At 34.2% G+C, this 72,089-nt stretch overlaps 2 protein-coding genes and 1 pseudogene across 9 annotated transcripts; all 3 read left to right on the top strand.

Moving 5' to 3' along the window:
- The first annotated feature begins 14,202 nt into the window (after window positions 1–14,202).
- LOC145566722 (echinocystic acid 23-monooxygenase-like) lies at window positions 14,203–55,649 on the top strand (annotated as a pseudogene).
- LOC145567647 (uncharacterized) lies at window positions 20,735–34,307 on the top strand. Of its 6 annotated transcripts, XM_081626987.1 has the most exons (17): window positions 20,735–20,985; window positions 21,950–22,002; window positions 22,117–22,192; window positions 24,333–24,423; window positions 24,529–24,593; window positions 24,693–24,750; window positions 24,845–24,891; window positions 24,990–25,113; window positions 25,202–25,276; window positions 25,371–25,487; window positions 32,589–32,745; window positions 32,880–33,147; window positions 33,250–33,352; window positions 33,444–33,572; window positions 33,666–33,744; window positions 33,820–33,931; window positions 34,030–34,307. In XM_081626987.1, the coding sequence occupies exons 4-14, from the start codon at window positions 24,350–24,352 to the stop codon at window positions 33,472–33,474; spliced, it is 1,119 nt and encodes a 372-aa protein (XP_081483113.1). In that variant the 5' UTR covers window positions 20,735–20,985; window positions 21,950–22,002; window positions 22,117–22,192; window positions 24,333–24,349; the 3' UTR covers window positions 33,475–33,572; window positions 33,666–33,744; window positions 33,820–33,931; window positions 34,030–34,307. The 6 variants fall into 6 exon arrangements, with proteins under 6 accessions (XP_081483113.1, XP_081483112.1, XP_081483111.1 ...); XM_081626981.1 differs by lacking the exons at window positions 32,589–32,745; window positions 32,880–33,147; window positions 33,250–33,352; ... (2 more) ...; window positions 33,820–33,931; window positions 34,030–34,307 and adding exons at window positions 25,601–25,650; window positions 25,765–26,646; window positions 26,738–28,036; window positions 29,268–29,399 and having other exon boundaries at window positions 20,836–20,985; XM_081626984.1 differs by lacking the exons at window positions 32,589–32,745; window positions 32,880–33,147; window positions 33,250–33,352; ... (2 more) ...; window positions 33,820–33,931; window positions 34,030–34,307 and adding exons at window positions 25,601–25,650; window positions 25,765–26,646; window positions 26,738–28,036; window positions 29,268–29,399 and having other exon boundaries at window positions 20,836–20,985; window positions 25,377–25,487.
- Window positions 34,450–36,348, top strand: LOC145567648 (uncharacterized). 3 transcript variants are annotated; one of them, XM_081626990.1, is made up of 3 exons: window positions 34,450–35,128; window positions 35,274–35,603; window positions 35,770–36,348. In XM_081626990.1, the coding sequence occupies exons 1-3, from the start codon at window positions 35,048–35,050 to the stop codon at window positions 35,863–35,865; spliced, it is 507 nt and encodes a 168-aa protein (XP_081483116.1). In that variant the 5' UTR covers window positions 34,450–35,047; the 3' UTR covers window positions 35,866–36,348. The 3 variants fall into 3 exon arrangements, with proteins under 3 accessions (XP_081483116.1, XP_081483115.1, XP_081483114.1); XM_081626989.1 differs by having other exon boundaries at window positions 34,450–34,925; window positions 35,008–35,128; window positions 35,274–36,348; XM_081626988.1 differs by having other exon boundaries at window positions 35,274–36,348.
- Window positions 55,650–72,089: the final 16,440 nt, after the last annotated feature.

Here is a 72,089-nt window from a genome sequence, read left to right on the forward strand (position 1 = left end):
AAAATACACACGTTAGTAACTTTAAGGAAAATATTAAATCAAATAATTAATTCAAATAAGGATTTGGGACTAAACCCTCAAAAGTTATCAACCTTTCATGTCTAGGGTGAAGGCAAATTCGAACTTGGCTAGGTGTGTCTAAAACTTGTGAATGAGGAATATTGTATTTTGTAAAAATGTGTAGAAAGGCTTAGAAAGAGGGAGAAAGAAAAGTTATTTCTTGAGAGAGAAGAGAAGAGAAAGATGATGGATGAATGTTGATGATTGTTGACGGGGAAATACGACCCTATTTATAAGAAAAATAGTCCGGAAACAATCAAAAAAAGATCGAATCCTACTAGGAGTAAAATTGCCTCTGTCGCAGAACGACAAAGTCCAGCGCGTTGCGACAGGCTTGTCGTTCAGCGCCGGTTTTGTCGTTCCGCGCTGATTCACGCATTTTCTAAAAAGCTTGTATGGAATCCTCAATCTAATTAAATTCGATTAACAACGTCCGTACTTATCTTCTGAAAATCAGATTTAATCTTTTTAAAAACACTTATTTTAATCCAAATAGAATTCTTATCTTCATAAAAGATATAATTATTATTCCTAATCCTATTAGAACTCAAAACAACCTCCTAGATTATTCTAGAAGATTAAAATCAATCCTAATAAATTTAGCAATATTAATTAATGGACCCTCCACTAGATCATTGGGCCATAAAACCATTTTAGGCCCAATTTAATATTTTGACCATAACTTCCTCATTATTCATCGGAATTGGGCTTATAATATATCGTTGGAAAGATCTTTTCGAGCCCAATCCAACTACACTATTATTGGACCCTTATCATGGACCAAACTAAATTGGACTGGATATTTTCATAAATAAAGTTCATTTTCGAAAACAGAAAGAAGAGAATATTTTTATTAAAAACAACCGCATCACAAGACTTATCACACTTTCACTTCGTTCGGATAATCAAATGACGCGAAAGGTACTCATAAGTGGGTTTGGTTTTGGGGAGACATAATTAGGTGTCTACAACCTCAGAGTTAAAAGTTCTAAAACTCCTTACAGCGGCCAAACTTTACGCTCTCTTAGGTAAACTTCATTCACAATACTCCCATTTAAAGTATTATAATGGAAATATTTGAATATATAAGCACTACATTATTATAAATAATATAAAATACTGAAATGTTAAAATACTTATATTAGAATTCAAATAATTTCTATTTGAAGTTTATTAGGAGCTATGCTCACCCTACTTTAATACAAATGAGAACCAATACAAGCACTATAATTCTTGTGATGAAAATACAATGATTAGTGCTTTACAACCACACAAATAACGTACTTATTGAACTTAAGACTCGATGGTAATCACGAGTGTCAAGTGAGGTTCCATCATTGGTGATCACAATGGACTTTAGACCCATCCCTTTACTTGTTTTATTAATCAAATCTCTTGCAAGTCCTTTAGTTAAAGGATCGGCCAAATTTTGACTTGAGCGCACGAAATCCACAGTTATGACTCCATCTTGAATAAGACCTTTAACATAACTATGATGTAAACCAATGTGCCTTGATTTACCATTGTAAACTTGATTATATGCCCTTGCCAATGTTGCTTCACTATCACAATGAATTAAAATATGTGACATAGGTTTTGACCACAAGGCCATATCATACAAAAAGTTTCTTAGCCATTTCGCTTCTTTGCTTAAAGAAGCTAAAGCTATGAACTCAACAGCCATAGTAGAATCTTCCAAGCAATTTTGTTTTTTGGAACGCAACCCCAAGAAATAGCACCCCCCACCAAGATCAGAGTAAAAATGTATCCACTTGTGGAAGCATGATCATCACTACTAGTGATCCAACTAGCATATGAATACCCTTCCAAAACCGAAGGATAACCACAAAAGCATAATCCAAAATTAATTATTTTCTTTAGATACTTAAGCACCCTTCTTATAGCATGCCAATGGGCATCACTTGGATTAATAGTAAACTAACTTAGTTTACCAACAACAAAAGCAATGTCCGGCCTTGTACATGTCATAGCATACATTAAGCAGCCTATTACTCTTAGCTTGCATACTCCAATTGAGAGATTGGAGTTCCCTTGTTCTTTGTGAGCTTCATACTCGGATCAAAAGGTGTAGAAATAGGTTTGCAATCAAAGTTATCAAACTTCCTTAACACCTTTTCAATGTAATGTGATTGAGATAAACACGATCCATTAGCATTCCTTGAAATTTTTATTCCAAGAATACCATCCGCATTTCCCATGTCCTTCATGGAAAATATTTCAGATAAAAATCCTTTGGTATTTTCAACCTCAACAAGGTCCGTACCAAAAATCAACATGTCATCAACATAAAGACATAAAATGACACCCTTATTTCCATTAAACTTAGTGTATACACATTTATCAACATCATTAATATAAAAACCGTACCCAAGAATAACTTCATCAAATTTTTGATGCAACTATTTTGGTCCCTGCTTTAGTCCATACAAAGATTTATTTAAATTGCAAAACTTGTGCTCCTGTCCTTGAACAACAAACCCTTCGGGTTGTTTCATGTAAATATCCTCTTCTAATTCACCATTTAGAAAAGCAGTTTTTACATCCATTTGGTGAATTACTGGTAGAGGGAAATAATCGGTCGTTGGACAATCACCCTCAAGCCAAACACTATTTCTACCTAAACTAACCTAAGACAAGTCTAGGGCAAGTAGAGGATCGTATCCACAGGGAATGGGTATGAGTACACCGAGAGTATGAAACGGTTGCAATCTAGTTCGGTCACAAATTGGAGGTTTGATTAAATAACTACTATATGGAGACAAACACTAGGGGGGAAATGGGAATAGACACCAACCAAACCAATGGATCAAAACAATAGGCAAGCATGTACACAAATTGGGTGATAGAGAGGGCACTCAACATTGTCTTCTTTTGAAGTCACCACACTAAGCATTCTTAAACCAAACTCAACTAGCAAGATAGGCCAACCAAGTCTTAATAATAGGAAGTAGACTACTAACTCGGGTTTGTCTTTCGATCGGTTCGAGATAGTACTAAGGCACAAATAATTGGGATTTCTCACGTAATTACCGCAACTAAGACTACTACATCATCCAAACGAGGTACCGTAATCAAGAGGAATTTAGCATAATCATACAAGAAATGGCTCACAACTAGACCTCATCTTTCAATGCAAGCATAGAAGTGAATACATGAGCAATAAGTGGTCATCCAATTACACATGCAATTAACCAATTCTTTAACAATCAATCATCAACCCAAAATGAACATGCAAACACAAACATCAATTAACCCATGGCTTGGTTGGGTCTTCACCCAACCCCTAGTTAAGAAACTACTCACTAAACATGGTGAAGAACATTCTAACAACAATATCTAAGTTCAAAATTAATCTAACAAATTGAAGAGAGTAGTAAGAACAAAGTAGATTGAACATGCAACAACAATTAACCAAGATTAAGAGAGAAATCTACAATTCAAGGAATTAAAAACAGAAAATAAAGAGTAAGGGATAGAGGAAAGAGATTACTAATGAAGCTTCAAGGTTGAGAAAATGTCGAAAGGAAGAATACAAACTTCAATTAATCTACTTCAATGATAGAGTTTGAGAGAAACTAAGCTAATTAATAAGAGTTTAGAGAGTTAAGGGCCTAAGAAGACTAAAGGGAGGAAGGTGATCTTCTCCAAGGAAGAAGATGCAGAAAACTGAAGGCAAGGGTCGTATTTATACACCCCAAAATAACATTGTAAAATCCGCCTAAAAAGTCGGGTCTGCATGTAGGAGCGCCCGCTCCTCAGGCTGGAGCGCCCTCTCCTGGATCTTGCGCGCCCTCTCCTCCTGCAGCAATTTGAGGCAGTTTGTGGAAGATCAGGGAGGAGCGCCCGCTCCTACTATGGTGCACGCCCTCTCCTAGCTGGGAATAAAGAGAGGCAGATTGTGAAGCTTGGGGTAGGAGCGCCCTCTCCTAAGGGGTTGCACGCCCTCTCCTCTTGTGCTTTGCTTCCAATATAGTTCTTCATGTTCATGCTATATGACCAATTTCTCCTTGCATCTACAAACACGAACACACACATAAAAAGGAACGGGGAAGCCAAAAGTTGTAATCATACACAAAAAGGAGTCGGAAAGGGGGGTAAAGAGGGAAAAATGACAACAAAATTGTGCTAAAAATGCCATGATAAGTGGACAAATAAAACACTTATCAATTACCAAATCATGGATAGAAGCTAGAGCAAGAAGCATCCTGATTGTACTTGTCCTACTTACGATAGCATAGGTATCAAAGTAGTCATTAATCCCTTCTTTTTGGGTAAAACCTTGCACTACCAACCGTGCTTTGAATTTTTTGATTGCACCATCAAATTTTCTTTTCCTTTTGAAAATCCACTTGCAACCAATTGGTTTGCAAGTTGGTGGAAGGCCCACCAATTTCTAGGTTTTATTACCCATGATCAAATCCATTTCGTCATTTACTGCTTCTTTCCAAAAAGTTGCATCATGAGACTTCATAGCCTCACTGAAAGTCAAAGGATCATCCTCTATGTTTAAACATAAAGGAACGGTATCACAAATTGTTTCTCCTGATCCTTCTACTAGAAAGGTTGCGAAATCTGGTCCAAAATCTCCACCCTTTCTAATTCTTTTACTTTTCCTAACTTCTTGTGGAGCTTCACTAGCTTGTTCCAACAGGGTGTTTACAATTAAGTCCTTAGGCCTAGGAATTGAAGTGAACCTATTTTCATCCAGTGCGGCATCTCTAGATTCAATGACAGTGTTAACCGAAATAAAACTATTTAGCTCAATAACTACAAATCTATATGCCTTACTATACATATTATAACCAATGAAAATACACTCAATTCCTCTTTCACCTAGTTTCTTTCTTTTAGGTTCAGGAACTCTAACAATTGCCCTACACTTCCATACTTTCAAGTATGTCAAGTTAGGTCTTCTTTTGTTCCAAAGTTCATAAGGAGTTTTCTTATTTCTCTTATTTGGAACCCGATTTAAAATATGACAAGCAGTTAGGACTACTTCACCCCAAAACCTTGTTCTAATCCTAAAATTGACAGCATTGCATTAACCATTTAAGTTAGAATCCTATTTTTCCTTTCGGCCACATCGTTTTGTTGAGGTGTCTAGGGTGCCGTAAGTTCATGAACAATTCCAGTTGATTGGAAATATGAAGGATTATAATATTCTCCTCCCCTATCTGATCTTAAGCATTTAATAAAAGATTCACAATGCAATTCTACTTCTGGTTTATAAATCTTAAATTTGTCAAGTGTCTCATCCTTACTATGCAGCAAATAAACATAACAAAAACGAGAATGGTCATCTCTAAAGGTCACGAAATATCTTTTCCCACAGTTAGTAATGACCCAATTCATTTCACATAAATCACTATGTACAAGATCAAGCTAATTTGATTATCTTTGAATGGAAGGAATCAACTGCCTCGTAATTTTAGTAACCATAAAAGTTTTACACTTTTCATTACATTTTCCAACATAAGGAATTAAGTTTAGATTAGCCATATTATTCATACGTTTAAAACTAACATGTCCTAAGCGATGACGCCACAAAGAAAATGAGTCAAGCAAGTAAGCAGAATTAACAACAGCTTTATTAATAACGTTCAGTTTAAACATGCCATCATGGTGATAGCCATTTCCTACAAACACCTGACCCTTAGAGCTTACAAAAGTATTAGATTCAAACACAAGCTTAAAACCAAAACGGTTCAAAAAACTATCCGATACAAGATTTTTCCTAATTTCAGGAACATGATAAACATCATTCAAAGTCCGAATTTTTCCAGAAGTAAACTTAATCACAACGCTGCCCTTTCAAAGAACTTGGGTGGTGGACGAATTTCCCATGTACATGATCGTTCCTTCTTCCATAGGACATAAGAAGCAAACAGCGACTTGTCCTTGCATACATGTTTTGTTGCACTGGAATCAACGGAATCAATCCACCAAGAATTGTCATCATGAATCATATTGACTTCCAAAATTGCAGCAACAAAACTCTCCTGTTTATCGGATTTTTTCGATTCACCCGTGTTTTCTTGTTACCTTTGTTCTTTTTCGGAAAGTCTTTCTTGAAGTGATCAGGGTTGCCACAATTCCAGCGTTGTTTCTTCTTCATATTTTTTTTTTGATTTTGCTTGTTTGATTTTCCCTTTCTCTTTTTGCTTTGTGCTTTACTAGATTCTCCAGTTTCTACAACATTAACACTAGAAACATGTTGTTCCTTAGTGTCTTCCTGTTTACGAAATTCCTCTTCAACATGAAGATTGTTAGCAAGTTCTTCAAGAGAAAAATCTTCTTTCTTATGTTTTAAACTATGTTTAAAATCCTTCCAAGATAGGGCAGGGGTAGTTTATCAACAATACTTGAAACAACAATAGATTCATCCATATTCATGTTATGTTGTTTAAAGTGACCAAGAATGCGTTCAATTTCATGGAACTGTTCCATAACTGACCTATTGTCCTTCATCATGTAGGAATTAAATTGGAAAAAATAAATTTCTTACTTGTAGCGTCTTCTTTCATGTATCTAGATTCTAACATCTCCCATAATTTCTTTGCACTGGAAACATGCAAATAAGTATTGAACAGAGTATCCTCCATGGCATTAAGTTTGTGGCTGCGACAGATATAATCGTCGTTTTCATGCTTCAGCCTTGTCCGACTCTATGCCACAGTTTCATTTTCTTCTTCTTGTGGTTCTGCGTGAGTCAGAACATACGCCACATTGAGGGTTGTGAACAGGAATTGAACCTTCTTCTGCCAGCGCCTAAAATTGCCTCTATCGAACTTGTCAAGTTTGACAAAGTTCGTACCCATGTCTTTCATTGTTGATTCCATATTCCAGGAATAACGTTTTTAGATTGTTGGTGAAAATACTCGGAACAACAAAAACAAATAATGGATCTAGGCGTGTATGAAGAACACTTTCCTAAAATCGTTATTCGCCTCACCATACTACAAGGCTATAATGAACACGTTTTTAGGATACAAAGATTTATACACTCAAGAGCATTTAGCACTAATGATCATGAGTTCATAGAGTTTTTGGGGAAGACAGGGGTAAAGGGATGAAAAATTGAATGAAGTTCATTCAACCAAATTTGATCTTTTATAGATTAATAATTGATAAGATTGTATAGTTATTCTATGATAATGGTTGAATAATATTTAATTAATTATTAAGTAATATTTAATTAAATAATCAGAGTTAAAAATAATGCTGATAAAAATAAAGTTTGTGCCTTTTATTTTCCATGTCAAGTGCTAAGTTCTAAGTCTTTGATTATAAATATATATAAGCCGCTTAGCCCACTTGTGCAAAACACCACGTACTAAGGCCCATTTCATAACTCATATACAATTGTTTACAATATAAACAATACATCACCTTCTTATTCTTTCCATGTGGGATAACCTCCCACACATAACATTTTTATTGAAAATACTCCAACACGAATAACATTTAAATATAAGGGATCTTGTTAGATTCATCTTGAAATATACTTTCTTAGTATCCTTCCTAAATAACACATGTAAGTGTCCTACATTAATAAAATTGAGAGAGTTAAAACACTTTATAAGGAAAAAAATAAATTAATAAACTCTCTATTGTCATATGATTTCAATAAGTGGTTTGTACACCCGGGTGTACCATCTGGCGGTGTACCTGCGTATGTTACACCCTAACTAATCCTACTTCCAGGATTTCTCTATCTAAAATTATTTTCATTCAAATATAATTTAGAATTTCATTTTTAAATTTCAAAAAGTTTAAAATTTAAGAACATATTATTCAAGTAAAAAGAACATAAATTGTATTATTGATACACAAAGAATATTATTTTAATCTATATACCTTAAACAACATTGTTTGTAATGTAAAGATCATCATACTTAATAAACATAATGATCATACTCAATAAAACATATTTCATTCCAATTAAAAATGAATATGGATATAAAAAATGATAAAAAAGAATACTCATTAGAATATGAAAAACTACATATTCGATCAACCTCAGAATATAACACAAAAAAAAAAATTAGATTAGAAATTTGAAAAATACCTTTTCTCTCAACACGAATTCGTTAATTACATCTTTCAATTAAAAGATTCATCGGGACGATAAAATCAACTTTGTAATAACATTGAATCACTTCGAAATTCAAATTTTACCATGCATGGCTTGTCTCTCTATATAAACTCAATTATTTCTCTCTCTTGAAAAAAAAAATTACCAAAAGTAATATGAAATGTGAATATAAAATGGGCTATGTTAAACGTCGCCCTCATTTTACATACTAATGCCCGCATTCTAACTAAAAAGGATAATTTTAGGTTATTTTTTGGGCATTAACTGGAGATTTGAGGGCTACGTTTAGCGTTCCACTTAAAGAAATTAATTCTATAAATCAAAGAATATAAACAACAAAAGAATATCTCAAATTAAATCTAGGAGGGTATCTTTTTGAATTTTTTTTGTTCGTGTATTTTATATTTGTACACAATGTTTTTTTTTCCGCGTTTCCATAATCCGTGTATTTTGACTGGGTGTACCATGCACATTTCACAATACGATTTTGAGATAAACTTACTTGGACTTATAAAGCGGATTCTCTTTATTTCATTCTTAGTTGTGGTTGTGGCTTAGTCCCGTATATGACACAGTTTTTTATCTGTGTAATTTATACTATAATACAACTTAGAACATTTGTCAAAAACTACCTAATATAACCTAGATTTGTGAGAACCTACTTAATAAAAAAATGTTATAATAAACTAACTAATAAATTAAAGGGAAAATATTGTAAGAAACTACCTAAGAAAAGGTAAAATGTTGTAATATATTACCTACTAGGTTAGGTGTTGTGCCATGCACGGTGATTTATAGTTATATATAGTTATAGATTGTTGATTGATAAGTATTCTAATCATAAATTAGTTGAACAATAATAAAAGTATATGATATGTAGATTTTTTAGTTGTAGCTTCTAATACGCAACTAAAACAAAAGTAGGCAAAAAATAAATTGAGCAATATTTATTCTAGTTGTAAAATAGGTCACAAATTATTTTAAGAATATGATTTTCAATTTTTAGTTGTCCAAATATTTTAAAAAGATTTCACAAATCTTTTTATTTTAAGTATAATAATTATTACATATTAATATGGAATATATAAATATAAAATAATATTATTTTTGTACATAATTTGTTTCCTTAATCAATAGATTTTATTTCTTTAAAAAAATAGATTTTTTTTTAAGAAAATAACAACTAAGGACACACCAGGAGATGACAAGTGTCATTGCTGGTGTGTCTTTTAGTATATAGTTATTGATGCCTGATTTTTCACCGTTCACCGACCTCAAAACACTCTTGAAACCACCACTTTTTATTCCCAAAACTAACACAACTTGCTTGAAATCGCGTCCGCCATACCTAAACCACCTTTCAACCCCAAAACCACCACCTCTAACCCCAAAAACCATCATCCCGAAGCACTAATTTACCCTCACCAACTCGGAATATCCTCCAACCACTCCGAAAATAACCTTACCACGTTGAAAACCAACCCTCACGGTGGTTTCAAGCCGGGTGTTTTAAGGTGGATCAACTTCGTAAAATTAAGTCAATGGTTGAAATTCGGTCAAAGGTAGTATCTTACAACATTTTACCTTTTATAAGGTAGTTTCTTACAACATTTTTTTATTAGGTTGTTTCTCACAAAAAGTTTTATGATTTAAGATATTTAAGTTGTAGAATGTGCATTGACAAGCGTGGAATTTCCAACGCCAACTTATATTATTTAAGTAATAGAATCTGGATTGACAACCGTGGAATCCCCAACGTTGTGATAAAAAAAATAGAGGAAATATATAATTGAACAATAAATGAGCAAATTTATGAGCATAGCTGAACGAGCTTGTTCATATTTAAACATAAATAAACGAGTGAACTTATTTAAACATGTATATCTATATAGGTGTTCAAGGTTAAGAGCCCCATCACTTAACTTCACCGTATTTTTGCTGAATTAGAATTATTTTTGTTGAACTGAAATTATTTTCCTGTACTGAAATTACTTTTACTGAATTGAAATTATTTTTACGGAACTGAAATTATTTTTGCTAAACTAAAATTATTTTTACTGATTTTCTATCATATTTTTTCTTTCAAAGTCCCTGATTTTTATTAAATTAAAATTATTATTACTAAATATTTTTCTTAAAAGTAAAATCAGGGCCTTAAACTCAAAATAAAGTTATGTGGCAATAAACTTTACCGCTTACCTTCACCATCGAACGAAGTTAACTCTCACGTCTCAACATTGATTTCAAACCCCATTCCCTTGGCTTGCATGATTGGTGTGAGCTAGTTCGTTAATAAATGGAATTGATCCTTCAATTAATGACTAAAAAAAATAAATACATTAAGAATCTAGATGCCATTCGCCAGCATTGCATTTTTTTTTTAATTTTTTTTGAATATAATGTCGTCAGTATTGGATTTTGAAGAGTAAAAACATATTGTAGAAACTAAAGAGAGAGATGAGAGATAAATATTTCATTAATTGCATTCATTTCCCTACACTAATTTATGGTAATACAAGGTATTATATATAGCTATATAAGGGAAGGCATGATCACATGATCAACAAAATGCCTAACTATACTCCACTAACGGATACAACTCAACACTACTCATCATTAACTCCTAATTTCTAGCTACCTTCAAACCCACAGCTACAAACTATAACTAATTTATTTGACTAATTTGAAGCAATAGACCAACACATATTACATTAATTCATATTTATTTTTCACCCAGTATTGTGTATGTAGTGTCGACAGCCATGCATGGCTCATCTGCATGACGCCATGACATTAAACATGCACTGTATTATCATAAACTCTCATGCAGCCTGGACCATACAGAGTGTTAAAGAACCAATTCAACCAAAAATCTAACCTTATGGTAGGTTAAAGCCCAGTAAATTAATTTTAGGAAATTTTGACAATTACCACCTACTATTGTTTTCATTTTAGCAATTACCACTTACTATTATTTTTTTTTTTTTAAATTACCATCTACTTTTAAACATCAAAAGTTCTCACCTAGTTGGCTCTCAACCACCTTATGACGTCATGTGGGCCCCACATAATACCTTCCCTCCCTTTTTCCCTTATAAGAAATGGGAGGGAAAAAGGGAGGGAAGGTATTATGTGGGGCCCACATAACGTGTGGTTGAGAGCCAACTAGGTGAGAACTTTTGGTGTTTCAAAAAAAAAGTAGGTGGTAATTTTCAAAAAAAATAATAATAGGTGGTAATTGCTAAAATAGAAACAATAATAGGTGGTAATTGTCAAAATTTTCTTAATTTTATTTTCTATGATAGAGATTCCGCACATATTCAAATAGGCATGTATCATTTTCGTAGAGGAGAGCTATTATAAACCTTTAAACAAATCAAATAAGACTCATTATGATAATGTTATGTTTTATATATTTAGAGTAATTTAGAAGGTTATATCAGATTATGGGTAGAGATTAGAGAATACCAAAAAATTAAAAAAAAAAAAAAATTAAAAAAAAAAATTAAAAAATTAAAAAAAAATCAAGAGAGTATATAATACCAACTACTACGTGGAATTTACTAGAGAGTGATGATAGAGGCCGAGAAGCCTACCTTTTTATTTTATTTTTTTTTTGTTTTTTATTTGGGTGTTTAGACAACGAACCACAAAAGGCAAGTGATGAGAATCGATCCTAAGATCACCTAAAATCGGGAGAGAAGCTTTAACCACTAGAGCTATCTCTCACTATCTTTTAATTTGTTGCTTTAGTTGCAAGATAATGTAAATGTGCTAATTATACTATTTGTACATGAATTCTACTTGCTTTAGTTGCAAGAAAATGTGACTTAGCTTCTAAACTTTCCCTCTTATTACAGTCTAACTCAATCCGTATTATTTTCCCATATGTTGATAACGTAAATAAGTCTATAAAACAACCTTAAAAGATTATCTCTCACAATTAAATACATTAACGGTCTTACGAGGAAAAAAAAACCTTAAATACAATAACAGTGGCGCGACAAGAAATTAGCATTATCTATCTATATTACTATATAAAGAGAAAGGGATTTTTGGGTGATAAATTTGACTTTTCCTAAAATGCCCTTCTCAATCTTTAAAATTACCTCAAATTAAAAATTATTATTATTATTATTATTATTATTTATTTATTTATTTATTTATTTTTGTGAAAAGCTAAACGTCGCCCTCAAATATCTAACTAACACCCGCAAAATAAACTAAAATTACAAATTTACCCTTTTTTAATAAAAAAATTACCCCCTCAATTTACCCCCTCTTCATACTACCCACCACTACCACCTCTTCATACTAACCACCACCACCTCCTCTTTTAACCACCAATTCCTTACCTCCGGTTTCACGATCTACATAGCCGCGGTAATGACGAGTAATTAAGGACAAAGGGAAGTCGATCGCCGGCAGAGAAAATGTTTTTTTTTTTATTTTCTGAATTCGCGGCAAACGCTTAGATTTTTCGCACGTCCTAGGCTCAAACGCCTAGTTCATGCGAACAACGGTGTGGTTGTATGAAAAATCTGGGCGTTTGAGGTGAAACGCTTAGTTTTTAAGAATATCCTAGGCTGAAACGCCTAGGTTTTTAGAATACCCTAGGCTGAAACGCCTAGTTTTTTCGAATAGCCTAGGATGTTTCGAAAAAACTAGGCATTTCAGCCTAGGGTATTCGAAAATTCTAGGCGTTTCTTGGATTTCGAATTTTTTTAAAAAAATTATCGCGACGTACCGATTCCATACGGTTTGACGAGCCTTTGGTGAGCGTCTAAGGTTGTGTTTTTGGTATTTCGTCGTTGTCCATAAGATCTAACGAATTTGATTTTGCAAAATTTAAAAAATTTGTTTCATTTTGAAACTCATGGTGGTTGGGGTGGTTGTTCGATGAGCGTTAGTGGCCGTTGACCACTAGAGAGAACGGTAAAAAGTTTTGTGTACAGTAAAATTGTGAAATTGAGGTAAAATTAATTATTTTTATAATCATTATTATAAGGATAAATATGTAATTTTATTTTATTTTGCGGGCGTTAGTTAGATATTTGAGGGCGATATTTAGCAACCCCCTTATTTTTTTTTACCAAAATAGTGCTCTGTCAAAAATGCATAACTGCTTTTGTTAAAAAAAAAAAAAAAAAAAAAAAAAAGCATAATTGCTCTTCCCGTTAAACATGCATTTAACTTTAATGGATCAACAAATTGACGGTTATCATATAGCACACCAAACCAAAAAAAAAAAAAAAAAAAAAAAAAAAAAAAAAAAAAAACTTCATTAAGCATATCCACTGCTAACTGCTAAGATATGCATGTTTATCCTAATAATAAAAAATTATACTGTATGTCATTTCTCTATTAAGCATTTGACAGTTTTTTTTCCCTCTAAACAAATCTCTTAGCTTCAATCCTCGAAGACCATAACTGCTCTTTAATTATACAGAATTATATTACTGGCCTCATTAACCTTTCACAAGAAGCTTGATTAACCCTGAAGATTTATTATTTCGTTTAATTAATAAACCATTAAAGTCAATTGTCGTGTTTCAAGAAACCATCTTTTATTTCAAGTATTCATCTATTTCGAGTTAATTTAATTGTTTCCATTATTTCGATTATGATGGTATTAGTAGAATTTGCAGGAATTGCTGATTGTTTGATTGGTAGACATCAGATTCAACAAAAAATACAAAAGCATATGAACATTTGTTTAATTTTCGAGTGACATTATCTTCAAAAAGGTAAATTTTTTTTTAACTTTTAGTGTATGTAAAAAATAAATTTTACGAAGTATATGTCATTGATTCACAGATTCTATGGTTTGTTTGATAATTAAAAAAAAAAGAAAAAACGTGATTCTAATAGCATGATATTAGATTTTGTGATTATGATTAGGATCATTTTTTAGGATAAACCTCATTCCTATATGCAGAATATCAAATTCATCTTCTCTATTCCATTATTTGAACCTCGTTTCAAATGTCTGAATATCAAATCGTATGATATTCAACCTGTCATAAATGATAAAGGAAAATATGGGCGAAAATGGTTTTTCATGGAACGGTATATATAAATAATTTTTCTACTCTCACTTTATACTGCACAAGCTAAGAGACACACGCATATAGTATAAAAAATTTATATTGTACACGCATTGCATGTACCTCTTAGGCCTTAGCTTATATCAGATAAAAAAAATAATACTAAAAAAAAGGTACAGAATAGTTCAAACTTGCCACAATTGGAGTAATAATGTGATCGATCGACTTTCTGGTAGAAGTAATGGCAGATCAGTGCATAACATTAAACAAATCAATCAAACTTTATTACGGAGTATTACAATATCTCGTGCACCTCGAGGGGTTAGCTTCATCACAAAGATTATATAAGGTACGTACCATTTCTATAGTCGACACATCGAAATTAAAAATCGAATAATTAAGATGATGATTATTCATGAGAGTAGTCCAAGAAGAGCTGTCAATTCGGACAAACGGGTCGGGTTTGGATCGGGTAAGAGTGGGTCAGGTCAACTCGGGTCGGGTCGGGTCGGGTTCGGGTTGGGTCATGCTTGAGTCGGATCACGTCGAGTCATACATCTTATCGGGTTTGGGTCGGGTTTAGGTTGGGTTAATAACAGGTCGGGTTACATTTGGGTCGGGTGAACAATAGGTCGAGTTTAATTCGGGTTTTCACGGGTTAGGGTAATCCTCGGGTTCGAGTCGGGTTCGGTTAAAGTCAATAATTTGAGGGTTAGAATCAGGTTGGGTCAGTCTCGGGTTTGAGTTGGGTTTGGTTCAAGTCAATAATTTGCGGGTTATAATCAGGTCGGGTCATATTCAAGTCGGGTCATTCTTGGGTTCAAGTCGGGTTCGATTCAAGTCAATAATTTACGGGTTATAATCAGGGTGGGTCATTTCCAAGTCAGGTTATGTTCAAGTCAATAATTTGCGGGTTACAATCAGGTCGGGTCATTTCCAAGTCAGGTCATATTCGGGTTCAACTAACTATAAATAGATAATTATCATTTTTATCAAGCTAATTATTTCTTTTGACTATAATATATATGGCAACATACTAGGGTATATAGTCTATAATTTAGGAATATAATTATCTCCTTTGATCATACAACAAATCTATTTAACTATTACTAAAACAGAAGTTGTTGGCATCACCATTGACCACGTGTCACTTTCTCAATAAAAAATTTCCCGCGCTAAATGCAATAATGATGTTATCTTTGTGTGTGTGTGTGTGTGTGTGTGTGTGTGTGTGTGTGTGTGTGTGTGTGTGTGTGTAGAGCTATCATATTTAACATTTTTGAATTTTAAATATTGGAAGCTTCTACATTACAACTAAAACTTATCAATTTATCATAGGAAATTGAAACAATTTTAAATAGCACACTAATAAATGACATCATACATTGAACTATGAATTAGACAACTTGAATAGATACTATATCATAATTTTGATGAAAATACAAAATTTTAAAATTACAAAATATACGTAATTCTTATTTATATTCATGTATAATAGCGATTTATTTTTAAAATGTACAAATTAAAATTAGGTTTTATATAAACCGTGCATCGCACGTGTTCTTACCTAGTATATACTATATTTAACTCTTAAATTTTGAGATGATGCTCCTTTCTTTTGCTGGCCTGGACCGACTTAGTCTCCCTAGACAAAATGCTTTGATCAACAATAATAAGGTGGTCGAAATTGAATTTAAGATGATTTGAAATCGGGTCAGGAACAATTTGGGTTGAATTTAGGTTAGGTCAATAACAAGTCGTGTTGATTTCGAGTCGAGTTAGTAACAGATCGGGCTGAATTTTTGGGTCGGGTTAGTAATAGGTCGGATAAAATTCGGGTCGGTTCAATAATAAGTCGGGTTGAATTTGGGTTGGGTCGGGTCAATAATAAGTCGGGTTGATTTCAGGTCAAGTTTGTAACAGGTCGGGTTAGGAATGGGTTGGGTTGAATTCAGGTCGGGTTAGCAACAAGTCGGGTTAAATTCGGGTTTTGACGGGTTAAAACGGATTTGGGTCAATTTCGGTTCAAGTCGGGTTCGGTTCAGGTCAATAATTTACTGGTTACATTCGGGTCGGGTCATCTCCAGGTCAGTTCATGTTTGGGTTCGGGTCTCACATACTCGGGTCAACTCGGGTCTAGGGTTGGTTTCAGGTCGGGTTAGGTCGGGTTTGGGTCATTATTTTTTTGGGTTCAGATGGGTCGATTAATAATCGGGTTCGGGTCGGGTCAACTTTTGACAGCTCTAGTCCAAGTGTAGTTGTGAATGCGCTTGGTGTTTTGTTGTTCTTTTTGATTTTGAACTGGTTATGGAAAATACTACCTCCGTTACATATTAGTTGCAACTTTCACCTTGACATGGATTCTAAGACAAAATTTAATAATAATGGATTAGTGAATAAAAGAATAATTAATTAAGCAAGGTAAGAGAGAGAAAGTGAAGGTAATTAATATATTACCCACCACCATCAACAACACCCACTCCACCACCGTCGGCCAGTAGCATTCACCCCACCACCGTCTTCCAGTAGCAGCCACAAGCACCTCGAACAACCCTTAAACCACCACCGCAGCCCGAACAACCTCAAAACCAACCCAAAATCACCCACAATCAACCCAAACGACGACATCGAAACCACCACCGCAGCCTAAACAACCCTAAAAACCACCCCCGCAGCCCAAAAAGCCCTAAGATCACCACCTCTCAACCCAAATGACACCAAAACCACCCCTTCTCAATTCTAACCACACCAAAACTAACTCCTCTCAGCCGAACCACCCCAAAACCACCAACACTCGCCATAAACCAATCCAAAACAGCCACCCTCATTCAACCCCAAAATCACCCTCACTCACCCTAAACCAACCAAAACTACCCTTACCCACCTTGAACCACACCGAAACCACTCCAAACTAGCCCATTCACCCCTCAAACCATTAGATCTAAACAATTAAAAAAAAAAAAGAAGAGAGAGAAAGGAACAGTAAGGGGCGACTTTGAATATGGTGATGAGCAGCGATGACGTTGACGGTGGTGGTAGATGCAGAGGCGACGTTGATGGTGGTGGTTAGATGCGGCGGCGTTAGCGACGTTGAGAATGGGGTGTTGGGTATTCTGACAATTTTGTGGGAGTTACCCACTTGAAATCTTGAATGAATCTTTGGAATGGAATTGTTTTAATTTATGTTATAAGTTAGATTAGGAGTTTAATGAAATCTAATTTAGGTAGTTAATACTCCCTCCGTTTCATAATGTTAGTCTCATTTACGTATATCGATGCAAATTTTTGATTGCAAATATCTTTAATCTCACACAAGAAAAAATTATAAAAATTAGATATTAATAAAGTACTCATCAAGACAAATAAAACTATATCTCATAGGACTATGTTTGTTATTGTATATAGAGAGAAATTTAGAATATTTCTTCTAATTTTTAAGAGTTAAAAGATTCTAAATGGGACTAACATTATGAAATGGAGGGAGTAGTGTTTATGAGTTTTTTATCAAGGGTATTTTTGTAACTTTCATTTGAAAAAACTTACTAAAATAGGAAAAAAATGGAAAGTTGCAACTAGTGTGTTGCATCCCATTTTGATAAAAGTTGCAACTAATATGTAACGGAGGTAGTTTTAAATATTGTTTGGGTTACACCCAAAAGCTTAGAGAAATCGTTTCGAAAGAAAGGTCTTTTTGGAAACTCATACTGATTTTTGATTGGAGACATGAAGGAGATGTCACAATTGCGTGGTGAAGCAACGGAAAAACCCATGCCTTTTGTAATATTAGTAGTAAAATATATTAAAGGTACACGTATTAAGATCGAGTACAAGAGTGGTAGATTTCACATCACATGAGTTGAGTAAGGTGAATATAACGAATGAAGGGCGTAAAATTTTATTGTTGTAATCTGTAATATCTATGATAAAAAATTACAACATCAAATATTCCGTGATTATCAAAAGCTCCATGTTTTCTAGGCAGATGATTAATTAATAGTTTAATACTATGTACTTACTACGGATAGCGGTGGGCATGGGCCGTGCCGGGCCTACCGTGGGCCGTGCCTAGGCGGGCCATGAACAGTGTCGTGCCGGGCCGTGCCGGCCCACGGTGGAGGCGGGCCGTGCCGTGCCGTGCCGGCGGTCGTGCCGTGCCGGGCCGCCCGTCGTGCCGGCCACCGTGCCGGCCCACGGCTTACCCTTTTTTCTTTTTCTTTTTTAAAAAAAACAATTAAAAAAAACTTTAAAAAAACTTGAATTTTTTTTATGAAAGAAAAAATTGAATTGAATAATTATACAATTTAATATTTGAATTTAATAATTATTAAATTTTTTATGGAGTTAAGTTATATTAAATATTGTTTAAATTATATTAATATTTATTGTTCATTCATAATTTACTATATATCATATTATTCATATAACTATATAAGTATTAGACAAAAATTAAATAACAATATAACATATTCCATAAAATTAAAAGTTGAAAAAATTCATTCATAAAAATTTATTAAGTAAAAGATAATATGAAGTACAAGTGTACAACTAACAATAATTGATGAATAACTTATTTTGTTATTTTATTATACGGCTAATGTTAATAGAGTACATAGCCAACATAGGAAATACTAACATTTTCACTAATTAATAGAGTACATAGGAAATACTAGAATTTTCGCTAATTAATATTAATTCTCGAGTTGTTGGTAATCTTCAATCAAGGTCTTCATTATCTTCTTCGTCTTCATCTTCGGCTTCATGTTCACTAGCTAATGCGGAGGAGCTAGTTGAACCAGAACGATCGGAACCATCGATGTTGTCGTTGGCCGTAAAAGTACGATCTTGGATGCGTTCTTGGGCATCCATCCAATCCTTCAAGCAAACACACATTTCTAGTGTTTCGGGCAACAAACTTGTTCTTCTATCGTCTAGAACCCTTCCCGAAGCACTAAAAGCTCGTTCGGAGGCAACGGACTATCATTCTCCCAAGTTCATCCCTATCCCTCTCATAATTGTAAGTGAAGCCATAAGGATGGAATTGAGAAATTTTTGGTTGAGTTGGGTCAGTACTAGGGGCACCACATTTTTCACTGTGTCGGTTTAGGTGCCCCGTACCGCCTTTGGCCGGAGCCGAATAAACATTACCACAAGTTTTACACTTGGCTTTTTCACCATCTTTACTTAACAAGAAATATTGCCAACATTTACTCTTTCGGTTTTTCAAAAGGGTCATTTCTTCTTCGGTGTACCATTCAATGAATGGGTTATCAGATGGGGGAATAGTATTTTGGACGGATGGGTCACTAGAGCCGGCAGGTTGTGTGTTGCTTGCTTGAGTTGTTTGATAGTTAAATTCAAAAGGCATATCATGTGCGGAGGCATAATAAGGTGGAGATTGGGTCCTTTGCCATGGTTGGAATGCCCCTTGTTGATCTAATCCGGTGGGAAAACCGGTAGAAAACCCGGGGTGGGTGGGATTGGCCATTGTAGGGATTTGCATAGTAGGGATTTGCATTGTAGGGAGGGGCATAGAAGAGCCTTCCAATGATCGTTTAGATTTGGCTTTTTTAGAGGAGGATTGGTTCGGGTTTGATGTCATGATTAATTAAGATTATTAACTAATAAATAATAATTAACAACAATATTAACAATTATAACAAATTAACAATTATAAGTTTATAACACTTACAAAGTAACAAATTATAACAAATTATAACAATTAACAAGTATAAGTATAACTAGTAATACTAACAAATTAATAACAATATTAATAACAAATTAACAAGTAAACAACAATTAAAATAATATTAATAATAACAAGATAAAGATAAGAAAGATCTTACAACCGTGCTTCAAAGCTTTCCACTAAACCGAAACCCAATTTTTTTTCTTAATTATTACTTAATTAGTAATTTAGTATAAGAGAATAAGAGATTAAGAAATATTAAGAGATTATAATTTATAAATTATAATATATGAGAATAAGAGAGTAAAAGAATGAGATGAGAAGATGAGTTGTGGAAAGAATTGGAAGTTGAGGGTGGTATTTATAGGTGAAAATAGAGCCGTTTATAGCCGTTGGAGGGAAATAAAGCTGCTGCCAACTAGCCGTTACCCACGGGCCGTGCTGCGGGCCGTGCCGGCGGGCCATTTCACGGGCTCGTGCCGGGCCGTGCCATTTTTTGTTTTTTTTTTAACGCAGCCCGCACGAGGCACGAGGGGCGTGCCGTCGTGCCGGGCCATCCTCGGGCCGTGCCCGGGCCGCCCGCGTGCTGACCCGGCCCATGCCCAGCTCTAACTACGGAGTAGTAGAAAAATGAAGTGAAAGTAGTTTAATATTGTTTTGGGAACTGAGAGATATATTAGATGATATATAATAAAAAAAAATGATATCTAAAACCCTTTTATAAAAGATGAGAACAATTGCTACTATGCTTATAAACAGTACCACGCCTTTTATTGTGCTTATAAACAGTAACTCTCAAACACTGTTGAAAATGAATAGCGGAATTCCTCTTCTGTCCTTAGTTGGCTTTTATTTTTTGGGCTTTAATTCTATTTGCTTTTTTTTTGTGGGCTGTTACTATGGGTTTGTTTGTTTTGGACTACTTAAATTCAATCTTCTTTGTGTATACAGAGATATATCCTCGCCCAATTGTTCTTTCCTCGCCCAATTGTTCTTCCTTGTTGTTCATTTTTTTTATTAGATAAAAATTATTGGTCTCTAGTTTGTGAAGGTCGATCTACGGAGTGAAACATGAGGTTAGTTATATGTATGGGTTTGATTTAATGTAGATAGTATAAGGGATATATACAAGTATATATATTGCTAATTGATAATATACTGAATTCGGTTTAATTACAGACAATTAAATTCCATACTTAACAATTGAATTCGAATTTTGCATGCAAGTATATTATAATTAATTATTGATTAATTAATCATCAATGTCATAACAGGTGCTGTATTCTTTGGGACGATTCATTACTTAATTAATCATTAATTGTTAATTAATTTCTCAGTTTTATTAAATGTGTTGCTCTTTTTGGAGAATTTTTCTTGAGTTAACTAATTAATTTTGTTACTTGTGCTGGAATTTGGGATAAATCATTATCATTAATTTATTAACTATTCAGTACTCATTAATTAATTAATAAATTAATTTAATTAAGGGTTTTGGGTTTGGATTGTTGGGAGAAATTATCTATTAATTAAACAATGTAATTAAAGGTGCTGGATTTTTGAGAGGTCTAGAGATATTATTATAATCATATATTATATTGGTGGTTATTGTTCTTGGGTTTTAATAAGTTTAGGAACAAAGATGTTGTGTGGTAATTAATGGAGTAGTATTAAATTGGAAAGTAATGTTGTTCTTTTGGTTTTTGGAATTGATATTTGAGATCTTTAAATTCATTTATTTGTTTAATTTTATTATGCTTTATTTATGATTGCTACTGAATAGTTGGTGGTCATGGATTTTTTAATATTTCTAGGTAATTAAATGTTGTGGCCAGCTTGGCAATTTTAAAGAAGTTTAAATGGAAAAAAAGGGGTTGTACTTGGGATTACTTGCGGTGTAAGGTGTAGAGTGATGTGAATTGTGATAGTGTACTTTTTTGTTTACTTTTTTTATCTAAAAATAGTACTACTATATAATGGAACATTAGGGAAAAAAAATAACTGGGTCTTCTCATATCTCTTTCTCTATATATATGTATGCAGAGAATATGAGTGCTTAGTTTTGTCAAGTAGTGAAGCCTCTTGTGATTTCTTTGGTAAGTTCAGTGCCCTTCTGTGTTAAATATTAGAAAGTATTTAATGTTGAAAGTTGGTTCTAATTAATTTTAGGTTTGTAATGGAGTAAATTGATTGTTTAAAGTGGCCTGCAGGTCTAGAGATTTTGAGAGCCAGGTGCGGGTTGAGTTTATATTCAAGTAGCCTTTTCTGCTTGTATTATTGCAGCTGGTAAGTCTAAAGGGTATATATGTATTGTTTGTTTAGATTATATATGGATAATGTTGCTCATTGGTGTAAGATGTGTGTGTAGCTCTGTATATGGATGTTAGATTGTGCCTTGCATTGTAGTACTTATTTATATGGTGTTGGACATTAGTCAACTAAATGAAAAAGATAAGCATAGTGCATACAGTATATTCTTTTACTGTTTACTTGGTTGCTCCTTATGGTGTAAGTTGGTTTTACATTTGTCTGTCATGTGTATTGATTAGTTTGTTTGAGTATATAACGGTCTGTTTGCTTTAATTAGAATGAAGCTTCGTATGCTAGGATATCTGTTAGCCTAATTTTATTTAGGTATCATATGGCATTTATGAGGTGACCTTATGTGTATATATAGGTAAAATTAAAGTAGGTGTCCTTTTGGGAATACATTGCATATATTCATATGGTTTATATCACTGGAAGTTTAGGTGTTAGCACATAGCTACAGTATATATCTTTAGTGGCTAATTAGCTGATTGTTTTTGTGTAGGCTGAGGTTCTTCCCATTCTTAGCATCCCACCTACCGAACTTTTTATGCATCCGGTTACTAATTTTAAAAGCATTTCAATTACTCGATTCCTAAGACTTTAATAGTTCTTAATTTTGTCCAGCTTTTGTTTTAATTATTCTCTTTAAGTTTTATTATCTATTAATCTGCATACTGATTTGAAACGAATGGTAGGAGTTTATATGGGAAAATATTGGATATATGTATCGTTCCTATTGGTTTTGTGTCATAAGCTTTTCTGAAATATAGTAATGTCACCATTTCACGTTATGGCATCGTCTTTTGTTGAAAAAATATGTATTCCTTTTTGCTCGTTGTTGATTCAGATCACTGACTGTCTTGATTTCCCTAAACCTACTTATTCTGTGGATGATGCTGTTAAGTGTAAGACATGTGTTTATATAAGGACAGAGGGTGAACGTGGTATATATTGGTTTAATAGTGGGGAGGCGGCCACTATTGATAAATCTAAGGAAACTGCAGCCCAGAGAGCAATCAATTTTTTAATTAAGAAGTATGGTGTTTGTGTTGGTGATTTTACTATGGATAGGATGCGTATGTATGAAAAATGTGAGAAGTTGTATAGGTTGAAACGGAACTCTATGGAGTCTGGTGATAAGAGGAAGTGTTGTGGTAACAAGTTCGTTGGTACAGTGGTACATGTTGCGCTTGACTATGTGGGATTCTTGCCTAGGGTTATTAGGAAGACTGGAGTGCTGGTCACAGGTATAGAAACAGTGTATTCTGCTGGCCAGGGGTATTTGTCTTGGCTTATAGTGACATGCACTCATACTAGGAATGAAATGGAATGTTTTTTTAGTGAATTGTGTCCAAATAGTAATAAGTCCAAACAGATGGTTGCAAAGAGAGCTATATATTATCTCATACGCCAATATAATCTAGATGTAGTGGATGCAAATTATGGGGCTGCAAATTTAAAGGGTGTCCTGTGCTCTCTAGAGAGGGAAAGTTGTTTAGCATTAGAAGAACGACATAAAGGATAAAAGGATAATGCTAGGCTTATGCCTTTTTTAATTGCAGAGGGTCCAGCAACGCCGCCTAGGGAGGGTAGTCAAGATGATGTTATTGTTCCTGCTCCAAGTACTCCTTCTAATTTAGTGTCTAAGCGACCAATTGGGACACCATGCACTCCTGATGTTGGCACAAGCACTCCAGCTGTCACTGCAAAACGAGTTAGATTTGCATAGTTGTAGGCTTTTCTGCCTGTAAACAACACTTAAAGATTAAGTGGTTATGTATGCATTAGAATTAGTGTAATCTGTAGGATGCAAACGATTTGAAGCAGTGCTTGTACTGTTAATTAGGTGTTTGTTACTTGATGTAATTGGATGTAGTGATCATACTTTTGTTATGTAATATAAATATTGTCGTTTTGCTATTATCTATGGATGTTGGCTTTGTTATTCTCATTATAATCCCTTTTTTGATTATAAGTCTTTTGCTTTAAGTGTATGTTTGCTCATTATAGTTTGGATATACTATGCTGTTTGTGCTATAATTCGGTTGTGTGATTCACGATGGCACAACTGGTGAATTAATCTTTTAGTATTCTATGATATTGTTTGATTTGATAGTACTTGATTTGAACAAGATGTCAAGATCATTACCAAGTACAAGTAGGCGCAGACGTGGAATAGAGGCTATGTCTCAATCTGCAGTTCTGAGGTTATATTTGCTGTTCAGTTTTGATATCATTTATTATTATTGTGGTCACTATTGTGTATGTATGAAGTGATGAGAAATATTGCTATTTATGATTGTGGACAAAAGTGGAAGCGATAGGAATGCTGGAATGCCTAGACAATTGCGTGCTGAACGCCTGGCTAATAACACTGGTAGTATTAAGCTCTATTAATTAATTCTGAAATAGGTAGTGATCAAATAATTGCAGACTTTGAATGTGACATGCTATTGAACTTATATGTATGATGTAGTTACAGCACCACCTGAAATTAAGATGGAAGTACCAGTCAGAAGGAGGAGTGCTTCAAGGTCTGTATAGGTGTATTGTACTTTATTTGTGGAAGTGTAGAGGTCCTTGTATAATGATTGTAGATTCCTTATGAAATGTGGATTATAAGTGTAGGACTAGGATGCATAGTCAATTGGAGCATCAATCTCTGAACAATATTGGTAATGGTGTGTTTGATGTTCAGTATTTGATATGTAGGAATACATAGTGACTATTGGTAATAGGGTAGTGCTTAATATATTAAGTTTTCTTGCTGCAGAAAGATCAGAGGCATCTCTTGAATTGCCTTTGTTACCTAATCCAGCTGTAATGTCACAGCATGGAGAACGAAAGAGCAGACGCAGGAGAGTGATTGAAGCAATGTCTGACTTACAACCTATGATGTAATCTTATTGTGAAACATGTTTAGCTTAAATGTGTGTATATGTGTATCTGTCGGTTATATTTATATATTAACTTCTTTGGAAACAGACCCAGAATATCTATGGAACAGACGAGCACGCGGAGGAGAACAGTTGAATCAGTATCTAACTCAGAATCTTTGAGGTAATCTTGACATTAAGCTTGCTCAGCCTAAATGTGTATAAATGTATATCTGTCAGTTATATACATATGTATATTTACATATTGTCATCTCTAGAAACAGACCCATAATGCCTGAGGAACAACGAACCCATCAAATCAAAAGCAACATAAGAGAACGGAAGAGTACACTTAGGAGAACAATTGACGCAATGTGTGACTCAGAACCTGTGAGGTAATCTTGTCACTAATCATTCTAGACAAACTATGTGTATATGTATATCTATCAGTTATATATCTGTATATATACATATATATATATTTACATATTATCTCCTTTAAAAATAGATCTATAATACCTAAGGAACGACGGACCGGTCAGACTAAAAGCAATATAGGTATTAATTGATTTACCTTTACTAATTTACATAAATATAATTCTTCATTATGTCATGGCATTACAAATACAAGCATAAATTTACAAAAAACTTAAGAGATAATGTTTGATGCAGCTGTACCAGCAGCAACTATTGGTTTGAAATTGCCTGGTTGTCCTATTCAGCTGCCCACTCCATATTATTGTGAAAAATGCAATGCAAAGAAATTTGCATTTGAGGGCTTACACTTTTGTTGTGGTAATGGTGAAATTGAATTAGCCATAAATGAATACCCTGTTGAACTACAAAGACTTTTTACAAGTGACGATGAAGATGCTATGCATTTTAAGAAATATGCTCGATTATACAATAACTTATTTGCCTTTAGTTCATTAGGTGGTAAGTTTGATGTTGGGAGTTATAAGGGAATTTTTGTATTTAAGGTGCATGGACAGATGTATCATAATGTCCCAGATTTAATTCCAGACAATGGGAATGTAAGATATTTGCAGCTGTATTTTTATGATGGATTGCAAGAATCTACTAAACGTACAGAGAGTTTCCCAGAAGTAAGGGAGGATATTGTTGTTATATTGATGAATGTTAGTAGAGATAATCCATATGCAAGGTTTTTTAGATCTTTACGAGAGATCTCTATTGATGAAACCACAACTATAGTGCTGAACAAAAATACAATACCAGATCAACGAGTATATAATGCTCCATCTACTGATGAAGTTGCTGGTATTTGGCCAGACAGTGCATCTTCTAGCCAGAGCAATAGTCCTCATGTTATTATTCGAGGAAAGTCCTCTGAGCCACATCAAATTCAACATTATTATGGGTGCTACGATCCGTTGCAATATCCACTTCTATTTCCAAGAGGCGAGTGTGGATGGACTCAAGGACATAAGAAAAAAACATGGGGTGGGAGTCAACAAGTAGCCATGGAAGTGGATCCAGTGATGTCTTGTGCTGTTCACACTACAGAGGAGCTACTTGCAGAGGAAGGATCTCGTAAGTTTATTGATTTTATATGTATATAGTTTATTGATTATATTGTCAGAGTATTGAGCTATATTTGAGTTCTTTTACTTCTATAATGTAGGCTCTGCAAGGAAAAATACAAAGGCGGATAAATATGTGTCAGCAAGAGAGTATTATGCCTATAAGTTACAGATTAGGCCAAATAATTTGCTTCTTCGGGCCGGGAGGTGTTTTCAACAATATATTGTTGATATGTATGTTAAAATAGAAAATACCCGACTTGACTTCTTCCGCAACAACCAGGATAGTATAAGAGCTGATTTATACCAAGGTGTGCTTGATTCTCTGGATTGTGGTGAAACTATAGCAGCAAATGTTGGTCGCAGAGTAATCTTACCTCCTACGTATATTGGTGGGCCACGAGATATGAAGAGACGATATTACAATGCCATGGCTTTGGTCCAAAAGTTTGGAAAGCCAGATCTTTTTGTAACAATGACATGTAATGCTAATTGGCCAGAGATCAAAAATGAATTGTGTGGTCGGGAACAAGCACAAGATCGTCCTGATTTAGTGGCGCGGATTTTCCATGCTAAATTAGTTGCTTTAAAGAAACAGATCAAGGAATAAAAATGTTTCGGTGAGGTTGCTGCTATGAAATATGTAGTTGAATTTCAGAAACGTGGTCTTCCACATGCTCACTTCTTAATAGTTTTGAAACCAGAATTCAAGATGAAATGTGTTGAAGATTATGATAAGTTTGTATGTGCAGAAATTCCTCCTGTCACTTCTCCTGTTTTACGAAAGATCGTACTTAGGCATATGATGCATGGTCCTTGTGGAAGTTTAGATCCTAAATGTTCATGCATGAGAAGATCTGGGATGCGAGTGTCTTGCAAGTATAGTTATCTTAGATAGTTTTGTGATGAGACCAGTGTTAATAAAGATGGTTATCCTCTATATAGAAGGAGGAATATAGGTGAAAGTGTTAAAATACGGGGTGCTCAGCTTGATAATCGTTGGGTAATTCCATATAACCCATATCTTTCACTATTGTTTGATTGTCATATTAATGTTGAGGTGTGTTCAACTATCAAAGCAGTAAAATATTTATACAAATATGTATATAAGGGTCATGATCGCATTCAATATACTATTATGCCTCAAAAAGATAAGATGGTGGATGAAATTGAAGAATATCAATCTGGGAGATGGGTATCTCCATGTGAAGCTGCTTGGCGGATTTTCGATTTTGATTTGTTTGAAATGTATCCATCAGTGTTCCTACTTCCAGTACATTTGCCGAACATGTAGAGCATTCTACTTAGACCTCATGAACGGCTCAAATTTGTTGTTTCAGATGATAAACGGAGTAGAACTCCATTAACTGAATTCTTTGCAGCTAATGCTGCTGTTACAGGTATTACTTATACTCTCCATGTTTTAGTTATAGACACTAATAACTAAATTGTTTTGTCTGTTACGTTTGTTCTTGTATATCATAAATAGTTTTTAGAAGTTCTGGTTTAGCTAAATCTTTCTCTGGCTTCATATCTATTTCACCATTATTATTCATTATTTGAATAGAAATTTATGTCATTATGAATTTATGTAGCCATGATATCTTAACCAGAACTCTATCCATCGGCACTATGCTTATCATTTTCATATAGTTGAATAATGTCCAGTACAGGGAATTTAATTCTGATGAACATGTCAGCTTTCAGTTGATCAGAACCTTAGGCGTATGAAATAGAAATGGTAATCATTAGGTTGTTTAAATTGTTTGTGATTATTAGTATAGCTCTTATAATGATGTTTTGTAGTTAGAACTTCGTACACAATTATTTAACATGGGATCTTGAACCTATGATACCAAGAGTGCAATTTGGAACCTGTCATATTCCTTCTAGCCTGAAATAACAGCCACTTTTTCTGGCTTATCTTAGATTTACAAGCCTTCTTTGTATTAGTACTGCCCTAAGTTCTGACTGCACTACAACCTTTTGCATTAGATGAATTTACGTTTTAAAAGTAAAATAGTGGTATAAGTAATGAACCTTTCTAAGAAAACATTATTAATGTAGAAATAAAGACCACTTAAGAATTCATCTTATTAAAAAGGGTAATAAATGGTGGGGGGAAATTAGCTTAGGAAAAGGTTTACTAAACTGCTCAAATCTATATAAGAATAGTGAATGAGAGGGAGGAAGAATGAACAATAAGGTGGGAGAAAGCAAGGGAGGGACAGAAAGGGAAATGAGATAGGCATAGAGAGATATATAAGAGAGTTGGTACACAACAACGATGAGGGATAAAGAGATAGGATGAACTTTAAGACATTTAGTAAAAGTATATAGATTTCTGATTTCCGCTGTTGAAATTTGCAGCAAAATTTTTGGTGTTTGCTATAGTTTATTCAGATTTCTTGTGGTCGGTTTGTGGTTTAGGTTCAATGTCTTCTATTGCTATTTCATATACTGAAAATGGTCTAGTTTTTTTATGAATTGAAACCAGATGGGTCCAATTCTGCAACCTGTTATGGTGCAAATAATGCTACAAAGTATAATTTATGGAACTCCAATTTCCAGGCTACAGATGGAATTCACAAACCTGCTTGCTAAATTCTTTGGAGTGTGTGATTCATACAGGTGGAACAGGTTATTTGTATGGAGAATTTTGTGAACGGTATCGATGGCATGCATCTAAAAAGGAATGGGTGGAACGACAGACAAAAAGGATAGTTGTTGGTAGATTAGCATTTGTTTATCCAGCTGAAGGAGAACGTTTTTTTCTCCGATTACTTTTGATTAATGTTCGGAGTCCAACGTGTTTTGAAGACCTTCGAACTGTGCATGGACATGTATATGCAACATTCCAAGAAGCTGCTCTGAAATTAGGATTGCTTGAAGATGAAGACATAGGTGATTTGTGTATGTCAGAGGCACGGGAAAGTCAATTACCTGTTGCTTTGCGCCGTTTATTCGCTACAATTCTCATATTCTATCAACCAAAGGACCCTTATGCCTTATGGAGCAAATTTTTGGTAGATTTGTCAGAAGATTTCCAGTATCAGTATCCAGGACATACTGATAAAGTCAAGAAGCTCACTATACGATCCATTGCACAATATTTAGAAGCCATGGGAAAATCATTGAAGAGTGTAGGATTGAGTGAACTATATTCTGGTGAAGAAGATGACTTTTAGCGAACTAAAGATATAATTGATGCTTTGGATGCACCTATTCCACAATCATGTATTGATTGTATAGATAATCTCAATGCTGCACAATTCAGTGCTTTTTACAATGGAGCATGTGCGGTCAGGAAAATCTGGTGCTTTTTTTATAGATGGCCCTGGTGGTACAGGGAAAACTTTCTTGTACAATGCTCTGTATGCAGAGATTAGGTTGATGAATAAAATTGTCTTGCCAACAGCTACATCAGGTATTGCAGCAGCTAATATCCTCTCTAGCAGAACTGCTCATTCAAGATTTAAGATACCAATTGATGTTGAGAACTCATTGGTATGTGATGTTCCAAAACAAGGCAGTTTAGCTGCTCTTTTAAAAGAAACCACATTAATCATTTGGGATGAAGCTTCAATGGCTAATAAGAGCAACTTGGAGTCTTTAGATCTCTTATTGCAGGATATATGTGGGAATCAGAAATTGTTTGGTGGGAAATTGGTTGTTCTTGGAGGTGATTTCCGGCAAGTATTACCAGTTGTACCTCTAAAAACTCAAAGAGAAGTTGTACAAGCTAGCATAGTAACGTCATATGTGTGGCCTCAGCTTATAAAATTCAGATTAACTGAAAATCAAAGGGCCAAGGAAGATCCAGAGTTTTGTTCATTTCTACTTGCACTAGGAAATGGTGAGTTACAACAATCTGAAAATACATATGTAGAATTACCTGGAAATATATCCAAGCCTTTTTCAGCCAATGACAACCTAGTGTCAGAGGTAACACAGGCAGTTTTCCCATAATTCTATAGAGGAGACTTCACCAGCAATTTATTTACAGAAAGAGCTATACTAACTCCTCTGAATGATAGTGTTGATACTATCAATAGTACACTTATCAATCAATTTCCTGGGGATCCAGTAGTGTACAAAAGTTTTGATACAATGTTAAATGACACGTGTGATGTGTATCCAACAGATTTCTTGAATAAACTTTGTCCAGGTGGATTAAGCCCTCATGAACTTGTGCTTAAAAAAGATTGTCCAGTAATTTTGTTGCTGAATTTACTTCCATCTGCTGGTTTATGTAACGGAACACGTCTCATATGCAAGGGTTTCTTTCCAAATGTTGTGTAGTGTGTTATTGCCGTTGGACAGTATAAAGGTAACTGTGTGTTTATACCACGTATTAATCTGCGGCCTTCTGCTTCAGCTAGATATCCATTCCAGTTTGAACGAAAGCAATTTCCTTTGAAACTTAGCTTTGCTATGACAATAAATAAAGCTCAAGGACAGACACTAAATCGAGTGTCTGTATACCTGCCAAAACCCTGTTTCTCGCATGGCCAATTATATGTTGCTCTTTCACGAGCAAAAAAACAAGGAGATGCCACTGTGTTTTCAAGCATGCCTCCAGAACCATTTGCTTCAACGTGTACTAAGAACGTGGTTTGTTATGACGTGTTACGATTGGCTGGAATTTGTTAAACATCTGTAACTATACACAAAATATGTTATGCACATTATGTTTTCTTAGTGAATTATATATAATTGCTGCTTTCTTCATTTTATACTGTAATGACAAATAAGATTGCTAACACCCTATTATACCACTCATATTTGCTAGAAGTAAAGACTTGTATTATTTATACTCATGTTAACTGTCTATGCATTTGGGGATATTACTATACATTATGATAGATGCGTGTGGATAAAGAAATTTCATTTTTTATTTATGATGCTATACAATATACATACATTTTTTCTGCCTGAATCTTATGCATATTATTATCCTGTTCCTGAAAGTTCCTCCACCATACAATGTTTACAATTGATAAGAATCTTAACCTTTAGCATTAGATTATACATTTATGCTTAATATATAGAAATGAAAACAATTGTAAATTTTCTATTATTGACTCAATACTAAATAAGAAATTTTAATATTCAATAAAAATATAATAATTAGATATTGAACCTATGTTTTAGGACTATGTGATCTGAATATGTATAGGGTAGGAAAATAAGATTTTTTTTAAGCTTTTACAGGTTGTCCCACTCAATTATATGGTTGTAAAATCGTGTGCAAGTACAAGTAAGATTTATAATGTACTGCCATATATGGGTTATACCTTGAAGCTCAAGAAATAAAACTCTCTTGACATCTGTGGTCACAAATCAGTCAATGTTGTATTTACATGTGAGGCCTTTTGTTTCTATATATATTCACAGAATATATATACATAATATTATCTTTCACCCTTCATTCATTCCATCCATAAGAAGAACAAATTCTCACAATTCATACTTTTCTCAATCATAAAAGGTAGTTCCTTTGTTCTTTCTTTTTTGTTACTGTTCAATGAATTATCTATAATCTAACTGTGCCTTCTATTTGATTATAATTGCTAATGTTGAAACTTCTTTATGCCTGCATATCTTGATCTTATTTGCTTCAATACATATGCTCCCACGTAGTTTTTATTATACCATGGTTTGTATTAAAAAAAATATAGAATTCCAACTCTTGTGTCCATTATATGCAAAAACAGAATATATGCACTTTCTGATCGTAGTTCAAAGTTACTACTTTTACTTTAGAATAGGATTAGGATCTACAGAACCTTACACACAATGAAGGAATAACTAATACGTATTTAGAATCATACTGTAATTATATTGAATCAGTCTGCATATTACTTTTCATCCAGTTTAACACTCAAGCTTTATGAAATATGCAGTATTGGTACAAATGTGATGCTTATATTGTTTTTTGAATTCATGTAGGCTTATAACTATGGATTCTGGGTATATTTACCTTGATGAACTCAATAGCAATAGTAAGGCTTATAGTGTCAAGGTTAAAGTTGTGGAGAAATCAAGGGCAAAACCAACTTCTAAAAAAGGAATCCTGTACCAAGGCTTATTGCTTGTTGATGATAAGGTACTTCAATTTTGAAACTTCTAATAATTATTATCTATACATTTGCATTTAATATTATGTAATACTCTTTCAAAAATTCATGAATGATATAACAAGAACATAGAGTAATGTGCATTCATGAATATTTATTTTAGGGTAATAAAATGAAAGGAGCATTATTTGGGGATCAAGTTGAAAGCTTCAATGATGCAATAGTTTACAATGGTGAGTATGTGATTTCAAATGCACCTATTAAGCTTATAGAAGAACAATGGAGGTCAAACTCTGGTGAGCTGCCTTATCAAATGACCTTTGGAGGGCAAACAGTTGTTTGCCCAACAAATTCTGAGATGCCAGTAGCTGGTCCAATATTCCAATCTATACATACTATACCTCGAGTAATGATACTAGAATCTAAATATGGTAAACAAAAATACATATTTCTTTGCTCAGTTTATATTTAGATGCATGTTTTGGTTCTGAATTCCAAAGTAATATGTTTTAATTATGTTTTTCCTTTCATAGATGTTCTTGGTATAGTTCTATTTGTAGAAGACAAATTACGAATTATCAATACTAGCCAAGGTCGGGAATTCCGGGTTAGAGAAATAGTGCTAACAGATCACACGTAAGATTATAGATTTATCCTTTCAATTTTAAACCTTTATGGTTATAGTACATGATTTAATAGTGCTTAATATTTGTGGCTTCACTGTCAGGAATACCCAACCTCTCACTGTAACTGCTTAAGAATGATTTAGCTGAGATTGCTTGTGATGCACTAAGTGTATGTGTTAAGAACTTTGCTGTAGTTGGTTTTACAGCATTAAGACCTTCTTTGCATAAAGGTATATGTCAGTTTTAAAATAGAATAAGCAGTTTGGAATACTGTTGTTCTAGCTATAGTTAATAACTAACATTTGTTGTTACCATCATTGAAGGCTTTTCATTGTCTACTGGTATGTCTACTCAAATTATTCATGACCCGACAGGAGAAAAAGCAGACATCCTTCGTGAATGGTATGCCATTAAAAACATATATTATCTATAATTACTAAATTAGAAATTTGATTATATGTATAATGGTCTCTGCAGGGCAAAGGTTCATACTCACCAACTTTTAGATAGACAGACCAAAATAGTGCAAGTGCGTTCTCAAACCACAGATGAAATAACATCAAATATTCAGAGTTTGAGAGAGAAAAAGGTCTTAATCCCTATAATAATGCTATTACTAAAGTTGCATTGGTTCTCTTGGCTATAATTCTAAAAAACTTAGAATATTTGTACTTCTTCATACTCCAGGCACATAACGTCATACAAGAAGAACGCCATTGGTTGCAGATAACAATTGCTGAACCAGACCTTGACAATGTTATTACTTACATTGGGTTAGAGGTGATCATTTGCGGGCTTGGACGGGTAGCGGGCCGGGCCTATGCTTATGTTTTTGTCCAACGGGCTTTATGTAGCAAACCCAAACCCTTTTATGCGGGCTTGATACTTTGTCCATGCCCGCTTGTTAAACGGGCCGGGCTTGCCCACGGGCTAACGGGCCTTAATTTTTGTTTTACTTTTTATAACACTAACTAATCTTTTTATTATTTACTTGTGCTAAAATTATTTTGGTGTAGTTGTCTTATAATTTTTGTTCACAAATGGTAATAGAAATTAAAAAAAAGTTGAAACTATGACATATGTTATAAATATATGTAAGATAAAACTTATTTAATAAGTGTTAATGATAAACTATAAAATTAAAATGAGTAATTGTAAATAATAAAAGCTTATAGTTCAATATAATCTCTTTGGATTTATTTTCAAAAATACGCAAAGTATGTCATAACTAACTAAATAAGATTATTAAAATAATAATGTTATTATTATTATTATAATAATTATTATTATTACTATATATTAATAAACGGGCCGGGCGGGCTAGCCCGCGATACATATTTCTTGTCCATACTCGCCCATTTATGTTAACGGGCCGGGCCTAGCCCGTCCAAATATCCAAATTTTTTCAAAAAGGTTGTCCAAGCCCGCCCTTTTTGCGAGCCTGGTTGGGCGGGCTTAGCGGGCCATCCCGCCCATGAACAGCTCTACATTGGGTGCTCTAACTGTGGGCGACGCACAGATATACCTGTTGGGACAGAGTTCACGTGTGCTGGTTGCAAGAAAGCTAGCATTTCTTCATATAGGTAATAGTCAATTGATATAGGGCTTAATAATAGCCACGGCACAGGCTGATGCTACCATATATTCTGTACTTTTAACATGCAGAGTTACTTTCAAGTTTGAAGCTGTTGATGATACAGGGGTAATGACCTTTACAACATTCAATAATAATACAGAAAAGTTATTTAGCAAGACTGCTCATGAAATTCATGCTATAAAAAACTCTGTAAGTGTTGTGTATACCTGCATATCTCTATGACCTTCAACTGGAGTAAACCAAATACATGAAGAAATTATTAAGCATTTACCAGCCATTATACACATATCAATTCTTCACTAACAGATTTACTGATTGATTCTTTCATTTGCAGGGAGATACACAAAACTTTTTGCCAATTGAACACAGGCTACGAACCAGCCATATCTCAGTACAGATTGGCCCAACAACAGCTCTTTCAAGAAACAATGTTCTTGAATGGTGTTTGAAAGGAATAGAAATTAGTACAGAGAGTAAAATGAATGGAGAAATTGATTCTGTAAATCAAGGAAAAATGATTGCTAATGTTCACTTGCCATCTTCTTCCAAGGCATATGACCATAACAATTCTGCACATGAAGAATCTACATATGATGCAATGGATTCTTCAGAAATCAACCCTATTGATACATACATTGCTGCAGTTGCTGAGGAAGTTGTTCCTGTAAGTTCTGCACTTTCTGTGCAGGAGTCTCTTGAGATTACTGATAATGTCTGCAATATTGGAAGTGCAAAATATGTTGCACACACCGGTCTTGGTCCTATCAGACAAAAGGACCATCAAATCACTGCAATCCCATCTAAAAATGAGTTACTCATACATTTTGTAGGAAATCCACAGAAGAGAAGTTGCACTGAGGTGGACAAAATTAGAAGCAGCAATGATGATACAAATGTCATCCGAAATATTACTGATGATACAATGATATTCGAAATGGCACCTGACCATACAACAACGAATACTGATTCTGAAATGAAGCAAACTTCAGCTGCTCTAAAGAAATAATATACACCTATAAAGCAAGAGCATTCTGCGAAAAAAAATCAATGAATTCAGTGTTACAAGAGGAACACGCAGGAAGCGTTCACTAAATGCTTTGGTTGCAGGTGCAGAAGTATCGGGCATGGAAAAGCAGCAAAACTCAGAGGATGAATATCATGGAATAGTTACAAAAATTCCAAATGCCGAAGCCCATGAAGCAGAGATTGATCACTTAGATTCTTCTGGGAAATCAGTCCAGTGAGTAATATGATATCGTGGCTACAAAAGACTATATGCTAAATCATATTTTGCTAATATATCTATATAATATTTTGCTATGCAAGTAGGAACTGCTCTTTTTCTATCATAACTAATCTATGCAGCTACCATATTTAGAAACATCTGCTGAAGTTTATGATATTATGATGTATACAACCAGTTAATCTTGGTTGGTTTAGTGTACTAATTTGACTATTAGAAATAGCTACTTGAATGTTCAATGTATAAACTTATATTTTGCTAAGAATCAAAAAAATATGGTTGTATTACGATTGCACTATAATAATCTTAAATATTTAAACTTTTTAATAATAATTAAAGTTCTTATTACAGTTTATATATTGCTATTATGATTAAACTCTCACATCCTATATATATGATTGCCTCTACAATTATAAACTATATTCAATTTCAAGGATCACGCTTAATATTGCAATGATTAGTGAGTGAGAATAATCTATTTCTATGTTTAAGAGTATAGAATTCATTTAGCTATACATATTGTTGCTTGTATTTATATCTACCTTTTTATTTCACGATATATATGTAGGAGTTACATTGATCAAGTAGTGAATTAGAACGAGTCGAGTTGTAAACTTGTAATTATTCAGGTCATAAACACATTATAGTAATAATTATCACTTTATTAGTTGTATACTTAAATTTATATTTTGTTTAAACTAGCAAGTTACTAATAAATAGTAATTACTTAGTTATAATTATAATCTATGATTATTATAATATCTCTAAACCTGTCAAAAATCCCAAACCTTTAATTATATTGATTAATTAATAGATAATTTCTCCCAACAATCCAAAACCTTTAATTAAATTAATTTATTAATTAAACAAAATACTCTCACAACTGTCGATTAAGCCTATCTATAATCCAATGCCTCTCATTCATCTCCCCAGAATCAGTATAACCTAATCAAAATCGTCCCAAGCCAAATTTAAACCCAAAAGTCTTCATATCTCATTCCTTACACTCACCCGTACCGCTTTAGGCAGAATACTTTCTCTCTCACAATTTTCTATCATAAAGGGTTATGGACTTACGGGTTATAAATTGTTCGGTCATAACCAGTTACGGGTTGTAAACCATTTAGTCATAATTGATTACGGGTTATAAATGCTCTGATCCTAACCATTTATGAATTGTAAACAAATTGGGTTTATCGAGTTTTCGTCGGGTTGTTCTCGGTTTCAGGTAGTATTGGTTCGACTTGATAATGGGTACATCTTTCAACTATATGCTATACATAAATAAAGATTAATGAATCTTAGCATAAAAAATCATTAAAATCCAAATGATCGTTCTAGCCCATTTGAACTTGAAAGGGTAATCTATAATTTTAGTTTTCCAATCACCTTTTCCCCTGCAACACAAAAACTGAGTATGCCAGTTAAGCAAAGCTCTTGCTTGCTTAGCAATATTTCTATACATTCAGAGATGATACAGTGACAAGTAAGGGAGTTCGTACTTATATCTTTTTCTAAAAAAAATTATAATTACAATGCCAGTAATACACTATTTTCTTCACCACAAATCTAATTTCTAAATCTTTCTTTCTATACACAAGTAAAAAAGTACAGTCAATGAAGGTCCACCACGACTTTTGCAAAATTAAAAGTATTCAAATTATGATAAATATTAGCTATTATATAACTTATATATAAATATACCTTCACTCTATTATGTTCTTCCTCACCTATTATATTGACATTACAAGCAACCCTTTTTCCTCACTCAATTATTTCCTAATAATCTTCATATCACATCTTGAAAAAAGCAGATTAATATACCAAACAAGTGTATAACCTAGGTAATCCAGCTTCTTGAAATTCTTTTCCTTATTCTGTTTATGCATTATCTTGAAAAAAAAAGAGGGAGGGGAAGGAAAACAAAAAACCCTTAACTACACTGCTAATTCTAAATTTTGTCAACGTTTATCAATTTCAAACCTTCTTTCGATAAAATTAACAAGCAAAAATATATTTACCAGCACAGTTTAGAAATTTCGTTAAATTTTGCACATTTAAAATATTTGGTACCTTTTCAAGAGATCCAGTCTCAAATTCTAAAAGTACATACTTAGCAATTTCATCATTGAATAGAGAACATATATATTTGATAGAATAAGTTGTTACATTAGTCAATTATACTATAAATACTTAGTTCATTACTAAGAACACCTTTCATATATCATAATTAACTAACAAAATTGTTTCTTACTTAATGCAGGTGAAAGTATGAAACCAGAATTGGTGTTTGTTGATGAACTACGTTCAGAAATGGATAACTATAGGATTCAGGTGAAGGTAGTACACATAGGAAATGAACATTTGGACACAGACAATTGCACAATCTACCAAACTCTATTGTTCTGTGATGAAAAGGTGAATTTTGTACTTATATGCCCATATAATGTTATCTTTTGTAGCTATTAATGTATTTTTTACAACCTGCTCTTAAATATTTCCTTATTCATTAATATAGATAGTTACTTTATAATGCATTCAATAAAAGAATCTTATAAATAGAAATTCTTTTTAGGAAACGTTGTTATTTGTTGTAGTATGAAAAACCTATGTCCTACATGTCACCTTATTCATAATAGACTATACAAATAAATGTATGTGCACAATGCCATGAAAAAAAAATATAATCAACTTGATAGTGTACTTGTTAGAAATGAGCTTACAATCGAAACAAATCTTGATGAAATTCAAATTAATAGATAACATAAGCCATTTCATTCAACATTTGGTTATTCTTACCTAGGATGCATCCATAATTTGATACTCACAATATAACCAGTGCATAGATAACAAATTATATGGAATAATTACTTTTCATAGATAACCTCTCATAAAACAAATAACTCTTAGAAATTATTTATGATTTATGTTCACTATCATTAGATAATATATAAATTACTACTGTCTTATATCCTTTCTCTGGGGAACTATAATTCATGGTCGTTTAATTGAAGACGAAATAGAAAATATTGGCCATCAATTCCATATGAATGCCCACTATGAGATAACAAATGCTACAGTAAATCCTATGCCAAGACATTTTGAGGCTATAATTACAAGTATTCCCTATCAGTTAAATTTCTCAGATCGAACTTTGGTGCAGCCTATATGTTCTGTGACTGGTCAAACAGAACCTGACTTTGAAGAGATATCAGCAATAGCCAAAACTCATTTCTTAGATGAGATATGTGGTATGCTACGTTAATAGTTCCATCTCCCTTGTAAAATAAACACTATATGATTATAACATAAGTTTTTATGCAGAACTTCAGCCAATAGGGTCTATAACATACAACATACAAGAAGATGTCACATATGGAATACAAACTTAGAGGCATTGTAATTTTATCTATATGCATCATTATAATTTTTACTAACGATCCTCCTTATTCATGATAGATGTACTGGGAGTGGTACTATTTGTAGATGAAGAAATTCATTTGATTAATTCAGTTTATGGCCAACATGCCTATGTTAGAGAAGTTGTCATAACTGATCAAACGTATGCCTAACATATAGTTGTCTATTACTCTAACAAATTTAAGAATGACAACTTTGAACTGACTGAATTATTTATGCTTGTAACAGTAATATCCACCCTGTAACTGTTAATGTATGGAATCATCTTGCTGGACATGATTGTGAGCAACTTAAAGTTTGGGCTGAAAAGTTTATAGTGGAAGGTTTCACATCAGTGAAACCAAGTAATCTGAAAGGTGAGAACATAACCAACAGCAGTTTGAGTTCACTTCTAATATATATTCTTAGACTAATAATTATATGCATTTTATAGGCTTTTCTTTGTCAACTGGGACGTTTAGTCGAATAATCTACAATCCAAAGGGAGATAGGGCTAACGTGTTGCGTGAATGGTATCTAGAATCTACTTAATTGCTTCTACCATTACATTTTCATTAATATGACCTACATTAATGTGTTATACCTTTTACAGGTCTATGCTCTACACACAGAAGCTATTAGATCGACAAGACAGAGTTTTGCAAATTCGTTATCCTGACAATGAAAAAGCAACTGTCACTATTCAGTACCTAAAAGATAAGAAGGTTTCGATCTCAAAATCCAATTTAAAATATGCTTAACAATGTCTTGCCATCTATTTAAACCATACTGTTACTCTAACAATCTAATGCAGGTGCAAAATGCACTATAAGATGAGAGACATTGGCTACTTGCAACTATACCTTCTGCATCTTTGGAGCAACTGACAACATATATAGGATGTTCAAACTGTGGAAAACCAACACATCTTCCAGAAGGGAGGCAGTTTTCTTGTTCAAAATGTTATACTAGGGAAACGACTGCTTGTCATAGGTATATATAAATTATATAGCCTATTTATACATGCTTATTAGTAAGCCAAGTTCAAATAATATCTGATATGTACATCAAATCATATGCAGGGTTGCTTTTACTTTCAATGCTGTGGATATCAATGACAGCATATCATTTACAGCATTCAATAATGAAACTGAAAAGATCTTTGGATTGAATGCAGATGAAATATATAATATCAAGGAAAATTTATGTGTTCAAACTTATCAACTTAAATACCTTATATATTTTGCCTCAGATATATGGTGTTCGGTTCTACATATATGCCAATTACAATGCTATTCTATGCATGAACTAACCTAATTAAATATCAATATATATAGGAAGATTTCCTTTCTTTTACTACTGCACACCACCAATTCAACTCCAAAGTTTTCTATCTGAAAGTTGGTCCCTCACCAGCATTGACTGCGAGAAACAAACTGCAATGGATATTGCAAGCAGTTCATATACCAACTGATCAGAATGCAGTGCTCAGGGATTATTCACCACACATGTCAAACAATGATACTGCTGTAGTTCTGGACTTGAAGGAAAAAGTATCTATTTCTACACCAGTACACAGTTGCAACACAACTGAATTAATTGCTCATGACAAGAGTGAGCAACCAAATAAAACACATATTCAAAAAGTTGCAACTGCAAGAATCTTAAATTTTGAAAATGGACCATTTCCTGATTGGTCAAACCATAAACAACCACGTTCTGCCCTCAAAAGGAAACAGTTGGATACTGTCAATGAATCTGAAACTAACAACAGCAAGATCTGCTGCACTAATGATGATAGCGATGAGGTTCTTCCACATCTGCAAGCACCTACATCAAAAGTCACCAGTCCTAAAAACAAACCAATTGAAAGTACCTCAGCAACTTCCGTAAACCCTCCTATCTGAAGTTCTGGTGTTACAAAATCTGGTGAAAATTTCCTTTTGCTCATCTTTTCCTTTAGAATATAATATTAAAATGCAGCATTTTGCGGGTTTAGTAGCATAATAATTTATATAAATCGGAAGTGATCCCTATATATCCTCTTTTGAAGGGTTGTGTAGGAACAAAGGTAATAGCCCCTGTTCCTACATAACACTCAGCTCAGAATGTGATATAAAGTTGTTGCATTTTGCACCCTCAACAGCTTAGTAGTGTATGAAAATTCATATATAATCTGGTTGTATAAATCCTAAGTATTTTGGAGGGTTATGAAGGCACATAAGTGATAACTTGTGTTCCTACATAACACTTAATCTACATTGCTCATTCTAGCTAACCATTTAAGGTCTGATAGGATATGATGTTAAGTAAGTTTATATTTTATATGTTATGTATGTCTATTGCTTGTAATGGAAACCAAACCTTAAACTTTTGTAATGTTATAAATTAAGTAGTATCTATTAGAATATATACTTTTGTCTTATATTATATACATCATCTTTCGAGCACTATAGAATCTGTTACAGCTTACTATGCTATATGTGATTTGGATTGCTAGGTTTGTGTGTTTTTTTTTTTTTTTTTTTTTTTTTTTTTTTTTTTTATGATGTCTTCTTCCAAGTTGGAAAATTGAATGCTTGTCATTTTTTCAACCTGAGAAAATAAATCATGTCGAAAGTTTCATCATTTTAATAACACTTCATGGTGTCTTAAAGATACATCTTTCATGGTGGCATGAAAGTGTTTGAGATTATTAGTTTCATGCGGTTTTCCATTCATTGTCTTTTCTTATTCCATACCTCAGGCCTTTTGAATTCTCTTTCTTTTTACCCTTACTACCCTGGCCATTTGATTCTCCCTAAGGATCGTTTTTTTTCAAGACAACACTATCAGTTTCTGTTGCCAGTTCACTCCACGCTTTACACCGTTCTTTTGAATTAGAATTGCTCTAAGGATTAAACAAATCTGAATTTCCAAACTCTTGATCAACCTTGTTCTAAGAACTGTCAACAATTTGACCTCATGTAGACTTAATGACAACACCAACATGCCTAACAACATTGAAATAATGCTAACAATGTTGGTTTTACAAGTTTACATGGGGACAAACTACTGACAATCACTAGAAGAAGAGTGATCAAGAGTTTGAAAACTCATCCTTAGAGTAATTCTAATTCAAAAGAACCGTGTAAAGACTGGAGTAAAGGAGCAAAAGAAGCTAACAGTCTTGCCTAGAAAGAAAATGATATTTAGGGAAAATTAAATGGCAGGGCTGGTAAGAGTAAAAAACAAAGGAGATTCAAATGACATGGATTATGGAGAAAGAATAGAACAGCATTGGGAAATCTGTAATGTTCAGATCCTATTTGTTAATTTTGATTGATATAAAATGTAACATATGCATATATAGATTCTTATAAATTTCTGCTCAAAAGTAAAATGAAGGTACTATATATGCATATATATAGATTCTTGTAAAAGAGTAATTGTTATATATTGGCCATTTGAGACTTCGTAGTGGCAGAGCTCATAAGATAAATGGTTGGGAAAGTGGCCTTGTAGACCTATTAAGAGCAAGCACTCTTCAATGACTTACCCTTTTAAGCTTCCCAATAATTTTATAGAACTTATTTCACCATTGCTCTTTATTTTCTCCAACAACTTGTCCAGTCATTCTTTTCCATCTGTAAACATCATATTACAGACTAACCACTTAGCCAACTTCATGTGCATAAGACTAGACACTACTCACCATCATTTTCATCATTCTTATTCAAAGATGAATCTTTAGGTTGTCACTCAATAAATATATTGTTTCTACTCTTCCTATCAACCCCAATAATATAATAGTTGCCTTCATTATGAGTTGATGCACCAAAAGCCTCAATAAACACTTTAAAGAATGCTTGGGCCTAATAATGAAATTGATAACAACACGTACACTTAGGACTCTCAATAATTTTATATTGAAATGCTATAAAAGTGAAGGAAGACTATCTACATTACTTAGAAAGCATATGCAAACTTCCCACTAAAGTACAATTATGTTGTTAGTATCTTAATAATTAAAAGACATTGATTCCTCCTAATTAAATATAACCCATGTTTACAAATTCTAAGAAGTTTGTTAACACATTGAAGGAATTGGTACTATTTGTTTCAACGTGAAATCGCTATCTCTTTTTTTAAAGAACCCTCAATTTAAATTATTTAATTGATCCAAACTCTATTTTTAAAAAATTAATACTCATTCAGTTTAACAATCTTTATCTACTCGAGATTACCAGTAAAGTAGTTGAGAATTGTCTGAGAAGTTGTAATAGATAGTATATATATATTATTTACTTCAGATTCAAATCATCATTAATTTAGATGATATAAGTAAATAAGATTATCAATTTGATAAGCATAGATGCTTATTGCCTTGTAAGTATATTTAATGTTAACTTTTCTAAATGTAATTAGCGTGGTCTTTTGGAGTACACACTTGTGATGGCTTCCTTGATATGGTTTATAATATTTAATAGACCATAGCATTACAAAATTTTTGAAAAATCTATACAAAAACCACGATTAATGAACAAGTGGCATCAACTATTTACTTTTTAAAAAACAAATCACCCAACATATCAGAAAATATATGAAAAATCTATACAACCACACAATATATGAACACGTGTTATCAATTATTATCTTTTCTTCTAAAAAAAAGTTGCATACTTGAAGCCCAATTCAATAGCAATATTTATAACTACTTATCACATTTTAATCAAAGAAATAAAAAAAAAAGTCAACTAACAGTACCAAATTTTCCCTTATGAAATCATGGTTTCTAAAAATCAAAACTAATTAATTCACACAATATTCTATACACATCTTAATCAATGCATACATATATTTTATGCACAATCGTTTCTATCTCGTTTTATATATACAAAGACCGATCATACAATAGCAACAAAAAAAAACTCGATATCTTGGGGAACCCCGCGAAACGCGCGCGGATCCACAACTAGTATATATATATATATATATATATATATATATATATATATATATATATATATATATATATATATATATATATATAAAAAGTTAGTGGATAAATGAACCATTAAATTGAAATTTGAAAGACGAAGCTTAAGATATTTTGGAAAATTAACGCTGAGATTAGATGAAATATATAGCTAGCTTTAACTTCTGACATGAATATCAATACATAGGCCTTGTTTAGTTCGCCTTATATTTGCTTATCTGATCTGCTCTGATCTGAACTTATATTTTCTGATCTGATCTGATTTGAGCTTATTTTTTCTGATATGATCTAATCTGAACTTATATTTTTTGATCTGAACTTATTTTTTCTGATCTGAACTTATTTTAATTATTTCAATATTCTACCTTTAATTTTAATCAATATTAATGTTATTATTATTATTATTATTATTATTATTATTATTATTATTATTATCATCATCATCATCATCATCATCATCATCTAGTAGATTTTGGAAATCCGAACGCTGTTGGAAATTTGAGTCCAATAAAAGATAAAGATATTAGAACCTATATGCCCGAATTTCGAAATGGTCCACCACCTCAAGGCATACTTGAACATTTTAATTATCTTCACTCCTCACTCTGAACAACGATCAAGAGATGTTTTGGACAATTAAAATCTCGATGGAAAATACTGATAATGATGCGAAATATGGACACTAAACATCAATTGGCGATTATGGTTGCTGTATTCACACTTCACAATTTTATTCGATTACATGAGTTGGATATACCCATTGATAGTGGTATAGAAATCGAACCAAGAGCAGATTATGATTTATTTAACGAGAATCGTAAGGCTGTAATGAACGAAGTACAACTTAATATAGCGAAGGAAATTTGGAACTTCTTGCAATGAAAATTATATTTGTAAACGTTTATGATTTGAAACTTATAATGAAATTTTAATTATTATCGTTTATTGTTTGTGTAGTAGTAATAACAATAACAAGAATAACAATAACAATGACAATAACAACAATAACAATGACAATAACAACAATAATAATTTGTATTTGATCTGAACTTATCTGATCTGAACTTATTTTTTCTGATCTGATATGATCTGAACTTATTTTTGCTGATCTGATCTAATCTGAACTTATTTTTTCTGAAATAAGTAAAAATAAGGTGAACTAAATAAGGCCATAGTCTAATAACATATTATTAGTATGTACCTCACAATAAATATGAATTACGAAATACTACAAAGATCAACCTGCCTTACAACTTAAACTAATTTTGATACTCGTAATTTCTTTTGCTAATATAAAAAGTAAATGCTTTTAAGTTTGTTATAATATAAATTATTAACATATTATATTGTGGCGTAACTTGTTTTATTATTATTACTTACATATAAAGATGGTGAAAGTTGTATATTATTGACAAATGTATCTAGTTAAGGTGATATAACATATATAAATAATATGAGAGAAACACATGTTCCAAGTATTTTTTACTTACACGTATGTCGGTATGTGTAAATAACAGCAAGATCAAATTGTTACACATGGATGGGTCCGGTGCCAATGATACTTATTACAAAGTGTTGGAAATGGTAATGCAAACAGATTCTCGCGCCCGATCGGGAGGTTGTATGCCTGACCGGGCGGAGTTGGCTAAAGAAAAAAGAAGGGCTCTCGCGCCCGATCGGGCGGCTCTCGCCCGACCGGGCGACGGAGTCGAGTTTTGACGAGCCCGATCGGGCGGCTCTCGCCCGATTACTCGCCCGGGTTGGGTTTTCCAGATCACCCGACCGGGCGGTGGTTCGCCCGATCGGGCGCGACACCAGGTTTGGAAACTTCATCTCGCGCCCGATCGGGCGGCTGGTTGCCCGATCGGGCCCGCTTTTTTCCTTGGTCGGTTTTTTTTATTTGTCTTCGATTTTTGGGACTCATATAAATACGAGCATTGCCTTTCTATTTTCATTCATTCACTTTTAAACCCAAAAAAAAAAAAAAACACAAACCTACCCTTTGAGATCTGAACTGTTCTTGAGCAATCCCACTCTTCGGGTTCGGGTGCACAGATTACGGAGAGAGTTGCGTCAAACTTGGGGGGCGTGCGTCACTAGGAAACTTGTACCGGTGGTGGCGTATTTCGCTTCTAAGGCAGTGGATTATTGTTCCACGACGCGACTGTGAGTTTGGGATCTTCAATCCAGGAAAGTTCTAATCTTTTGTTTGTTATTGATTTCAACAGTTATTTTACCAACAATTTAGAAGCGAAATATATTTTATTTGTTCTGTTGATATCATGACTAGAAATTCTCAAACTCATTTATACCTAGATCTTTCTAAGGTTGAGTCTCTTGATGGAATTAATTATAAGAGATGGTCACAAAGGATGTTGATTACTTTTGAACAAGTAGAGGTTGATTATGTTTTGTTTAGGGATGCCCCAAAACCTAATGAACAAACCAATGCTATGATTGAAATTCCTAATACTGCTGTTCCTGGGAATAAAGAGTCTGGTACTAGTTAGAGGACCACTACTGTCATTGTTAATGAATCTGAAATCAGGAAATTTGATCGTGATAATAAGTTTGTGAGAGATCATCTTTTGAACAACATGAAAAACAACATATTTGATTTGTATGTCAATATGAAATCTGCTAAGGAGATGTGGGAGTCTCTAGAAAAGAAATATGGTGCTGATGATGCTGGGAAAAAGAAGTATGTGACTGGAAATTGGTTGAACTTCAAATTGGTTGATACAAAGCCTATCATGGACCAGGTCCATGTGTATGAAAATTATGTTGCTGAGATTCTTGCTCAAGGTATGAAGATGTGTGAAATCCTTCAGGCCAATGTTTTAATTGAGAAATTACCAGATTCCTGGCCTGATTATCGAAATCACCTCAAGCATAAAAAAGGGATTTAACCCTAGAAGAACTTGTGAGCCACATCAAGATTAAGGAAGCCAATAGGCTTAAGGATGTCTCCTCTAAGCCAAAGAACATGTTAGCAGTCAAAGCTAACCTTGTTGAATCTAATGCTGACTCTGATAAGGAAATCAAATGACAATCGTGCCAAGAAGGGGAAATCTGAGAAGAAGGGAAATCTCCAAGCTAAGGGCAAGATTGGGAAGACGAACACTGTCAAGTGTTGGTCATGTGGTGAAGTGGGACACTTTGCTTCACTGTGTAAGAACAAGAAGAAGAAAAATCTGAAGTCGAGTGGAGGGAACAAGGGTCAGGCTCATCTGGTTGAGAATGAGGATGAAGATGTCATCGCTGCAGTTGTCTTTGAAGTCAACATGGTTGAGAACAACACTGAATGGATTGTGGACACTGGTGCATCTAGACATTTTGTGCTAACAAGGACCTGTTTGTCAGTATAGAAAAGGCAAAGTAAGGTGAATAAGTCTACATGGGAAATTCAAGCAGCTCTGAGGTACTTGGGAAGGGGAAAGTGGTTCTGAAGCTGACTTCAGGGAAGACCTTGGCTCTACACAATGTATTGTATGTTCCTTCTCTTCGTAGAAATTTAATTTCTGGTGCTTTGTTGAACAAAGTAGGAGTTAAGTTAGTTTTTGATGCTAATAAACTTGTGTGGGGAGTATGTTGGAAAAGGTTACCTTAGTGGGGGCCTATTTGTCCTTGAGATTGTAACTGTTTCATTAATGAATAAGATTTCTACTTTTGCTTACATTGTTGAGTCCTTTGAATTATGGCATAGTAGGTTGGGTCATGTTGGTGCAACGAAATTGAAACAAATGAAGAATTTAAATTTGCTCCCAAACATGTCATTAGATGGACTTGAAAAATGTGAAGTGTGTGCGGAGTATAAATTTGTGAAGAAACCTTACAAATCTGTCACAAAGAGAGAGACCACACCACTTGAGTTAATTCATTCAGATTTAGCAGACCTTAAGAACTTGGAAAGTAGAGGTGGGAAACGCTACTACATCACTTTCGTTGATGATTATTCGAGATATAACAGAGTGTATCTTTTGAGAACAAAGGATGAAGCTGAGTCCAAGTTTCTTGTGTATAAGGCAGAAGTAGGAAATCAGTTGGAGCGGAAAATAAAGAGAGTTCGCTCAGATAGGGGTGGAGAGTATGGCTCCGATTTCCTCAAAGATCTATGTGAAAGTGAGGGAATCATTCATGAAGTGTCTGTCCCGTATACTCCACAACAAAATGGTGTGGAAGAAAGGAAAAATAGGACCCTGAAGGAAATGATGAATGCAATGCTCCTGAGTTTCGGGTTGCCAGACAATTTATGGGGTGAAGCGGTCCCATCAGCAAATTATGTATAGAACGGAGTGACTCAGAAGAAGTTAGACAAGACTCCATATGAAATATGGAAGGGTTATGCTCCAAATTTGAATCACATGAAAGTGTGGGGGTGTCTAGCTAAGGTGGGTTATCCATCGTTCAAGCGCTCAACGATAGGTTCTAGGACCTATGATACAGTGTTCATTGGTTATGCTGAGAATAGTGCCGCATACAGGTTTATGAGCCTGGAAGATCGCTCTATAAGTGAATCCTGTGATGCAAAGTTCTTTGAACAGGTATTTCCGTTGAAGAAAAACTTAGTTACTAACGATGTTTCTTCAGTTTCTTCATCTGCAGAGCCAGAAGATGCTTCCCGTAGGATTGAAAGTGAAATTCAACCCAGGAGAAGTAAAAGGCAGAGAGTGGAGACAAGTTTTGGGCCGGATTTCCTAACATCCTTTATAGTAGAGTGTGGAAATTTTGGTGAATTCGAGGATGATCTAGATGAGATCATGCTGTGTCTACAGGTTGTGGATGAAGATCCAAAATCGTTCGAAAAAGCTATGAGTTCAGTAGATGCAACCTTCTGGAAGGAAGCCGTGAACAGTGAGCTTGATTCCATCATGTCTAACGGGACCTGGGAGCTCGTGGACTTGCCAAAAGGAAGTAGAGCTATTGGGTGCAAGTGGATTTTCAAGAGAAAAATGAGGACCGACGACACCGTGGAAAGGTTCAAAGCTAGATTGGTGATAAGAGGATTCACTCAAAAATTTGGCCTTGATTATTTTTATACTTATTCTCCTGTGACTAAAATTGCAACTATTCGTGTTTTGTTTGCCTTAGCTTCATCTTACAAATTAATTGTGCATCAGATGGATGTTAAGACAGCTTTTCTGAATGGGGATTTAGAGGAGGAGATCTACATGGAGCAACCTCCAGGTTTTGTAGTTCCTGGCATGGAGAGTAAGGTGTACAGACTAAAGAAATCCTTGTATAGTTTGAAACAATCTCCGAAGCAATGGTATGAAAAATTTCATATAACTGTTCTTAGTTTTGGTTTTTTCATCAATGGTAGTGATGCATGTGTGTACTCTAAGATGTTTGGTGCCCAATGTGTGATATTATGCCTATATGTTGACGACATGCTCCTGTTTGGCACAAATATGTATGTCATAAATGAAACTAAGAAATATTTGAATTCAAAGTTCGAGATGAAGGATATGGGAGAGGTAGATGTGATCCTTGGTGTTAAAGTTACTAAAACCAAGAAAGGGTATTTTTCTGTTTCAGTCTCATCATGTGGAGAAAATTCTGAAGAACTTTAATTGTTTTGATTTGCCTCCATTGAGAACGCCCTTTGATCCTTCTAGAACTTTGGTGAAAAATGTGGGAGACAGTGTGTCTCAAACTGAATATGCTAAGGTGCTTGGTAGTCTGATGTTTTTAATGAACTGCACTCGTCCTGATATTGCTTTCGCAGTTAGTAGACTTAGTCGCTATACTCATTGTCCTAGTGAGCAACATTTGGTTGCTTTGAGGCGCGTGTTTAGATATTTGTGTGGAACCATGACTTAGGGATTGAATTTTGTTGGTCATCCTTTGGTTCTTGAAGGGTATTGTGATGCAAATTGGGTAACGGACAGCGATGAAACAAGTTCTACAAGTGGCTATGTTTTTACCCTTAGTGGGGCTGCAGTTTCATGGAAGTCTGGAAAGCAGACGTGTATAGCTAGATCGACAATGGAAGCTGAGTTCATTGCATTGGATCTTGCTATTCAAGAGGCAGATTGGTTGAGGAATTTGCTTATTGATATTCCTTTGTGGGGGAAGCCAACACCACCTGTGTCAATGCGTTGTGATTCACAAGCTGCTATATGTGTTGCTAAGAACAACGTTTACAATGGTAAGAAAAGGCACATAAGAGTCAGACACGAGTCTGTGAGGCAGTTTATTGTGAATGGGGTTATATCGTTGGACTATGTTCGTACAGAGAAGAACCTAGCAGATCCCTTTACTAAGGGATTAAGTCGTAGACTGGTGGTGGAGTCATCAACTTGTATGGGTCTAGGACCTATGTTGTAATGACTTGAAGTTGTAGCTATATAAGCTATGTGACATGATACTTTGGTTTTTTAATAAATCTGAAACCTGTTTTGGTTTATTTGTTTCATTGTCGTGAATCATGTGGATTTGTTAGTTATGTATCATGTGTTTGAATCTATTACTCTTTAAGAGTGGTAAGTTTTAACAGTTAGATTCTGCTAGGATGAGCTTGTCTCTTAATGTCATTAGTCCAGTTGTTTTCTGAGCAGGGATTGATGGAGGTTCTTAAGTGAGTTAAGACCTTTAGCCCAGTGGCTCTTAAAACAGGATTGATAATGACACCGAAAGTTGAGGGTTGAACTTTTGTTCTTAATGTTCTAATTCCATTGCATGTAATTCTCTAGTTTGCAAGGTGCTTAAACGTGTTTAAGCCTGTTGAGAGAGACCGTTGAATTTGCTAGGAATGTGTGTGTATAACACATAGGTTGAACACCTACGTGAGTACGAGGGGTGGCCTCCTTCAAGGGAAGACTAGAGTATAGTTTTCCTGAAGTACTCATGAGAGCCCAAGTGTTGGCCAAGATTGGCGGAGTTGCTTAAGCTCTAAAGTCAAGGTATGTGTATACAAGGTCCCTTCCTCGCTCCTAGGAGTTCAAATCCTAGGATACTCACTAGGGAAGTGTTGAAAACCTTGTGCACTAATGTGTTAGTTCAAACCTTTGGATACTAGCATTTAAGTACTAAGACTTTCATTTACTGTTCAGATTTTATGTTGGTGATCCGCTCGCATTAGTGGGGGATTGTTGGAAATGGTAATGCAAACGAATTCTCGTGCCCGATCGGGCGGTTGTACGCCCGACCGGACGGAGTTGGCTAAAGAAAAAAGAAAGGCTCTCGTGCCTGATCGGGCGGCTCTTGCTCGACCGGGCGACGGATTAGAGTTTTGACGAGCTCGATTGGGCGACTCTCGCCCGATTGCTCGCCCGGGGTAGGTTTTCCAGATCGCTCGACCGGGCGGTGGTTCGCCCGACCGGGCGCGACACCAGGTTTGGAAACTTGATCTCGCGCCCGATCGGGCGGCTAGTTGCCCGATCGGGCCCGCCTTTTTTCCTAGGTCGCTTTGTTTTATTTGTCTTCGATTTTCGGGACTCATATAAATACGAGCATTGCCTTTCTATCTTCATTCATTCACTTTTAAAACCAAAAAAAAAAAAAAAAACACAAACTTACCCTTTAAGATCCGAACAGTTCTTGAGCAATTCCACTCTTCGGGTTCGGGTGTACGGATTATGGAGAGAGTTGCGTTAAACTTGGGGGGCGTGCGTCACTAGGAAACTTGTACCGGTGGTGGCGTATTTTGCTTCTAAGGCAGTGGATTATTGTTCCACGGCGTGACTGTGAGTTTGGGATCTTCAATCCAGGAAAGTTCTAATCTTTTTTTTATTATTGTTTTCAATAGTTATTTTACCAACACAAAGTCTGAGCAAATAAAAGAAGGGTTCAATAGGATGAACGAATTCCGTAAACCAAAATTGAACCCACTTACTCAAAAGTTTTCAACTGGTCTAGTAAACTATGAAGGCCACAAATGGGCGAAACATAGAAAGATAATTAATCCTGCCTTTCATCTCGACAAGCTCAAGGTACGTACTACCATATGCTCTAAACATAATCTTATTGATTAAATTTTGGTCCGAGTTGTAGTTACAAAAATGCAATCGAGTATTCAAATTGGGTCAATTTTGCCAAGTCTAGTTTATTTTGATTTGAATTTAATTTAATTTATGCAACTTGTGCAGCTTATGATCCAATCATTTAAAATTAGTGTAATTGAAACTTTAAGTAAGTGAGAGAAGATAATTTCAAAAGCAGGTTCTTCAGAAATAGATGTGTGACCACATTTTATGAAATTATGTGCAGACGCTGTTTCTCGAGCAGCGTTTGGTAGTAGCTTTGAAGAAGGAAGAAAGATATTTGAACTTCTCACAGAGGAGAAAGAACTTATTATTCGTCTTATCAAATATTTTTATATTCAAGGACAATATTCTTATCAATAATTAGTATATTTACTAGATATTTTGCAACAAACGACAAGAAAAGAATGGACGAAACGGATGTTGAAATAAAAACCCTATTGAAGAAAATAATCAATAATAGAAAGAAGACAATGGAAGTCGGAGAGCCAGCCAAGGATGATCTGTTGGGGATACTCTTGGATTCAAACACTCTAAAGAGTAAAGAGGCTAACGCTCTATCAACTTGTGAGAGTAAGAAGCGTAGTGTTGATCTCACAATGAGTTTCTTAGAGGTGATCGACGAGTGCAAATTGTTCTACATAGCTGGCCAAGAAACCACCTCAGTGTTGCTAACATGGACAATGGCTTTGTTGGCCAAGCACCAAGAATGGCAAACACGAGCTCGTGAAGAAGTTCTTGCAACCTTTGGCATGAACATCCAAGACTTTGATGGCTTAAACAACCGTTTAAAGACGGTAAGATTTATGATTAGTTGCAACTTTTTTTTTTTTTGAAGACTTGCAACTTTATTTAACTCGCGGAGGAAATATAATTTATGTATCAAACCAATATATATATATATATATATATATATATATATATATATATATATATATATATATATATATATATATATATATATATATATATATATATATGTTTTACGTTTTATAGTTGTCCATGTCTTATATATTACTTCTTCCGTTTCTTTTTAGTATTTATTTTTTCTTTCATACTAACCAAAAATTTTCTAAACTTCCCTACTAATCGATTGAAAAACTTCTTGTATTAATTATAACAAGGTTAGAGGCGCACGCAATGCATGCAAAAAATATAAGATGTTTTAAATAGTTTAAATATTATTTAGAAAAATTCATGTGTAATGAGAAAACATATCGTATGCTTTCAAAAAAAAAAAAAAAAAAAAAAAGAAAACATATCGTATAAATCAACATGTTAAAAAATACTACTTCGTATATACTTATATCCTTCCAAAACTTTTTGATGTTTCTAATTAATATTTATTCCATTCGAATATAAATTAATATATCAAAACTTTTAAGATTTTCTCCTTAGTTTTAAAACATAAACTTTTCTCCCAAAAAAAAAAAAACTGTGCGCATTAATAAAGAGCGAAAATTTATAAATATTACTAAATAATCAATTGCAATCACTTGATTAATAAATTATATTTACTACGGAGTACTTCGTACCAAAATTACCAACCAAAAAACAATCAAATTCAACCGAAACTTTGGCAACCACTGTAATAGGCCATAACCTTTTACTTCCTCTAACAAAAAAAAAATGACAAATTAAATTACAAAAAATCAACTATACGAAAAAAAAATATAAAAACTAACAAAGTATTCAACAAATTATCCAAATACGTAGAAAAATTCTTAATATTGAGCCACCTACAAATTTCTATGTAAATAACAAAGTATTGCGGATCAATGTAAAATTTATCCGAATTTACTTAAAGAAATAATGAAGAACAACTGAAGATACGTACAAAAATTATCCATGTAAAATTAGTGAGTGGAAGATTTAGATTACAATGAAATCCTGGAAAAGTGATGCAACTTAAATCAGTATTTATATAATTGATTACTTCTATTCAAACAATATATATAAATAATTTTTTGTCAAAAAAATATATATAAATAATTACTTACCGTGTGAAATATTAGATTATAACCCATGAAAAAAGAAAATATTAGTACGAAGTAATATATAAAATGAAAAGTGAACTGAAATCAGTATATCTATTCTGTAAAAAAAAATAGTATAATTATATAATATAATTATTGTATGAAACATTAGATTATAGTCATTATACCCCACGAAAAAAGAAAAGGAAAGAGGAAAGATCTATAAAAGTAAAAGACAAAATAAAAAGAAAAATTAACTTGAGAAAAAGTGGTGCAAATGTATTAGTATATATATTCCATTTAAAAAAAAAAAATGTTAGTATATAAATGTATGCAATTGAATCAGTATGCAAAACAACAAAAGAGAAGTTTGTAAGTGCAAGTAAACCGAATAAATAGGGCTAATAGGCTAATAACCGCCTAAGAGAAATTATTTTTGTTGAACTGTACCGCCTAAAGGAAGTTTTTTTTTTTTTTTTTTTTTTTTGGTAATTGTGCAAAAAGAAAAGGGCATTTTGGGAAAAGTCAAATTTATCAACCAAAATGCCCTTTCTCTTTATACAGTACTGTAAATATATACATCATATACTTAATCTATTTTTAATTGATTATATTAGGTGACAATGATACTCTATGAGGTGCGAAGGTTGTATATGCCAGTCGTGGCAACCTCACGAAGGGTATACGACGGTGAAACAAAACTAGGAGATTTGGCGATTCCTCCCGGGGTGGCAGTTTCTTTTTCAATACTCCATGCTCATTTAGACTCCGAAGTTTGGGGTAATGATGCCAATGAATTCAAACCAGAGAGATTTGTAGAAGGGATTGCGAAGGCGACTAAAGGGAGCAATTCATACTTCCCCTTTGGTTGGGGACCTCGGATTTGCATTGGTCAAAATTTTGCGTTAACTGAAGCTAAAATGGCTTTGTCTATGATTTTGCAGCGCTTCAGTTTTGAGATTGCACCATCTTACACTCATGCTCCATCTTCGTTTATAGCCCTTCAACCCCAACATGGCGTCCCTGTTATCTTACATAAACTTTAATTAAGCATATTTCAATATATGTTGTGCTTTCACAGTAAAGTTGTTTAAATCTATATCGTATTTTACCTTAAAATTTGGTTAGATTTGGGGTTTTTTAGCCTTTCTCATCATGATATTTCACCAATAAAACTTGGATGTCTTTTACTATATATAGATGTTACTTTTGTTAATAAAAGGAGGTTTATTAACATGAGTGCTTTCTGGCTTCCTATTTTAACGGTCGTATATATAATACCTCTTAAGCGATGTTTACTTTACCTTTAAAAAATAATTTCAGTTTAGCTAGAAGTTATGGATCAATTTTAATCAAATTATTTTAGAATTAGATGATCGTTTGCAGGTTTGAATAGAAATTGAGAGTGCTTATTTTTTTCCCATCATGTCTAGTAAGGCAATATCAAACCACAGGTGTATCCATTATCTATCATGTTCAGTGGCGGATCCAGGATTTAGAGAATGGGGGTACGGAATTAAGTTAAAAAAAAATACAAAATACAAAGTAATATGTAAAGCGTAACAATTTTGCTTACTGTATTAGTATTTGCGTACACTATACAACAAGTCTTATAATTGAATAACTAAAAATATGTTTGGAGTATTCCCTCAAAGAAAAAAAAATGTTTGGAGTAAAAAAAAAAAAAAAAAAATTATCTAAGAGAATTGTTATTTGTAACAGTAGGTCTCTTTGATCAAAATTCAAAATTACATATTTGTGGGTGAAAAAATAAACAATATCACCTAAGAGATCTGTTATTTGTAACATTAGGTCTATTTGATCAAAAGTAGTAGTTTGCCGTGAAAAATAATAAACCCACCTAAGAGACCACCTTTTCAAATAGGTGGTCTTTTTAAATTTTACACAAAAGGCGAGCCATTAATTGCTGTGGCGTGCAACATAGCAGTACTTAAGAGATCGCCTATTTACACAGTAGGTCTCTTTTCTTATCAGTTTTTTTCTTTTTTTTCGCGGAATGGGGGTATAGCTGTACCTCTGTATACCCCCTGGATCCGCCACTGATCATGTCTAGTTTTATATTTTAATTTTAATTTTTTTATTACATAAAGTAAACAACCAACGTAAATTAGTAATATAATGCATTCAGTTGATAACAAACCTCCCTGAACAATTCTTATCCTTTCTAAAGGTCACTGGTTCGAATACACTACAAATTAATTTATACAATTAATAATTAAGGAATAACGATATGTATATATTGCTTTCAAAATATAAAGCTATAGAGTTTACTTTTTTAAAAAAAATTGTAATTTTTCTTAATATTTGCACATTCAAATTATTGTTTGTAATTTGTATTTTGAATTATGAAATTTGATTTTTCAATTCACAATTTTATCAAGTTGTTGACACCAATGCATTAAAAAGGATGTCCTTGTCTTGTGTGTGTTAAACTTAAGAAAATATGTAGGAAAAAATGGCTTAATGAACATTTATCATTAATCACGTATATATAGGCTTACAATATTAACCTAATTTGCGCAAAACTTGTAATAAAATATATGCAACTATATTCACAAAATATTTTGAACCAAATAAATCTTCTAGCTTTCTGGTCAATCTCATCACAAATTGTTCTTGAAAGTTTGGCTGTTTGCATAGAGTAGTTTGCCAAGGTAGTAATAGTGGACTTTATGAGTGTAATTCTCCCAGCTAACGAAATATATTTCGCCTTCTAACCTGTGAGACGTCTATTAAATTTCTCACATAAGTGCGCATATGTTTCTCTACTAGTAACCCGATTTGTGAGAGTAGGCATCCCTAGGTAAAAACCAAGGTCCTCTGTGGTCTGCATTCCCAGAGCATCACTAATAGCCGCTTGATCTGCAGCAGTGGCGGATCCAGGATTTGTGAAATGGGGGTACGAAATGAATTTCGACAAAAAAAAAAATTACAAAATAATGTAAATTGCAATAATTTTTTCCTAGCTAAATTTTGAATTAATAAGTCATAAATCATTTTACTTTGTATTACCAATGGCGTGTATAATACATCCCATCCTCCGACGATAAGTCTTATTATTGAGTAACTAAATATGTTTGGGAGAGAAAAAATAGAGATTATTTAAGAGACCTGTTATCTGGAACAACAACTCTCTTTGCTTGAAATACTAATCTCCCGCTGGAAAACTTAAAATTATCACCAAAGAGGCTAAGAGACCTGTTTTTTAAGTAGGCGATCTCTTTGATGTTACACAAAAAGTGGGCTAAATAACTAGCTACATAACAGAACCTAAGAGACCACCTCTTTGATAAATGCGGTCTCTTTTCTTACCAGACTTTTTTTTTTGGCAGAATGGGGGTACAACTGTAACTCTATGTACCCCCTAGATCCGCCAGTGATCTGCAGCCTTCATATTTCTGGAAAAAAATACACGTGACTTGGGTAAGCTAACACACTGACCAGATGCTTGACAAAAGTGGTCTAGACAATCCTTTACTACTATGGTTTGTTCAACCGAAGCCTCTACATACAATATGAGGTCATCTGCCAAAAAAAAAAATAAATAAATAAAATAAGGAAAGAAGAGGACCTCCACGGCTAGCATGAATTGGTTTCCAATTCTTCTTAATAGTTGCCTCTTCAATGACTTGGTTGAGTCTCTCCATGCACAAGACAAAAAGGTATGGAGATAAAGGGTTGCCTTGTCTTATACTACGGGAAGGGAAGAAAACATCCGATTTTTCCCCGTTCTAAAGAATGACATCGAAGGAGAAGACACATCACTCCATATTAACTTCAATCATCAATCACGGGAATTTCATCTCCATAAGGGTGTCACGAATAAAAGACCACTTAAGCCTATCATAGGCTTTTTCGAAATCAATATTAATTGTCATATAGCCCTTTCCACCTTGTTTTCGCTTCATTGTATGAAGAACTTCTTGAACAATCACAATGTTGTCTATAATTTGACATCCCGACACAAAGCTAGACTGAGATTGAGAAATAAGCTTGGGTAGCACGATTTTGATTTGGTTTACTATAGCCTTTGTAATTATTTTATATGTGACATTACAAAGACCAATTGGCCGAAATTGAGAGGGCAATTCAGGGTTATCAAGCTTGGGTAAGAGAAGTAGAAACGTTTCGTTCAGGGTGTTAAGAAGTCCTTTCTCTTCAAGAGCAGCAAGAACCATCGCATATACATTGGGAGCTACTAAATCTCAATCCATCAAGGCCTGGTGCCTTGAGAGATCCCATATCATTAATTACAATATCAATATCACTCTTAGAATATGGTCTATAGAGTTTGCTCCGATATTCTTGCAGATACATACCCCTGTTGGAATGTCACATACTCCAACATCATTTTCGGCAGTAAAGAGTTTGGCAAAGTAATCAGCAACTAGTTGCTTGACCATCTCTTTGTCGTGCACCCATTGATCATCTCTATCCTTTATAGCCACTATTTTGTTGTGCCATCTGCGAATCACAGTGTAGAGGTGAAAGAATGTAATATAATGTTCCGGTCATCATCTTGAATCCAATTAACGCACACTTTTTGATACCACAATATTTGTTCTTGATTAAGCACCATGTCAAGGTCTCTTCTCAGTCGTGCTTCAAGTTTGATCAATCTAGAGTCATGAGTATGGGATAATTTTGGCTTGAATTCCTTGGAGTCTAGCCATCAGGGTACACTTTTCCCTAAAAATATTATGAAATATTTCCTTGTTCCAATATTGAAGTTTACTGGAAAAGGAGTTAAGGAGTGGCACAAGTGGTGTTCATTTGTCCCAATTATTATCCAAAAAATCAGCAAATTTTTGGTGGGAAAGCTAAGCTGCTTGGAAGCAGAAAGGGCGGTTCAAAGAGTCCAGGGGAGCAAAACCATAAGAGGAGATCAACAAAAGGCAATGATCCGATTGTAAAGCAGGGAGATGTTTCACTCGGAATTCGTCAAATCTGAGACCCCATTCAGCACTACAAAGGGTCCTATCAAGGTGCGCACTTCTTCTAGTTTCTATAGAAGTACCCCGAGCCCATGTGTGAGGCGGGCTAGCAAACTCTACTTCGACAAATTAGCTATCTCCAACCCAGTGATTGAAACGTTGACTTCATCTGAAGTTTCAGCACAACTTGAACTACGTTCCCAACCAAAACGTGTTTCATTGAAGTAACCGGCAAGAAGCAATGGTTTATTTTTTCTTTTGGAAAAGTCAGATAAATCACACCATAGATCTCTTCTGTTCGAAGGGTCCGAACTGGCATAAACCGAAGAAAAGTACCACGGTTCTTCTCCCTCCTATTAATCAGTATAGTAATATATTGATTTGATTGCTCGATAGGGTTAATCGTCACCAATTCGGTTTTCCAATAAACCCAAATTCCTATACTTAACCCTTGGCTACCCTCCATGGCTACCCCCCTTGGTGGCTGGAAAAATATGGGAAAAGGGGGGGTGCCGCACCTATAGGTCAGCCATCATCAGAGCCTGGCAACAGGCCTCATATTGCGTCTATCGCTTCTTAATTCCTCGACATCTGCTGCTGCTGCCGTAGAGCATAGCAAGCCCATGACACGAGCTAATGCCATGGGCAGCCCTCTTGGTTCCCCCATTGCCTTTACAGGATACTTTTTCGGATTTGTTAGAGCTTCAACCTAAGCATGTTCGTTTGTTGTTGAATATGGTTAACAATCATCAACAAGATAAGATGACCGGTGAGCCTCTTTCTTTGTCTTGGATAGTCGATATTGGCGCTTCTCATCATGTTACCGGTGATGACTCTGGTTTGATGAATGTGCAACCTATATCACCTTGTTCGGTTGGTCTCCCGGATGGTGCTCATGCCATGGACATGATGGAAGGGTGAGTGTGCTTGGAGGATGGAATTACTCTTGAGAATGTTTTATTTGTACCAAAATTAATTGCAATTTAATATCGGTATCTAAAATGATTGATGATTCACATTGTTTTGTCCGATTCACTAATTCTTTATGTGCTATATCCCAACACTCGAGGAGCCCGATTAGAGCCGGTGAATGGATAGATGGACTCTACTACTTCCAGCAAATTCCTAAAGTATGTGCAGTGATAGATTCAGCGGTTTCTACATTTGAGTTATGGCATCATCGTATGGGACATCCGTCGGACAACATTGTCAAGTTATTGCCTGTTATTAGTGCTAGTTCTAGTAGTAAATTTTTGAATAAAGCTTGTGATGTTTGTCCACTAGCTAAACAATCGAGGGATAGTTTTCCTAATAGTGATAATCGAGCTAGTAGTATTTGAAATGATACATTGCGATCTGTGGGGGTCGTATCAGACACCTTCTACTTGTGGTGTTCTCTATTTTTTTTACTATTGTTGATGATTTTCCGAGAGGTGTTTGGGTTTATTTATTATTGAATGACAGAACTGAAGTTTATCCTTCCTTTTGCTCTTTCGTTTCTATGATTAAATGTCAATTTGATGTCAATGTGAAATATGTACGTGCGGAGTGATAATGGTATGGAGTTCAAACACATGTTGCCGTATTTTGATGAACATGGCATTTTGTTTCAAACCTTATATGTTGTTACACTCCAACAAAATGGTCAGGTAGAGAGTAAACACCAACATATCCTAAATGTTAATCGTGCTTTGATGTTCTAAGGTAACTTGCCGATTGATTTTTGGGGGAAATGTGTCCTTGGGGCGGTTTATTTAATTAATTGTACTCCATCCCGTTTGCTAGGAAATAAAACTCCATATGAAATTCTTTTTGGCAAACAACCTAGCTAATTTTGATGAATTATGGGTATTTGGGTGTCTTTGCTTTGCTCTTAATAAAAAAATATAAGGGTAATTTGCTCCTGGGAGTCGTAACGGTGTGTTTGTAGGCTATCCTCATGGTAAGAAAGGTTGGAAGGTGTATGAATTAGACACGAGAGACATTTTTGTTTCACGAAATGTTATGTTTCATGAAAATGAATTTCCGTTTATGGTTAGTGATCACTCGAAAATTTCTAATGTGCATGTCGAAGGAGTGTCTAATGTTGATGATAGGATTGACAATGATTTTTTGGATGATCTTGAGCATGTGCTCGAGGTTGGTGAGGACTCTATTACATTTGGTGCACATACCTGCCTTGACCGCACCTCGCCTATCACACCTGCTACCCCTCCTACTACTACTGCCCCACTTGCTGATCCCACGACTACTGCTACCCCACATACTACTACAGCTGGCAGCTTGGTTTGCGCCTCACCTGTGACGACCAATGCTGACCGCAGCCATATTGCGGCCTCCTCGGGCCATAGCTACTGCTAGCAGTTCGGACAGTAGCATAAAGGCGGTTTTTAGCTCTTCTTTCGGACAGTAGCATAAAGGCGGTTTTGAGCTCTTCTACTCTTGATTTAGGACGGGGTCACCATCCTCGACATCCACCAGGTTGGCACCATGATTATGTCGCACATACTATTTCTCTTCTTGATCCATCTATCTATCAACGTTTAACACCTACTCCATGCTCCTCAGGTACTCCTTATCCTTTAGAACATTTTGTGAGTTGTGATAAATTTTCTATTCGACACTGTGTATTTATTGCAGCTATAGATACGGCGGTTGAGCCTCGTATTTCAAGGAAGCTATGCAAGATGAGGATTGGAGAGAGGCGATGCAAAAAGAAATTTCCTCATTGGAAAATAATAAGACTTGGGTGATGGAAAAAGTACCTCTAGGTAAGAAAGCTCTTAGGTGCATGTGGGTTTACAAGGTCAAGCTTAATTCTGATGGCACGGTTGAAAAATTGAAGGCTCATCTTGTTATATTCGGTAATCATCAAGTTGAGGGTATCGATTTTAATGAGACGTTAGCTCCTGTTGCAAAAACGGTCACTATTTGTGCTTTTCTGGCAGTTGTTGCTGCGAAAAATTGGGAATTGCACCGAATGGACGTTCATAATGCGTTCCGTTACAGAGACCTTGATGAAGAGGTCTATATGACACCACCTCCCAGATTCCATGAAACTCAACCTGGCATGGTATGCCACCTTAAAAAGTCCTTGTACGGACTTCGACAAGCGCCTCGTTGTTGGTTTTCCAAATTGGCCAACTCTATGTTTACTCTGGATCAAAGGGCTATTCAATCATCTCAGTATTCTGGTGTATGTTGATGATTTAATTATTTGGGGGAAAAATTTTCTGCAATTTCTACATTCAAGTCATATTTGAGTAACTGTTTTCATACGAAAGATTTGGGTGTATTGAAGTACTTTCTTGGTATTGAGGTTGCACGTAGTCCGGAAGGCATATTTATATGTCAACGGAAATATAGCCTTGATATTATTGCAGAGCCTGGTTTACTAAGGGCATGCCCAGCAGGTACTCCAATTGAGAAAAATCATACCCTGGCAAAATCAGAGACACCTCTTATTTCTGATCCTGAAATGTATCGGCGTCTTTTGGGTCGTCTGATCTATTTGTTTTTCACTAGGCCTTATTTAGCATATACAGTTCATATTTTATCTCAATTTATGCAACAACCTCGTCAAGATCATTGGGAGGCAGCACTATGTACGGTCTGTTACTTGAAAGGTTGTCCAAGTTGGTGTGACTCAAATTGGGCTAGTTATCATTTAACGAGATGCTCCATTTCTGGTTGGTTGGTGTTTCTTGGTGGATCCCCTATTTCCTGGAAGACCAAGAAGCAACATACTATTTCTATGTCTTCTACAGAGGCAGAGTATTGTTCTATGTCATCGATTACTTCAGAGTTGAAATGGTTAAAGGTGTTACTCATTAGTTTAGGTAACTTGCATCCATGTGCGATGAGCTTGTTTTGTGATAGTCAATCGGCGTTATACATTGCGCAGAAACTGGTGTTCCACGAACGTACTAAGCATATTGAGGTTGATTGTCATTATGTCTGGATCTGGTTCAGGAAGGAGTTATTAGTCTGTCTTATGTGAAGACAACTGATCAACTCACAGATATATTCTCTAAGGCCTTAAGCAAGAACCAATTTTTTTAATTTACTTGGCATGTTGGGCATTTGTGATTTGCATGCTCCAACTTGAGGAGGAGCGTTAAACTTATTTAGTGTATAGCTCATGGGTCGATGTTATGAGCCCTAATCTCTTTAGGTTATATATATACTTGTGCATACTCTAATACAAAACTCTTTCAAAAAAAAAAAAAAAAAAAAAAATACAAAATGTACAACACTATTCTCTCTATTCTTGACATAAATGAACCATTAAATTAAAAGACGAAGCTTAAGATTTTATACAGTGACGAGAGGTTTTGGAAAATTAGCGCTGAGAGTAGCTAAAGTATATAGTTACTAGTTAGTTTTAATTTTTGACATGAATATCACATAGTATAATACCATAGTATTAATATGTACCTCACAATAAATATGAAATGCTACTAAAGTAATAACCTTCACATTGTAATGGAACAAAGATTAACCTGCCTTACAAGTTAAACCAATTTTGATAACTTCTTTTGCTTAATATAAAAAGTAAATGCTCTTAACTTTGTAAATATAAATTATTAATATATTATGGCGTAACTTGTTTCATTATTATTACTTATAAAGATGGTGAAAGTGGTATATTATTGACAAACATACCCGGTTAATTAGAGTGATATAACATATATTTCCTCTATTTTTTTAGTTGACATTGTTTGACTTTTACACTATTCACAAATTATATTTTGACTAGTTTTTGCGATTTATAGCTAAGATAAAACATAATCAAGTGGAATCTTGTTTGAATCATCTCAATGTAAATTTTATTAATTTTCACTTTTTATAATTTTACAATGTCGATAATAAGATATATTAATCGTTAAAAAAGTGTATTGGCAAATGTGATAATAGAATAATGGTGTCAACTAATTGAAAACGAAGGTAGTAATTACTATGAGACAAACACATGTTCCAAGTATAATTATTTCTTATACGTATGTGCAAATAACAGCAGGATCAAACTGTTACACATGGATGGGTCCAGTGCCAACAATACTTTTTACAAAGAGTGAGCAAATCAAAGAAGGGTTCAATAGGATGAACGAATTTCGTAAACCAAAATTGACCCACTTACTCAAAAGTTTTCAACTGGTCTAGTAAATATGAAGGCCACAAATGGGTGAAACATAGGAAGATCCTTAATCCTGCTTTTCATCTCGACAAGCTCAAGGTATTACCATGTATATGTTGTAAACATAATCTTATTGATTAAATGTTGTGCCGAGTCGTTGTAGTTACAAAAAAGCAATCGAGTTATTCAAATTGGGTCAATTCTATTCAGATTCATGTATATCATCAACAACTAATTAATAGGATTAATTTATAATTGTCAGTTATGTACTTTCTCCGTTAAATATTAATTACAACAATGAAATATTTGAATATTGTCTAGCCTTGTTGTCATGATTGTCATATAAATACAACACAAATTTTTGTGTGATTACATACATTAAACTTTATTTTGATTTAAATTCGATCTAATTTACACTACTTGTCCAGCTTATGATCCCATCATTTGAAATTAGTGTCATTGAAACAGTAACTAAGCGGGAGAAGATAATTTCTAAAGCAGGATATTTAGAAATAGAGGTGTGGCCACATTTTATGAAATTAAATGCATGTGCTATATATTTCTCGAGCTGCGTTTGGTAGTAGCTTTGAGAAAGGAAGAAAGATATTTGAACTTCTAACAGATATTCTTATATCCTAGGATGGAAGTAAGTTACAAACCTACATTATATATATATATGAAAATTTTACAAGAATAATGCAACCTTTACCCTGTTTTCTCAAAATAATCCAACCTTTCAATTAATCCTGAATAATCCTAAGTTACAATATATATTATTCTACCACTCCTATTTGACTGGTTACCTACACTTTAAGTATTTCCCCCCTTAATTTTTCCCCTCCCTTCTTCCTTCTCTTTTCTTCACCTCCATTTCAAGCTTTTAGCCTTTAACAATGGCTCCATCACCTTCCTAAACCTTTGTGCCACCACCTCACATCACTGTCAACCTACCCCGTCAAGGCGTCAACTAGCCCGCCCCACTACCCTTTCCTCTCTCTATCAACAACCCTACCAAGTGCTACCCCCTTGCAATTAGCCTACAACTCAACCACCACAACCTCCGCCACCACTTACCCCACCACAACCAAACCTAGACCCGAAACCTTTCCCCCACTCCTACCCGTACTTGAACCACCAACCTCACCTAACCCCAACCCTTACCATTGTCCTTCTCATCTCTCTTTTTCTCAATTGAATTTGGAGCTAAATTGGTTGTGGTTGTACATTGTTGATGTTGTGGGTGTTGTTTGTGGTTGAGTTGTGGGTTGGTAGTGGCTGGATGTTGTGTTGAGTGGTGATGTCGGTGGTGTTGATGTGGTTGTAGGAGGTGGTATCGTAGATAGTGGTGATAATGGAAGAAAGGAAAGGAGAGAGAAATAGGCAGGAAGGGAAAAGGAGAATTTTCTTTAAAAAAAAAAAAATTCAATTAAAAATTCAATATATATATATATATATATATATATATATATATATATATATATATATATATATATATATATATATATATATATATATATATATATATATATTTGGGTTGAAATGAGAAGGATTTTTTGTGCATAATTTTTGTATTAAATGCGTATATATTTTGACCTAAATGTGCAAAAAAACTTAAAAAATAACAAAACCAACGCTTAAAAAAAATCTGTTGCATTTTCAACATCTTATCTGCCTCATCTCCTCCCATTGTTAGTGATCATCAGTTTCTCTCTCCTCCAAGCTCCAACAAGGCAACAATGGTGGCCAATCTATTGAAATTCACTTTCTCTCCACCACTTTCCCCTCCGCAACCAATCATCCCTCGCTGCCGCGTACATATGCCGATCTCTCTCCCCACTTATTTTTCCTCTTATTCACAATCCTTATTCTACTACGGTCGCTGGAACAATAATTTTATTGCAGCAAGTTAAATGATATTGAGATAAATTTTCCAACATCCATATTTGAATTAAATGTTATGTTCGAGTTTTCATATGGTGAGCTCCATTAGGAGTAACACAATTGTATTCCACAACCAATTATGATGTAGTTGTAATAGGAGATTGGTGGTGGTGGTGTTGTATAATGAATTATCAAAAGGTTGATTTTTCAAATACTAAATAATAAATGTGCATTTTTTTTAATTAATTGTGCATAATTTTTTAATTATATGTGCATAATATTTGTATTAAATGTGCATTTCGCAAAGGTAAAATGCGAATCGTTAGATTCATTTGATTGAACGTCCAAGATTTCTTCTCATCCTTCTCATTGGATCTCAACCCTATATATATATATATATATATATATATATATATATATATATATATATATATATATATATATATATATATATATATATATATATTCTACATTTAACATATACATTTAATCAAGAGATCCAATAAAGATCATTATATAATATAACAATAATGAACACATGGAAAGAACATAGTGTTGATTATTTTTTGTTTGTTTTCAAGTAAAGAACATTATTAAATCATATAAATAATATCACAAGAAATACGCGTGACCATTATAAGATGAATACTATAATTATACATTAAATTAAAAAATTTGTGAAAAGATATGGCCGAAATAAAATATTTTAAACAGAAATTTTGTAATTGAAATTTTAAATTTTAGATGTTATTTGAAAATGATATCTTGAATGATTTTGTGGAGAAATTAATTTTAAAGAGAAAATTATTATGAGAACTCAGCATCATACACATTCATTACGAAACAATGTTATGTTCTTTATAATGTAAATAATGTTCTATACAATTAAAATAATGTTCTTTCTACTAAAATTTTTTAGGAAAAATTGTCATTAATGATACAACCTTTGGGCCGTTTTTTTTTTCTTTAATACAACCTTTAGATTATACCTGAATAATACAACCTTTAGGGAGTCTCAATTCTAAACAAGACGAAAAACTTGTAACCGGTTAAATTGGTTGGCTATAACACGTGTCATCATATAATTGGTGACTTTTTTTTTTCTTCCTTTCTCTTTCCCCTCCATACTTCTGGCCACCTTCCCCTCCCCGCTGCATCTCCCTTTTCCGGCTACGCCCTTCCCTTGCCTATCTCCTTCCCTAGCTTTCCCGCATACCCGCCCCAGCCCATCTCCCCTTTCCGCATCCCCGCCCCAACCCATCTCCCTTCCCCGCATCCCCTGCCCCTGCGAGCTCGCCACTATCCCCTCTCTGTCGAAACCTAGATAAAACCCACCACCTTGCCGCGTTTTTCCTAAGCTTTTTCTTTCTCCCTCCAATTGATGTTGAATTGTTGATTTGCGTTTGTTGCTCCCGATGTTGATTTGCGATTGGTGTTGATATTGATTTAATTGCTTAACGGGGGTGGCGGATTGGTAGTGTTTGATGTGATTTGGTGTGCAATAGGGCCGAGGAATTGGTGATGCAGCAGGGTTGGTATTGTTGGTGTGAGGAGAGGGAACAACTGCCGGTGGTTGCTATTTGTAAGGGAGAATAGAGTTGTGGTTGGGTGAGGTGGGGAGTTCTAGGTCTTTGGTGCGGTGTGTGGCAATTTTTGGTGGTGGTGGTTAGCTGTAGTGGTCGGGAAGGGTGGAAACGGGGTTGCAGATAGGTGGAGGTGGAATCTAGGCTGGTTAGTAGGTTGTGTAGGAGCTTTTGGTGGTGGTGGTTGGCTATAGTGGTGGTGGTGATGGAGACAGGGGGTGGAGCATTGGTGGAGTTTGGGAAAGGAGAAAGAACATTAAAAAAAATATTTAAACCAATCGTATAACGATACATGGCATGGTTAACTTGTTTATCTGATTGCACCCGGTTTTGTCTTGTTTAAAATTAGGACCCTCTAAAGGTTGTATTATTTAGGTATAATCCAAAGGTTTTATTATTAAAAAAAAAATGGCCCAAATGTTGTATTATTAATGACAAATTTTCCAATTTTTTAATTGGGTGCACCATGCGCATGGTGCACTCGGGTGCATAGATCATGAATTAACCATCTAATTTTAAAAATTGTGCAGATGACAAATGTTTAATTTTCACCTTATTTGGCAATTAGCTTTTAGTTGTTAGCTGCTTTGACAAGCTAATAGCTGTTAGTTGTTTGCATTAAGTGTTTTGTTTAACTGATTATTAGTTGTTTAGCTAAAATTGTTTGGTAAATAGATGTTAGTTATTAATTATTTTAAGTATATAAACAATAAAAAAAGCTAAAAGCTCTTTTTAAAAAGCTCCTCATATAAGTTCTTTGAGAATGAACTTTTTGGACCTAAAAATTATTTCAAACAACTCCTAATATAATGATGAGTGTCATTTATGGCACTCATTTGTTTTCTTTTAGGGTGATTTTAGATTGCTTTTATAGCTCTTTTCTTTTCTTTTTCCTTAGTTTTGCTCTTTATTTCTTTAGTTTGCACTTTCCTTAGTTGATTTTCCATTTTCATGCAGTTCTTGGTTTTTCTTGTCTTTTTCCCTTTTATTTGCTTGTTTTCTTTCATTTTCAGGTTAAGATCGTTGTTCAAGGATTTCCCAAGTTTTGCATCGATGAGAATGCCTAGTGTCCTCCATTTGAAGCTCAAGTATGGAGATGTGCAAGTTCCTAGTGACCATAGGCCGTGCATTCAAGCCGTGGGGGCATGAATTCTCGTGTTGAACCCATCATCAAGGTCTTTTAGGGTTTGCCATGCTCCGTGTTCATCAAGCACATCAAGTGGAACGCACAAGGAGCATCAAGAATGAAGGGGAAAAAGCTGCCCTATTCCCAGGCGTGGGCGCGCGCGACTTTGGCGCGAGCGCGCGGCTTGGGTGCGCGAGCGCGCGTGGCCCTGGCGCGGCCGCGCCTATTGCGCCCCCTATTCTGCACCCATTTTTGCGCAGCCGTGCATCCTCTTGAAGAAGGCTGCGCCTGTACGGGTCTATTTTGGACGATTTAACTAATTTCTCTTTGTTAGTTCTACTATATATAGATTTTTCTTCTATTTTTAGGGGGGGTTGTTTTGGGAAAAGAAAGAAGGAGAATTAGAATTAGAGTTTTTAGAGAGAAGTTTAGAGAGAGAAACACTTGTTCTTAGATTTTTTAGAGAGAGAAATTCATGGTTGATGATTGATGTTTGATGATTTTAAGCACATTTTCCTTTGATTCCACTAAAGTTTGTAAGTTTTTCTTTTATTTTAATGCAATCTTTAGCTTTTGATTTCAATTGTTTGTTGATTGTTCAAATTTGTTGATTAGTTGATTGAATTTGGTTTGATTGGAATGATGATGATGAATTTGTTGATTAGCTTAGTTTTGATTTTGATTTCTTTCATGGATTGTGAGTAGTTCACTTGCTAGGGATGTGGTAAAGCATGTTTGATCGAGTGATGGATCATAGCTAATTGGGAGGTTTTGATTGATTTAGCATTGTGATTAAATTGGTTGATTGATTTTGTGCATGTGTGTGATTAGTTAAAGAGTAGCTAACTTTAATTGTCATACTAGATTGCATTGTGTGACTACATTGATACGGACCATTGATTTGTAGCTCACATTTATCGATCGAGCTTGGTTTGTGACGTTCCTAGTAGAGTCTTTCGTAGTTGGCGCTAGTTAGACCCCTAGGAGATAGCTTGTCGAGCTCTTTTGATTGCATTGTCTATTTTTCCTCGCAATACTTGAATTAATCAATCTCCAACCCGATTGGTATGTGTCAATTGCAAGAATATGTGGATCATGAATCCCTAGTGTTTGATATATTGATTTACTTTGTGTTTGCCTTGTTTGTTTAGTTGAACTTAGATAGCCTACATTTCTTTTTACGCTTCGAAATAGCTTGACTTTGGCAATAGCTAACTTCCCCCCATTTCTAGTAGTTCGACCCGAACTTGCCCTATTACTAGGTGTAGGTTTGGTTACAAATTTAGTTTTGATTAGAGGAATTTTAGTTTCAACGACCTAGAATCCACCTCTCGTCATCTATCGAACACGTCAAAGTGCTTTTTCAAATGCGAAAATTCTATGGTAAACGACATGTACCAATATGTACCACTAAAGTAATGTACCGCAATGTACCACTATTAAAATTGATTAAATTTATTTATTATTTTTTGCATTTACTAAGCATGGTTTGACTTTAGTTAAGGTGGTGAAATGCATTAATATTTTTATTAGTGGTTCAAGGATTAAATCTTTGTGCTCACCATATATTTTTTTTCCCTTCTCATATTTTTAGTTTTTTTTTCCCTCTAGACTACCTTCAAAAAGCAATACGTAGTATATTAAATACTTGTTTGATTTATTTTACATCATACAACAAATCTAGATTACTCTTATGACTAATTTATATATAAAACTACTTATCAATTTTAAATTCTCCTCAATTTATTAGATCCACCAAAGTTATAATTACTCATTCTTGTAAACTCAAATTTTATTAATTCTATGTCATGTAACTTACAAGTAAGAATAAAAAGGAAAAGGTATATAATTTAAATGAACATTTCCTCAATTGTTTTAATTCTTGTATATTTACGTTTAGCATGGTTTCCAATGCATAATGTGGACCATTAAAATTACTAAAAATAATGAAAAGTTGATGAAAACTATCCCTTACGTCCCAGACTAACACGTCGAACTTTCACTCTTTATATATTTAACTTTAACTACTTTTTTTTATTAACGTAATTAAGACATATTTTTGCATAACTTTAACTATTATGCAAATCAAATCATATCTTTACATAATTATCATATTTCCCATAATTCTATCTTAACATAGTATATATATAGATATTAATATATAGTTTCATAATATGATTTTTTTTTTTTTTTTTTTTTTATTAATTTACATATGTGCAAAGTTTTATTGTGTCAATTGTTCTAGAATAAATGGAGTATTTTTTGTTCCTTATTTTGAAACGGTACTCCATCTATATGATACGTTTTTACTTGTCTTATATATTACTTCTTTTTTCCTAGTTTCTACATTCCGTATTAGATGACACATTTTGACTTTTGACGATATTCAAAAGATCTTCTCTGACTGAATTTTATGTGAGATCCAACCGTTAAAGTGAAAAAGGTGACTAGGGGCTATATATAAGCATTAAAAACACTCTTGAAAATTGTATAAAATTAGGAATTCATGACAAAAACACGCATATTAGTGAAATTAGTGTGCTCTTGTCATGATTTTTTAAATTTAAACAATTTTCAATAGTATTTTTAATGCTTATATGTAGCCCTAAGTGCTATGTATAACATTTTTCTTTCAAGCAAATTAGGGATTTTTCTACACTAAAATAGCCGTCCAACAGCTAAAAACAAGGGATTTGTTTTAAAATATAATTTATAATTAAAAGTGAAAGGAAAAAAAAAAATTGAAACTGGGTACTCATATTTTAAAAATTTTTTTGAAAAACTCTTTTTTTTTTTTTTTTTTTTTTTTTTTTTTTTTTTTTTTTTTTAAAAAAAAAAGGTTAAAAAAAGGGAAACGATTAACACAAAAACAGGAATTTACGAAGCA

The sequence above is a fragment of the Chenopodium album genome, chromosome 11 (genome assembly GCF_948465745.1).
Source record: "Chenopodium album chromosome 11, dcCheAlbu1.1, whole genome shotgun sequence".
In the NCBI taxonomy this organism is placed as follows: Eukaryota; Viridiplantae; Streptophyta; class Magnoliopsida; order Caryophyllales; family Amaranthaceae; genus Chenopodium; species Chenopodium album.

Coding starts and splice junctions, on each gene's coding strand:
- LOC145567647 (XM_081626981.1), top strand. CDS start 24,350: ATGTCAAGATCATTACCAAGTACAAGTAGGCGCAGACGTGGAATAGAG. Junction 24,751..24,844: donor AGAAGGAGGAGTGCTTCAAG/GTCTGTATAGGT, acceptor TTATAAGTGTAG/GACTAGGATGCATAGTCAAT. Junction 26,647..26,737: donor ACTTGCAGAGGAAGGATCTC/GTAAGTTTATTG, acceptor TCTATAATGTAG/GCTCTGCAAGGAAAAATACA.
- LOC145567648 (XM_081626988.1), top strand. CDS start 35,048: ATGACCTTTACAACATTCAATAATAATACAGAAAAGTTATTTAGCAAG. Junction 35,129..35,273: donor TTCATGCTATAAAAAACTCT/GTAAGTGTTGTG, acceptor TTTCATTTGCAG/GGAGATACACAAAACTTTTT.